The sequence below is a fragment of the Pagrus major genome, chromosome 4 (assembly GCF_040436345.1).
Source record: "Pagrus major chromosome 4, Pma_NU_1.0".
Classification (NCBI taxonomy): Eukaryota; Metazoa; Chordata; class Actinopteri; order Spariformes; family Sparidae; genus Pagrus; species Pagrus major.
In genome coordinates this window covers 6,909,032-6,981,120 of record NC_133218.1, presented here as the reverse complement: position 1 = coordinate 6,981,120, position 72,089 = coordinate 6,909,032, and the positions used below count along the sequence as shown (strand labels likewise).

Genomic DNA, 72,089 nt, shown 5'->3' with positions numbered 1-72,089 from the left:
TGGTGAGTCGGAAACCACAATGTCTAAAATGTGGATATATGTATCCCAGGAGCCCAGTCAAATGGAAAACACATCCTCGCACCTAATTACACTCATCATATCAAGTCATGCTTCCCAATCAGCTTTTTTTCTTCCCTTTCAATAAATAATGCATTACTCCTTTCCTCTCACTGGGATGAACCATCAACCAAAGCTCCAGATGTGCTTGAGGTTCAGAGTCCACAAGGAAAGTGAAAAAGTAATTTAATTTGACTTCTGTTTTATTCAATGTATTTACTTTTAAGTTGATTGGATGAGATGTGATTTTTCACCAACTGTAGTTGTAGTTGTCACAATATACTGACTGCGTTAAAGTGAATGTGAGCAAATGTTTTCCCAAGATGCTTCTGTGGTGCTTCGGAATAAATCCTTTAAACATGAAAGGACAAAATATGGCACATCCTGTTAAGTGTAAAGGTTATGAAATAAAGTTCCTGGCACAAGGCTGTAAAGCATTTGATACAGACATGCTTCTCTTTCTTTATTCCTCAGATCTGCCCTCCTCAGAGCCTAAGTAAATAAGATTTTGTTGATCTATCTGCAGTGTAATCTTCTCTCTGTGTGGGCCTGCAGTGACTCTGCGACTGTTACAAAGATGCATCAAAACAACCCACATACATTTACGCTGCATGTGTAATTGAATGTGTATTTCCACAATAAAGGAATAGGATGCAGAGGGGTTTTCTGATATATAAGATATAACTAATGGTTTTATTGAGAGTTAATGAAATGGTTATTGAAAACTTTTGAGTTATCAGGTTGTGAAAAATGTCTCTGGCTGGCGTTTATCCTCTATTCTGTGTCTTTTTAGCTTTTTAGTTCATTGAGTAGACGATTTTACCTCTGACCTTCTGGAGAAGGGCTGCAGAGCATCTGGACTACAATCAACAACATCAGCATTTACCACCGCAGACTTGATGATATGGGTTTAAACTAACAGAAATACATTATCTTATGTGACCAGATAATGTGCTCTGAACACATATGTAGAGCATCTGAATCTTTACCAGTAACATTTATCCCCCATGATCCATTATTAAAGCCTGTAACAGTAGACAGGCTGACAGGTTGTGGACTGTCTCACAAGTGTATGTACAGAGAGCTTTTCTAGATTTCTGTCAATAGCTCTCGTATTTTTTATCGGCACGACACACCAGTTTTATTTTTATCTGGATCCTCGACTTTATAAACACTTACTCAGCATTTATTTTAGACTTAGTTTAGATTTACTTTAAGTACTTTAACATATACAATTTTCATCTAATTTTAATGTTTTGATTTTGATAAATTACATTTAAATGGTCAGATTAAATGAAAACTTTTCTGTCACATTATTTCAATATGAATCATTTAAATAACTTTGTCTGATTAAATTGAATTGTATTAATGCAGACTTACACATAACCCTTATGTGTTTATTCATTTATCACAAATAAAGTTAAGGGAAACAGAATGTGTTTTTAAAGTGTTTATTATTCAAGTATGACACATAAAAGTGATGCATTTAAAATTTGTTATCCTGTCTCCCGTAATAAGTCACACATGTAGTTAACTAATTTATACACATTGACTCAACATGATAGAACAACTTTGCATTAAAAGTCACAGTTTTAGGCAGATTATTGTGAGTGTAGGGTTCATGGTTAAAATATTAGGATTATTTTGCATCATATAACTTATTGCGTTTGGCTGATGGCTAATTATAACATGAGAAACTTTTCGATGAATGACTTTACTAACATATATGAGTGCAGAATAATAGTTTATCAGCCTTTAATAATAACTTTTAACATTAACATTTTTAACAACCTGATAATTAATAACTCAACTGTAAGACAAGTTGTGCTATCAACTGGTCAAATGATTAAGTATTAGTAATGATTAATTACCCATTAATAAAACTATTTGTTACAAATCATAAATAATAAAAAGTGCCTTATGTGAAAGTGGTACCAATTTTCAGTATTTCAAAGAGCTGCTGATTACAGTCTCATATATGATTGCATGGTTTCATGTTCTGTCCCCTGAAAAATCCAATATGTAAAATGAAACATGGACACTGAGCGTACTGGACACTATGTCCTTTCCCATATAAAGACAGAAAAGTAAAACATGAACCAACTCTTTCCACTCCAGTAAGCAGCACTCCCTGACTCACAGTCCCTGAGCAACCCTCCACTGGTCTGACTGTCGACTGTGCTCTGGCACTATTGATCACACGTGCCAGCTGGTCCACCTGCTTGTTTACCTCTCTGACTGCCCTCTGGGTAGAAGTCAGTAAAGAGTCCCCTCTGAATCAGTGGACTGGCTGCACTGACATAGTTTGACATCATTTGTATGGGTGTACAGGCATCACTGATGGCTTGCCTGGGAAAATATTGTGTGTGGCACAGAAACTATGACTGTTAGCCATTACATCTGGCTAATGATTTAGGAGCTAATAATCCCCAGGCTTACTGAGTTCTAACATCTTCCACATTGCACTGCAGGGTACATCTGTGACTCACTCCTTTAGTCTTGCGCTACCCCAGTTGGCTTCACTGGAGCCACGGTCTGACATTTACTCCTTGTCACTGTGCACCTGCTTTCATCTGAGGAGACAGCAGGGCCTTTCGGTTTTGGGGGTAGAGGGGGCGCTTCCTCCACTAAATTGGATGCTGAGGCGTACCACCTACATGCTCAAAACAACTGTTTGTCAGTGCTGTCTTGAAAGAAAGATTAAAGACTTTCAGAGTCTTCTTTGAGATCACAGGACAGAAAACTAAGTAAACAACTTCCCACACACTGCCTCATCTCTTCTATTCACCACTGAGTTTCTTCAGATTGTCTTGGTGGTCTAACAATAAAATGATGACCAAAACTTTTAAATGTAGCTGTTTTTGGCAAAATGAAAATCTTATAATGTTGCTTCATTATGAAATCAAACTGTGGGGCTTTAAAGTAACAATCTCTAAGATCTCTGTTTCATTCTCTTTGGCAGCACCTATGGAGATAAGTGGTAATTGCAGGTTTGAGATCCAAACAGTGTTGCGTTGCTGTGTGACATCTCTGGATTTGCACCTGTTTTTCAAGCGTCATCATCCGTGGTCATGGCTGGGTGATGGTAAAACGCATCATTACCTGTGCACTGCTTGTGATTTTTCCAGGGAATGCCGTCCCGGACAAGTAGTTCTTAATGCTGCAAATACATTGGCTTTCATTAGTAGGCAATAGACTCAACCAGCCTTGCGATACTTACTTTGGCGATCGATGATGATAACAGACATTTATTGAAATGAAAGTCTTCAAGATTATGACTTTAATGATGTGTCAGTTGGAACACAGTTTTGATGCACACTGAAATATCTCAACAACTGCTGGAAGGATTGCCGCAAAATTGGTACCGACTTTCACGATCGCTGCAAGATGATTCTTAAGACTTTGGGGATCCCTATGCTTTTCCTCTAGCCACCATTCATTGACATCTTTGGTTCATTATAACATGAACAGTATGCACTGCAATATCAGGTAGCTCCGATGTGAAGCAGATATGGACTAATAGATAAACAAGCAAATATATAAATATAGAGCATCATGTGAACATCACCTCAGTGCTGTTGTGTACCTCCAGCCTGATTCAGTTATCTGTGTCTCACCCCATCTTGGCCACATACAGTGCCTAGAAAAAGTATACACCTTCTTGGATGTTTGCCCCTTTTATTGTTTTTATAAATGGAATCATGGTCAATATAATGTGGCTTGTGGCTTGTGGCCTTTTCAAGTCCAGCCACAAATTCTCTCTTGGATTGAGGTCTGGGCTTTGACTAGGCCTCTCCAGAACATTCACCTTGTTGTCTTTAAACCACTTCTGTGTAGCTTTCGCTGTATGCTTTGGGTCATTGTCTTGCAGGAAAACAATTTCTCTCCTCCAGGACAACCAGATTCATATATTTGATTAATTATAATTTGCTGCATTCATTTTCTTTCTTTTCCAGGGCCTGATGCCAAGAAGCATGCCCACAGCATGATGCTGCCACTGCCATGCTTCACGGTGGGGATGGTGTGTTTTCGGTGATGGGCAGTGTTCGCCAAACATAGCCTCTAGTCTGATGGCCAAAAAGCTCAATTTTGTTCTCATCAGACCAAAGAACCTTCTTCCAGTTGACCTTGGATCCGCCGGACAATAAGCAAGCAAAGCAAAATGCACAGAAAACAGTTAAAACAATGGCACAACAAAAGTAGTCTAATGACACTTTCCAAGTTGAACAGGACTAATGCATACTCTGTAATTAATTGATTTACACAGACCCAACATTTTCCCCATGAGCGAGCACTGGGCGACAGGCAGGCAGAAAAAACTGCCTTTTAACAGGAAGAAACCTCGAGCAGAACCAGAGTCAATGGTGGCCGGCCAGACCGGTTGGGTTGAGAGAGAGACAGAGAGGGAGTGGGAGAGAGAGAGAGAGAGAGAGAAGGAGAGGGGGTGAGAGAGAGGGAGGGTGAGAGAGAGAAGGAGAGGGAGAGACAGCGAGGGAGAAGGAGAGGGAGAGAGAGTGAGGGAGAGGGAGAAGGAGAGAAGGAGGGAGGGTGAGGGAGAGAGGGAGGGTGGAGAAGCAGTGGGAGAGATGGGGGCTCCATCATTAATGCCTGTTGTAAGAGATACAAGAAGGTAAAGGATGGTAAGTGACTAGTCTTTGAACAGTGTGTCTGTGTATCTGTTCCCTTGATTTGTTCGAGGAAGAAGCCAGCAGAAAGGCTTCATTGCCCTCTTGTGGTGAGAAGATATGACATCACTCTACCTTTCAACAGGCCTCCAGTGAATCTCAACATGAATACTGTACGTGAGGATGTCTGTCATATGAGGCATATGACAAGGTAGTGAAGAGAAGGAACATGTGCATCTCGAGAGAAGTCAGAAGTTTACCCCACAAGTTGAAACTTGATGCCATGTTTCACAACTGTGGCAGGGTTGTCGGGGACGGAAGAGAGTCAGAGAGCTCTACAGGTGGACTCTGAGAGGGAGGGAGCTGACAGCCAGGTTAGTCACAGAAGGGATTTATTTACATAAGTTTAACACCTTAAGAGATTGTTTTTCATACCAGGTGAAGTTTGAACTTTTTGGTCCGTGGCTCAGACTCAGAGTCTTCGTGCTCTGTGAGCTCACAGAAGGAGACGGCTTCTCACAGAGTGATACTGCTGTAGAGGAGTCAGTTGAGCAGGTGCCTTCGGCCCCTGGAGCCAGTTCTTGATTCACTTTACTCTTGGTGGCCTGTGAAATTGTAGACACTGATTCCTGTACAGAACAGGAAAAAAAAACATTTTATTGAAACAATTTTAGTGAGAGCTGGTTGGTGAAATAGATTTGCATCTTACCACAATACTGGGCATGTTAAAGGAGTAGGAAATACACTAAGCTGTCATTAATATATGAAGCTACCACCAGCAGCCAGCTAGCTTAGCTTAGCTTAGCACAAAGACTGGAAACAAACTGAACAGCAGCAGCAGGCGGGGCTCTGTCTGAAGGTAATCCGTACAAAAACACAAGTATGTAAAAATGTCAAGATGCCAAGACTATTTCTTGGTCGGGCACAGTCACTTCCTGGAGTCTTGTCGTCACTGTGAGTTTGTCAGGCGTTCAGTGGAGACTTGGAAGTGACTGTGCCCGGCCAAGAAATAGTCCAGCTTTGTGTATTTAATGTTAAATCAACATCAGTTCACAACTGCTCACTAGCTCAGCACTTCTTCCTCAAACTGGAAGCTACATCATCACATCAAGGATACTGTCTGTTCTGACCTTCCATGCGTAATCCAAAAACAAAGATAATAAAGAGTTGAACTGTCTGAATTTGGCAAAATATAAAGAGCGATCAGAACGGAGACATGACAGATATATTGAAACAGGACATTATAATAAATGCAATAGAAATAACAGAAACTCCAGACTGGTCCAGGAACAACACATTTAAATCAGACAGCACATATGAAGAGCTTAAAACTGATTCAAATCTCCAACAATAAACTTCTTAAATCACTTCAACAAGCTTCAGTCCACATTTTGAATTAATAACAACCTGATCTGTGTATCCATCCAACAATCAGAATTCAACTATTACATTTAAGTCCAACACTGCTTGTTGAGGGTTAAAGGTTAAACAAAAATCTGTAAATCTACATAGACACAAACAATTACAAAATACACTTTTACACACTATAAAGCAAAATGTGTAAAAACAAATTAATTCAAATGAAAATTATTCAGAGTAAGACATACAATACAGTACATCAATTGTACAAAATATTAACAAAATCATTTGTTTTTGATACAATAGAAGCATTTTGACAGGGTATACTTTACAGGTTTACTTACAACTAAGTACACGTGTATCATTATTAAGAAAAAGAACAAATGCAAAGCTTTAGATTCTTTGGAGGTATAATTAAAAGATTAGAAATGGCTTAAGGCTTTAAGGCAGAAGATGAAAGTTTTACAGTTTTATCACAAAAACAGAAGTTTAAAAATATGTTAAAAATATCAACATGATAAACATGTGAGTGTATTCTGGCAGTCCACACGTTCATCTCTGAGCAGTTTAATAACCATAGACATATGTACATAGACGCCGCATTGACTCGCTGGACTGTACATCGACGTCGCCGCCATATTGGATGTGGCAGGTCTGCCCTGTAAATAAATACAAGTAGCAGTGAAAACTGTGGGTTTTCTGTATAAAAAGCACCAACGTTTACATTTAACTGATTTTGATTAATCGTTTTGATGAATTGTTTTATATAAAGTGATTTATGTTCATTTAAATACTAATAATGACAATCATTGAGACAAAAATTCTGCAAATCAAAATAAGACACTGCAACTGGCAGTGAGTCTACTTTCTTTTCTTTTAGCGGTGAAGAGATGTACTCCATGACAGAAAATTGTACACTTATTTTATTGTATACAATAACATTTCATGTTAAAAAAAAGAAGAAAATTAGCAGTATTCTACTATTATAAATATGCACAATATATTATGCAAGTCAGCTGTCTACATTTTGTTTGATCAATATCATATGAGGACTTAGTGCTAGAATTCAAGATTATTTACTTATTTGTCCCTAGGGAAATATAGTGAACATAAAGGTTGCCACATAAAAAATACATACACTTGGTGCAGTAACAGACATAAGTGTCAGAATGTTTAAAGGACCATACCAGCGTTTCTAAATGTCACTGTCTACTGTCAACTTGTTTAATTTAATTTTACCTTTAAATATGGACAGCTGACTTGCATAATATATGGTGCTTATTTATAATAGTAGCCTACTGTAACTTCACTTTTTTTTTTTTTTTTTACCATGAATTGTTATTGTATACAATATAATAAGTGTTTGATTAAATATTCTGTCATGGAGTACATCACTTCACCGCTAAAAGAAAAGAAAGCAGACTCTGCCAGTTGCAGTGTCCTATTTTTGATTTGCAGACTTTGTTATTTTTTGTCCCAATGATTGTCATTATTAGTGGTTAAAATCACTGGATATAAGAACGATTCATCAAAATCAGTTAAATGTAAACGTCAGTGCTTTTTATTCCCACACTCATAACAACATTAGGAAAATACATACGTTGGTTTGGTGCCTAGCTGTTTCCCAAATATATTCGTACGTGTGTGAATGTGTAAATGAGAAGCATTAACTTATAGCACTTTGTAGAAGGGCGCTTTCTAAAGTTCACTCCATTGACTTGTATCAGTTCAGGGGGCAGATCTGCCACATCCAATATGGCGGACGCGCAGATGCATCGCAGCAACGGGCCAACCCGCTCAGTGAGGCGTCTATGTATATATGTCCAATGTCTAATGTTTTTATGAGTGTTTACAGCTACCAATGTATGTAACGCTGTTACTGTGATGATAAATGACAGTTAAATATTGAATCTGTGTCTATAATAACCAGATCCTGACATGTAAATGTGACATCCGTGGGAATAAAAAGCACTGACGTTTACATTTAACTGATTTTGATGAATCGTTTTTATATCATATAATATCATATATTTATATGTTAATAACCCTCTGAAGTAAGTTGACGGACGCGCCGGCGCGTCCAAATGACGTGACCAATTTAAGATGACGTAGCAGCAAGACGCAGCCTCGTTGAGTCTCCGTTTCAACTTGTGTCGAAAGTGCGGACCTCAAACTATATACCAGTTTAAATTTTGTTGATAGCCCAAGTAAAACCAGACTTATGATAAATAATTTACGCCATGCTTTTTCCTGAATATTGTCGTCACGTTTGGTGCAGGAAGAAACAGTAAACACGGCTTTGCTCGCAAGCAGAAAGTGCTTGCAAGATGGATCTAAAATCAGAGATGGATCAGAGAGGGCCCTTTCCTTTTTAGAAATGGATTGACACACGGGAGGTGTCTGTGTGCTCCACCATCCATCCTGCATTTTCTGGTGAGACAGCGCAGAGAAGGGTGAAGGATGGAGATGGACGCTGGGCTGTGAGAGACGTTCCCTGTCCCACACCAATCATGGCCTACAACGAGAATATGGCTGGGGTTGACCTGTCAGACCAGCTCATTCAATGCTACTCCACCCACAGAAAAACTGCTCGCTGGTACAAGACCGTGTTGCTGCACTTCCTGGACATTGTAACAACAAATGCCTTCATCTTGCACCAGATGAGCAGTGTCAAGCAGGTGCAGCCCATGGCACACAAAGACTTCATGGTGGAGCTGGTGTGTCAGCTTTGTGGCATGGACAAGGCAAGTGTTCCCCAGAGCAGGAGAGCTGATCACATTGCTGTGCCCATTGTCACAGCCACAGATGCTGGCCAAAAAGCCACCAAGTGTCAATGCTGCCTCAAGGTGGACAACAGGAAGAGGGACACACCCCGGAAGTGTCAGGCCTGTGATGTGCCTCTCTGTCTTGTGGTGGACAGGAACTGTTTTTTGAAGTGGCACAAATAATTTGTGTGGCATCTTATTGTGACACCTGATTGTTTTGTAAATAGTTGTACAAAAAACACCTGAGGGCATTGCCTGCATTTTAATGTAAATAGTTATATATAACTTTGTTGTTTGCTAAATGTGTACATACGTTTTTGAAATTTCCGATCTATATTTACATTCTAAGTGATAAAAATTGTTCATTAAACATGTTTGTGGTTTTCACATTAAAAAATCAAACTTTTTCCTACTCGGATTTTATGTTTTTTGTGTGATTTTAGGTCCAGTGTGTTAATACAGTATGTCAAAATAACTGTAAAATCACACATGTGAGGTTGTGGTGAAAAAAATGACACCAAACAAGACAAGGTAAACAGTTTTTAAGGTGAAATACAAAAGTAAAATCAAAAGTAGTCAAAAACGGCCAATTATACCCTGGACCCCAGGCATAATTGTACGTGGAATGAAAGTCTGGCATCTCAGAAAGTTTGGGCCAGTCTGCTTTTCTTCAGTGATGACATGGCCTGTGAATGAAGGGAAAGCTTGTTGAAGTCAGAGTAAAACAAAATCGTGACTTTGTTTACAGAACAGAATCCTTGTAGTATTGTTGAAGTTGTGAGTTTAACATGGTTTGGAGAAACCAACAGCATTTCTGAGATGTGTTAAATCAACTTGATAGGGTGAAGTTAATGGGCCCACAAGATAAATCAGCTGAGATACTTTGTACCTCTGTTGATCTCCTCTGTGATGATGGTAAAGGTGGAGAGAGACACACTCCAGCTAGTGTCTGCTGTGGGTATGCTGGGGTGATGATGGGCATCAGGTGGCAGCAGTCACTTGAATTCACCTGGAAATTCAGAAGACCACAACATTTTCAGCTCACCTGTGCTTTTGATCAGATATGACAATTAATTGACTGACATGCAATTAGCCTAAAATCCTGATAAAAACCTTACCTTACCATGGGATCCCACAACGGGAGGTTGTAGTAGTAGTCTTCTACCCTCAGGTGGATTGGGACTGACCACTCCATGAGACAAGCACAACATTTTCAGATCAACTGATCCTCAGTGGCAACTTTTACAAAGCATTCACATGCAGCTACATTTCAACATTACAAATAGGTTAGAGCTGGCTCACCCAATGGTTAGACCTTCGATACTGGAACAGATGGCCACAGCAGAATGTGTTTTACATCATAGTTAAAGTGTAACTGTAATGGAGGATCTGCAAACTGAATTGTGGAGACTGAAATTGCATTTGTCCCCGAGTCCCATCAGAAAACAATTTTCAGACACTTGAATCTTCTTTACTGAAGCAACTTCCAAAAGTACAGCACAGTAGAGAGCTTTGTTGGTAGACAGAAATATTACTGCAGATAAATGCTTCATGTGGCTGTGTGTGTGATAACTGTTCCTACTGAAACAGAGAAATAAGGATAAGAAGAAACTCTAAATGATTCACTGTATTACAGTTCTTAATATCAAACACAGTTATATTACTTATTCAAATGGATGGTAAATTAACAGATTAAATTGCAATTATCTACTGCTCAGTTCAAGTATCAGTTATCTCATACAGTTTTGGAAGAACTCTAGAGAACATAGTAATTCTATCATTGTGTAGCGTTTGCTGCCCTCTACTGGGCCCAACATACAACAACTACACACCACAGACACCTGCTGTTATCACAAGCTACCTGGCACCCTGCCGCTTATCGCTAGCAAAACCTTGTTGCAGCTTTTTTGGTGTATCTGCTAAGTTTTGGAGTCCCAGCTCTAATAGTCACGGTCTGCTGCTGGGAAATATGGATGACTTGTAATCGAGAAACAGAACTTTCAAATTTGCTATTAATAATCTCTATACTATACTATACTATACTATACTATACTATACTATACTATACTATACTGTACTATACTATACTATACATATATAACATCAAGTATATGATTTAAAATCAATCAGATTTATTGAAGAGTAAGTTTTCATATACAAGGTATTTGTCTTCTTGATTTGGTGCTTACCAATAAACAGTAAGTGGAAAAACTGCAAAGATAAGAAGCAAGTTCTACAAAATAACATTAAAATATATACAAAAAAAACACAATATGTTATTTAAATAAAAGATATGATGAGGCCAGCTGCAGATTTGGAGACACTGTTCTTGCGGCATGAAGTTTAGGTCCAGATAGACCACAGCCTTCAGTTGGAGGAGAGTTGCAAACAAAGTTTGTGTCTGGTGTGGGAGAGGTTGGCCTGCTTGCCTGAAGTCCCTGGAGGTATTACAGCCAATCACTCTCTCAACAGAGTTATGGTACACTGCAGTCTGCTTTTGTCTTACGCAGCAGTGTGCAAAATGGCAATGTAGGAGGTGAGGATGGACTCAATTATCGCAGTGTAGAAGTGCACGCTCAATAATGGCAGGCCCCCTCAAACAATGGCCCCAATACTTTTTAACATACCCAGCTTTGGGTAAAGATTATGAAAAAATTATATAAAAACACTGGCACATTTTGAGCTCTGATACAAAGCCCAAAAATTAATTCACCAAAAGCAGTGTACAAGCATCCTCCTAACTTGAGACAAATGCTGGTAAAATCTGACCTCACCCCTCCTACAAAGTCCACTTTCCTCCATCTTCTACCAGGTAATTATCAGTGTGGTTTCTGCACTCAATGCAGTTTCACTTATAAGTGTACTACGTACACCCACCTGGTAACAGGTACGACCATGAAAGTCAGAGGCACCATATCTTGCTCCACAAAAAATGTCAATCTCTTTAAAGTGTAACCCAGTGGCAGTGCATTTCAAAGAGGCAAATCACCTAGTGCTCTCCCTGACATACATTGGCACTGAGCACGTCACATCCCTGAGATGAGTGAGTGTTTTCCCCGTTTTCCCAGCACTATCAAAGAATCACCGCTAAGTGGCTCCGCTAATTCACCTTCATTTTCTATAACTTCTTCACAATAAAAGCCCCCCATTATTAAGTAATTTAAAGACTTTTATTATGACGCATTATAACAGTAAATGTTGTCTTTTCACTAGCAGTAGCTAAACATGACTCTCATGCATATAGATACTCAACTCGCACATATATGCATTCTCACACGCATATACACTACTAAGAGTATGCATGTATATGCAAGCCCATATGTATGTATATGCATGAGAGTATGCATGTATGTGCAAGTGCTTAGTACCAGTATATATGTATGTGCAAGGCTGTATGTATGTATATGCATGAGAGTATGCATGTATGTGCAAGTGAAGTATGTATTTATGGCCTAGACGACTTGTCACAGTGAAGCATCACAGGCCTGGCTGTTGCACCTCCAGGTGAAAGCTGCTGTCTCCACCTCATTAATAGAATTATGCCACATTTGAGCTACGTTCTGTCAAAACAAACACCCTGCCTCTCTGCTCTTTGAGGACAACATCCTGCACAAGTTTTACCAAACTCCCATGTGAGTGTGAATGCATGTGGATGTATCGTGCAAGATAATGTGTGTGCATGGACCTGTGTGTGTGATCAGGCCTCACATCTGGAGCCCACTACAGATCTGGTGGAGGATCAGAGAACCAGAGCTGAGATCAGATCTGCCTCCTTTCTTATATTAGAACTTTCTGTGACCATGATTAATGAACACTCTGTCACGATTAGAAAAGCTTTCATGCCCCCTTGTGCCAGCTCAGAACTTTAACCCTCCCGGCTCGGGTTGCTCTGGGCCCTGAAGCCACAGCGCAGTCAGAGGTCTCGAGGCTGTCGGCACTGGATCAAATGGCTGCTGGATCGAAGTGGACAAGGACGCCACTCAGGTTCCAAGGAGTGTTTAAGTGAGAGACAGGCAGAGAAAGCTTGTAGACATGTTCACTCTCTCATTTCCTCTTTTGTGACGACAAAACCTGATATTTTTGACAGAAAGATAATATACGCCAAAACATAATCTTTTCCTAACCCAAACCAAGTGGTTTCTGTACCTTAACCTAACCAGATCATCACACAGTTGTCATAAGATTAAACTGAAAATGAACCAAAAGAATCTTTAAGTTACAACATTAAGAAATGCAGAGTTTCAACAGACCCATGGTTCGCAGAACCGTATATTACCAACATTTATTCTTGACTGGGTAGGAAGAAAACTGACACTCTACCCTTTTGTATTTCAATATAATTCTGATAGTACTGAAGTGGTACAAAGTTGTTTAATGATTAATGACTGAAAAATGTAAGATGATAGCTAATGGTAGCTAGAGTTAGGAGCCGTTAGCGGTTAATCTGGTGATATTGTTTTGAATATGAATTTGACAGATAGCCAATTCTTCTTGCACCTTTAACCATCATATTGAACAAAACAGAAATTGGCTATTGCCAAAGGTATGACATAACAACATAAATTTTTTTTTTTTTTTTTTAACCAAAAGCTAGTAAATAAACATTAGGAACTGGCGCAACCCTACCTCCAAATATTAAAAGTAGATATTAATTGGATCAGATTTTGTTGTAATCTGATATGTTTGAGAATATAATATAAATCAGGGATGACGGGTTAAAGTTAAAGTTAAAAGACTCCACTGCTCTCCTAAAAAAGTTGCACTACCCTGCCTTCAGCAAAACTGAAATAAAATATAACCCCCCTCCCTGCTTCTGACCCTGCTCTACTCCATGTTTTCATGCAGTTTTTTCTCCTTAAAATGTTCATCATCATTTTTCTTTTAAAAAGGTGACAAAGAGAAGGATTTGCCTGCCACTATTTATCAACACTGCTACCTGTAGCTAATAATATTTCAATCAGGAGAGACCTAATAAAACTGCTTGTTGCCATGTACACAATTAGGAGAAATATGAGTAGTTTTTGGCGATTAGACCCCAACATGATGTCATCGTATTTTAAGGGAGCAATGTAGCTGTGGGTTACAGAGGATTCCCTCTGATGGAGTCTAGACACTAACGGTGGTAGTGACTGGATGCAGATAATGGCTGAGATCTGGATGGATGTGAAGAGGAGTGGGCTCCTGGTGAGCAACATCATGATTGGCTCAAGAAGGCTGTGGCAAAATCTGGTTGGTTAAACCGAAAGAGTAAACACCCAGAGTCAGCTGATTATGAAGGAAGCAGGAGAAGAGGGAGAGGGAGAAAAGTGGATGTTGAGCAACGTAAAGATATTCCTGATTGAACTTAAGCTTCATTACAGCCAGAATGAGCTGGAGATGCAACAGGTGTTGGGCAGTACACTGCATATTCATACAGATATCCCCATCATAACAGCAAACTGTCCCTGCTGCGCTTTCAGTGGGACAGCATGGTGCACGACTGCAGCTGCAGGAGAGGGTTGGAGAGAGCAACAACGAAGATGTGTTAAAGACTGCGAGGCCCAAATATTCCAGAGCAGCTGGTCTCAGTGTGTCTCTCTCTTCTCTGTGTAAACAATGGCCCAGGCAACGTTAAGCAAAAACACATGAGACTCGTTTCTGTTCAAACTATCTCCATTGTTGTGCTTGCTGACAGGCCCCTCTGCACGAAACGAACATTTCTGAACTTCTGACGGGTTTGAGGACATTGTGAAAGGGTGCTATTAGTGGTGTTTCAACCCTGGAGAGTTTTCAGACCATTCAAGGACCATGTTTCATGGGCTTGAGTCTGATTTTCAAGATACTGTCTTACAAAAGAAATACAAAATGAGAGAAAAACTGGGACTGTGACCAAACTCAATCCAGATTAGTATTATTATATGAACATTGTGGAGTCAGTTTGATGTTTAAATCAGCAGTTTTCTTGGTTATTCATAAAAGGAACATACCCTCTATTTTCTTGTTTGATATATTCTGAATGGAAAAGTAATTGGTAGACAATGTGGTATCACTTTCATTTACATAAGGACTCAATTACAATTTTAAAACACGCCAATTTTCCAAAGCAGCAAATTGGCATTAGATGCCATTTTGTTGGGGACCATGGCAGTATTTGTTTAAGAAGATCAATACATTAAGTCACTCAATTTATCCATTCAGTTTCTTACAGAGGTCAGGTTTCAGGAACGTTAACTGTTGGCCTTTGGGTTACAAGCTCTATCTTACTGAGATAATAGGTCATCTTGTTGAGGGAAGTCAATCTTGAAAGTTACCTAATACCACTTGACTCTAAATACAATTCTGTTCCATGCTATAGAAGCTACATGCTAATTTAAAAATAACTTCATCAGAATCAGAAATGCAGTTTTTTAGCAAATCTTAAAGGAGATCTATTATTCTTTTAAATTTTTTAATTTTTTGTCTGTTGTATAAGTTCTTGTGTATAAGTGTGTGTAAAAGGTCTGAAAGTTAAAAACGTCAGAGTCTGCACCAACAGAAGCTCCTCTCTCCCACAGAAAACGCTGCTCTTCAACACCTCGTCGGTAGTCCTGCCTGTAATTCTGTGACTTTGTGACATCACACAACATCAGCCTGTCACACATTTGCATAATTTGTGCCTCACAGCTAGTTTGGCATGTAAGAACTGATCTAGCACAGCTGCTCTGTTGTTGTTAGTGGTGCTGGCTCAGGTGTGTACAGGCAGACCAATCAGAGCAGACTAGGTATTCAGGAGGGGTTACCTTAAATAAACAGGAGGCCTCTTATTGAAATAATAGTTCTTGTGGAGAAAATTGAATGTTGAAGATATCAAATACAGATACTTGACACTGAATACAATGCTGTTCCTTACTGCAGGAGCAAGATGCTGCTCTAAAAGTAACGTAAGAATTAGAAATGCACCTTTTCAGCAAATATAAAACACAAGATCTCAAGAGAACATCAAATCTTGGCATTTCTAATGAAGTACAGTAATGTGCCCTACATATTACACATGTGTTCTCTATTAGCAAAAGAAAAAAGGCATGGGAGAATGATGACACAGAACAAGAGAGTGATCAATATTGACACAAATGCACCGTATCTCTGCTTGTTTTAATCACTGCAGTATGAGCCATGCTCTTTACTCAGCCAAGCTGTTGTCCTCAGCCCTAACAGCTTGCTTCATGTACTACACACCACTCCCAGCCGGCAGACTCAGGCGACTCTACGTCACCTCGCCTCTGTTCGCCTGCCAGGGGAAATAAATAAATAGGAGTAAACCAATAATGGAAGTCAGATGATTATGTGACAATGATGTTACGGGAAACCTTTTGGTCTCAACATGTGATGCACAGAAGGTCAGAGCTAAGAGTTTCCAAAGTGTTATACTGTATATGGATTTGTATAACGAAAAGGAAAACAAAGCATTACTTATGATTTGACCAGACAGTATGATATTATGATTATTTACTGCCTTCTATCCTCACTGGATGTTGTTTTGAATTAAATCACAATAAGTTCTTAATTAGGAGTCTCAGATTAACGGATGATGTGTCTGTGTCACACAATAATGTATGACGCAGAGCGACCAAAAGCCAAGGATAAAAAGCTGAGTTGGAATTGCTCTGGCTCAATCAGGCATTTAGTGTGACAGACTTACTGTCATGGCTGTGTTCATATAGACCTGAGAGCCTGTCCCAGATCCTATTAACCCCTTTGTTCCTCAACAACCCCTTCTCTGCCTCTGCTCTATGTCATGGTGGGAGGTGAACGTCAGGCTAAACAGGGATAGAGACCACACAGATGTGCCCATTCAGTTGCACATACACATATATGCACACACACTAAGACATTCAACAAACGCAGGTACAGCCACAGAGTTTCACACACACACACACACACACACACACACACACACACACACACACACACACACACACACACACACACACACACACACACACACACACACAGCTGCCTGTTTCTCATAAGAGGTGCTAAACTTTTTGCTTACTGTGATGTTTATGTAATTAACTTCACACATCAGTCCTCATGTGAGAACGCTATCTCAGATCTCAGTTTGACACAAGTGGAAAATCCCTGATTTTCACTCTGCTGTCTGACACAAAGAACCTTCTTCTAAGGCAATGATGGTGTGTGACTGATAAAATAAAATAAAACGTCTTACGTGGTGAATTGAGTATTTATTTTGTCCAAACCAGAGGTGAGAATGGAAAGACAAACCAAGACTGTGTTGGGGAGTTTTAATTCATCTATGTCCAGTAACTTTAGTAGACATCTCTGCAACACAGTCCAAAGGTTCAAAAGATTCAATGGTACATTTAATTGTCAGTTTACAACATGGTGTTGTACTACGCAATGTAAGATGTTTTGTGGTGGATAGTTGAGGATGAATTAAGGGCTGTCACAGCATGTGGAAAGAAACTGCGGCGGATACTTCTGTATCTTTTGGCAGACGGCAGCAGGGTGAACAGACTGTGGCTGGGGTGGGTGTTTTTTAGCATCCTTCGGGTCTTTAACACAACATCAACACTGTTGTTTGTTCACACTCTGTCGATAATGTTACTTTATTTTTTTTATATGCTAATTAAAATTCAGGCCATATTGTACAAATCTTTTTTTAATGAGAAACAACTGAGGACGAAACTGGTACATTATCATCAGATATAATGATCAGTTATTTTGCCGTCAGGCTCAGCCTGAAAGGACCAGAATGAATTCCATCTGGTACTCTGTTTCCCTGAAACATCCATTTACAGACATGTGAAACTGTTTGTAACAAGTTTGTTCCCCTGCTCTCTGTGCTGTCTACAGATTGAAAACGTAAAAAGGAAAATCACTCATTTTACTAATAATGACTTGACAATCTTACAGTGTATTCAGAGTATTCAGGGGAGTAAACATGATCATCTTGGCTTTCTTTCTTCAAAGGTTGACAGTAAGAAAGACAATACCATGGTGTTACAGACCTATAGCCGATAGTTACCTCCTCAGCACTCTCTGCAGTAGACCATTTGTCGCTCGTCATCAGATGGTTTTAATTAACCAGATCGAATGCTTTCAATTCATCCCGGCTTGCTCAAATCATGGTTTCTTAGTGACACAACTTCCTTGGTACTTGCGTTCTGCATTTTACCGTGATTACGACCTTCACAGACCCAAATTTTACAGGGAACAGTAAAGAAAGCCGAACAATAAAACCAAACATTTACACAGAGCAATTTGAGGGCTTTACCACAAGAAGCTTGCTCGCTGTCCCCATCTGCTCCTGCTTACTCGTACCTTTACAGGTTAAAATCTCCACTTCCCACCCGCTGTAGAATAAAGCTGGCCTTGTTGAAGACTGCAGAATTTATTTGTTGCCTGAAGTCCAATTTGTTCGCTATTTGTTTATATTGCATCTCACATATCTTAGTTGGGCCCTCAGTGCCTCCGTCAGGTCTCCGAGGTTTGACCTGTAAGTCTGCAGGGACAAATGCCTAGTCATCCTCTTAAAGGAAATGATGGAGGACGGCTTTTTTATTTAGGTCAGTGACCATGTGAACACTGCAGGTCTGTCTAATATTTTCAGCATGTATATTCTTTAAGCAAAGTGAGTAAAAGGAAACTGTAAAACAACAGGTAGTTTCAGCCAAACAGTTTGATTGGTCAAAGACGTGTTCCAGTCATACTTATAGTTCCTCATAAACAGATCTGATGTTGCTTTAAAAAACAAGAAAATGGTTGTCATGCTCAGTCTTGTGGTAACCAGGAAACCTGTGTTGATTTTAATGTGGGTTGTAAATCCCTATTTAGAACCGCCACCCTGTTGTGATTAGAGAGGCTGTTTCAGCCGATGTTGGTTGTGATTAGACTCAACGCTGAATACAGCTAAACTAAAGTACTCGGTCCGGACTTTAGGTTTCTCTTGATAGGAATTCAGTTTGTGTTTCCTGTGTCCTTGTGCAGCACAAGGATGGAAGATCAGATGCTTGAAATGACAAAATGACTAAAAAATAATAATAATAATTCAATGCTGCAGTACCTTGTAAAAAGGTGTCGTGTTGGGGATACAAAGTGTCTGACGTTGGCAACATAAGCTGCCATTTGTAACCTGTCTCTCACCAACAGTCAATCTGAGTTTCTTTTAACCATGACGACAATCTTTCCCCGTGTTAAAAAAGCAGTCTTAGTTGCCAAAACCTAAACAATCCTCAGCCACTGATGTGGCAGATCAGAAAATTTCTCATAAGAATAGTTTTTGCATTGTTTTTCTTTCTGGTAATTTATGTTTGGACGCTGGAACAGAGCAGATAGGATTTAAATAATGTTTACTTCATCCAAAATCAAAACAGTTATCAGCAACAGGCAGTCAGTCAGTCAGCGATGGGAAACAAATCCAAAAAAGTAGCAGGCAGGAAGGCAAAAAGCAAAAACAGACAGGAATCATAAAGGTGCAGAAGAGAATTAGAGGCAAGAGTGCTGCAAGCCATTTCTGATATAATATAGAGGTATTATCCGCAATATGTAGGCCTACCTCTATTCTTAAAAGCAAAAGTCCTGGTTATCCAGAATACTGCACAAGATTATATGTTTAGATTTATATAAATGAAACCATGTGAGATGTTTAGTGAGGAAATGTCTCTTTGGCAGAACTGCAAACAAGTCAGACAAATTTGACAAGGGGCCCTAAGCAAAACAGGTTGGGCGCTACTGATTTAATTTATAATAGTAAACTTTATTTTACAAGGTGATCATCAACATGGGTTTACTCTGTTCTATCTACTCTTCATAACTATGTTCTTCAATAAGTGCAGATAGTAGTGTAAACTTATGCAGTACTTGAGCAAATTACTTACTTACTTATAAATATATAATACTTAGCATCATCATACTTTGCAGTTTAGAGGAGAAATGTTATGCTCATTTTCAGGTTCATAATTTTATTTTGGGTCACTACTAGAATAGGTTTCCATGATTTAATGCTCAAAACACACATTGGTTTCCTTATACTGTCCAGTGCTGCAGCACTGTACTCCCCCTCTGAAACGCTTTGTTTTAGCTCCTGTCTCTTTAAGAACCCCCCTCCTTAATACCCAGTCTGCTCTGATTGGTCAGATCACACATGCCGGAGCCAGCAACCAGCCGCTAACAACAACAGGGCAGCTGTGCTAAATCAATTCTCACATGCCAAACTAGCAGCTACACATAAATTATGCAAACATGGTGACGAAGTGTGATGTCACAAAGTCACAGAATTAAAGGCAGGACTACTGACGAGGCGTTTCAGGAGCAGCGTTTTCTGTTGGAGAGAGGAGCTTCTGTTGGTGCGGACTTTTTTAGCTTTCAAGATCTTTTACATGCACGAGAACATATATAACACACTGAAGGAAAGGAAAAAAATGAAAAAGCACAATAGGTCTGGGCTCTAAGTTTTAGCAATCATTCAGGAACAACCCCATCTTTGTTCTAGTGGTTCTTCTGTATCACTTTTTCATCTTTTTACACACTTTGTACACCCGCTGCATGCCTTCTTATGTTATCTTTTATCTTTTTTTTTTGTCACTTTGATTGTATGAAGCCTTTGATACTCTGCATCTTTGCTGTGACTGTGGATGCAACAGTTAATGCAATACATGCATTGTACAGCTGTCTATAATTGATTATGTGTGTGCCAGTTGTTTTTTTTAAATGTCTAACACACTCACACACACATACAGAACACATGCTAACATTGTGTGGTAGCAAGACCTCACATACAGACAATAAGATTTAGTGTACTGCTCTAATTAGAACTGCCTGTCATCGTTATTCATCCAGTCGATCTGATTAGCTCTGGTTTCTAAGGAAGCACATCATCCATTTAATTAAAGAACAGCAATTAACTTCAGGAGCTTGCTGCTGAGTGGACAGTGAGCAGACCCTCGCTTTGCCTTAGTGTGCCATTATTGAGAGAAACATGGGCCCCATTAGTCGCCTTGCTACGTTCCCCTCTGGGGCAGCGTCAACTCCAAAGTCAGTTAAGACATAAAATAATTCCCTCGAGTGTGAACGCAATGATGAATAACGACATCTTTTCCTTTGTGTGTGTTCTAGCACCGTCTCTGTATGTGACTTACTGCATGTAGGAACATTTGTCCCAGGCCACACAGCTGGGTTAGGCATGGTGCAGTCTCACTGTGCAGCCTGATTCATGACCAGGGTCTCACATTATCTTTTCAGAATTCACAGTTTCAGGAGATTTACACTTTTTCCCTATTCGTTTCCCCACTTGATGCTGACAGGGCGTAAATTAAAAGTCATCTGGGGGAATAGAGTCCCAGCTAAGCACTTTTTCACTGTCATATATTTGACTTTCTTCTGCATGTGGTCCCGTTTAGCTGAAGTGGTCGATCACTGACAGGCAAATTGCTCTGAGTGCCACTGCGACAATGCATGCTGGAAATTCGATGCAGTCATACAGAATCTTACAATTGGTCCTGTAGTGGGTCAACTATTTAACCTTTCATGTGAGGGAGGACTACATAATAGAGATTCAAATTCTGTACGCAAGTTTTTTCCTTCCCAGCAAAGCTACAATATTTGTATTGTGGGTCAGTCAGGGGGTCTTTGTAAACCTTGTGAGCCTGCATGTGCAGAAAAACTGTCGAGGGCAGCACCTTAAAGTTACAGACCCTTTTCCTCACGATGCTGCTGATCTGCAGGTCTTGACCGCAGGGTCTGCCAAGCGTGTGAAAAAAGACGGCTCGTCCTCTCACACAGCTTGTAATCCCTCGCGTCTGAGGAGGTCACGGCCGCGTTGGCAGGCATTCCAGACGTAGCCACCATTTCTACCCCATTAAACCGATCAGTGAACACACACAAAGTGTGAGTTCTCTCTGCCTGGCTGGACGACGGTGCTACTGCAGCAGGATTCCCCCCCTGGCCTGATTAAGATATAGTTGAGGGTTAACCCACCTGAATCAGTTTGCACAGCATTTCATTTTTCAAAATACACACACTCCCACAAAGCCATTATAAACACTGACACTTACAGTAAGTACCACTGGCATGACTGATGAAGGTCAACATGGGACAAGATTTTTTTTTTAGAAAGTAAAAGATAAATACCCTCCAACAGAAGAACTAATAGTATATGTGTTGTCATAAGGGAGTATCTGTGCTATTGCAACATTTGCTGCAGGTGGTTCACCTCAATAATTCAGAGTTTTATCTACAACTTGAAGCTCTTTGGTAACTCTGTCATGTTTCTCTCTGTAAATTAAACTTGTAATCTTTTGGTTTCTTGCTTTATGACTTCAGTGCTTTCTCTGCTGGAGTGTTTCCAATCTGCACTGCACCTCTTATGACATCATTAAACCTAAAACACTGTATTGATAAGGATTGAGTTTCTGCAGGTTGCACTCTTTTGAGGGATATATTGCTGATGCTCATGCTTGAATATTTTGGGAAATATGCTTAAGAGCATCTGATCTTAGATGACACAATGCTCAGGCCTTGAAACTTATCAGAATCATCTTTCTACTGTTGTTCTTTCTCCTTATGTAGCCTATTTAATCATGTCATCATCCGCCGAGCTGAGCCAAATCCATCACAGTTGACACAGCTTCAGCACACGGCTGCAGAGCTGCACGGGGCAACATGTGTTGAGGTCTGAGTCGTGTCAAAGCCGGACTCACTTGTGAGAGTCTGTGTTTTCAGCTGCTCACTGCTTGTTGCACCTGTGAGAGCAAAAGAAATGCTTTTCAAAGCCTCCTTCAAACTATAAATCAAAGGAGCTTGTGCAGGTACAGTAGAGGTGACAGGATTCGAAGGGGGCAAAATGGTATAGTGTGAATTCACACAGGAGGAATGGTGTACTGTGAACAAAACATAAGCCAGAAAGCAGCTTTTGATTATAGCAATTTATTCTGAAAGATGAGATGGTTGTGTAGCGGCTTGGACAAACAGCCGAGTGAATTTGTATAACTCTCCACCATTTCTTTACGTGAGCTGATCATAAATTGTTTTGGCTAGGATTGTATTTCACATTGAATATACAAACAACTGAGAAACCATGCTCAGCAGGAGGGTAGAAAACATGTTGACACTATGTCATGATAACCTTGTGCAGCACATGCAGATTTTCACCATTTAGAGATGAAGAAACTTGCTGGAAAAATGCCTTTATAGAGGAACAGATTAGGGTTGAGCAAGTACTCACTTGAAATGAGTATCGTGTTCAAAAAATGGGAGCTAGTAGCACTGATAGCAAAGAGTGCTGCAGTGATGACATATTTTTGAAGGCTAACCCAGAAGTTAGCATTGCCCTGGTTCCCTTGACAAAAGTGTTTGGGATTTTAGGACACAAGTTTAATCTTCACAAACGGACACAACTTAAGGGATTTTTGAAGAATTAATGCAAGCCCCAAAAGTAAAAAGCGTATGAACTACATCGCGGTTGCATGGCCACGGTTACACTTCACTTTAAATGTATCGATCTATGAGTTGTAAAGTTAATGTCCCTGGCAACCTCTGCAGTCTCCTTTAGCCACTTAGTCAGCAGGGTTCAAGTTATGTGGGAGCCAAATTAAATTCGGCATTAAGTACAATACATTAAGATGTTTCTTTCCTCGTAAAAAGTGTCAGTTTCTTCATGGCAAGCCTGTTTCTTCTTTGAAGAAAGAGGAAAACAGAGAAAGTTGCCGGGCTCCCTTAAAAAAATGCTCAATTTTGAAACTTGTTGTGTTCAGAGAAACTTTATAAACATTGTGAAACGCTGTCTACAACACATTCTTAACTATTTGGGCCTACTTGTTCATTTGGCAAACGTTATACATGAAGAAATATTTTCTTTGGGTAAAAAATGGATCCGTTTGTCCTAATGATGCAGGTATAGCCCTATATTTGCATATAGAGTGGGGGGCAATGTCAGCCAATAAATGTGCTAGTATCCATTTCTGTTATAATGTTGGCCAAAGCCCCTCTTGCATAAGTAACATTAACATTAAAAAAGTTGAAATCTGCTCATTCTGGATAAAGTAACATTAGCATGAATGAACTTCCTATTTTTTACTATCAAAATATACAACACACAAGGTATATTAAACCCCCCCCCCCCCCCCCCAAACACAGGATCATGAGATACACACCTGTTTTTCCTTTAAAAATGACAGGCTTAACATGAATCATTCTCTACCCAAAGCCAAAAGTCTGCCACCTTTATGCACACTGAAACTGATCCATCATTTCATTAAAATGTAGGTCTCTTTACGTTACTGTTACTGTGCACTCAGAGCTAACAGAGGTTTCTTTCTTGGGATATTGAGCATTTTCCACTCATCACTTTTACTGTTTGAGCACTTTCTAGGCACAAAAACAACTATTCATGTTAATCCCCCCATGAACTCACAGTCATTCTGGTTTGTTTTCTACCCCCTCTGGGCTTGCATATCTTACTTTAGCGTTGCTTGGAAACCCGTCTTTTGATAACCCCAACTTTAATCCACAAGGGTGATGTGAATGAAAGACAGGAGGCAGGATTTTATGATTCACAGTGCTTGATATACTGCAGAAAAATGGAAAACTGAGAAAATCAAGTACATTGACAGTTCTTGGAAATTTACGATACGTGTATTTCACCTTTATTCAAAACTGCTAACCTGCGATGGAAGTATTAAAAATAACAGTTTCCAAAAGAGGCCTGACTCTCAAGCTCAAAGTCAGATGTCGAACAGCAGTTGGAAGGTTGGAGGACAAAAGCTTGTAAAGAAAACCAAAAAAATGATTTTCCATTGGCTGCGCCACATCTCCAGAGAAGAAAGGAAGTGTACTTTCTCAAGGTTGAATTTCATGAAACAATAAGAGGTGATGCTGCAGTGTTTTGATAAGTCCATACCTTGTCCCAGTTGGGCAAAGGCCCCAGGTTCATGTCAACGTGAGAATGAGCATGTAGCACATGTCACCTTTACCTCAACTCCTGCAGAAATGCAACAATGAGACCTGATAAGGACGTTTAAAGGGAGTCTGGCTGCTACAGAACAGGTTCTGCTAAATCCATTGCTGTCTGATGTAATAAAACCAACAAATTGTCAGAAATGATTAAGGAAGGAAAGGAGCCCAGGGCATTCGTCCAAAGGTCAGACAAATGTCAAGTTATTAACGTTTGTCTGTGCAAATAAAACAACACCAACACATGGGAGATGTGCAATGTAAGCTGTGTTACAAAAGACACTGATGGATCGCATCTGCGTCATTTGGACTTGAACAGTCAGGTGTTTACTATGATAAGAGAGCCATGCAACACTCATATTTTTGAAACTTGCTCGGTTTCCAAGCAACACAATGAAAACAGAATTGCAGCATCACATCCAACTGGAAGACGTGAAAATTTTGGCGAAGTTTGCTTCATACATCTCCTTGTCAGTGTTTTATTGACAAGCAGCGTTCGATGGGAATGTTGCTAATGGCAGACTGACTACAATTTCGAATAAATCACACAGATGAGGAGAAGTTACAGAAATCATTTGTCTTCTGAGCACACTTGTAAAAATAAGTTATCTCTGTGCACGAGGTCATGATGCTTGTGTGAACATTTTACCAACACAGAGACTGGAAAATGTTACTTGTCCGGTGTGCATTTAACATGATGGACTATGAAGACAAAAAGCACGATGAGGAAATAGAATTAGTCACAGTTTTTTTTTATACTTCAAATTACAAAGATGTCTCTGATGTTTCAATTCTTTATGCAGTTGTTTCACTGGATTCAATTTCACTAAATGCCAAAAAGAGTGTGCAGTGTTGTATCTCTTAACATTGTGTAATGTCTGCAGTGAAGACTTTTTTTTTCTTACTTTACGAAAGGGAAAACTGACTCTTAAAATGACTGACAGCACATGATTGAAAGAAGTGATGGTTTTATAAGAGGGTGTTTGAGAGTTTATTCAAGAAAAAGTTTTGCAAGTACAATTCTCTACACATAGTTAAATTAAGAATAAAACCATATATTTACTAAAAATTAGCAAGTCACCAACTTCTTCAAGCTTATCAGAGTCCAAGGGGAAAGACTGCAGTGTGTAAAAACTTTCTGAGAAATAAAATACTTTCTCGGTTTCATACGAGTGATGGTCATGCTGAGAGATTGCAGCTTCATTCCTTCGGGGCAGGACTCTGTTTGATGATCTAAACTCGCTCCAAAACCAGCAATAGGTCATCCTCTGACATACTTGTGTGGGTCAGTACTCTACACTGAAGAAGGAGCTTTGATACTTCTCCAGCATGTGACTTGTTTCTAATAAGAAAGAGAGGAGTCTAAGTGCCAGCACGGATATCTAGCAATTGGATCCATAAACTGGGCCTCTCCACCCAGATACAGCAACATGTTTCTCATGCAAGGAATTTGTTACTCCTTCCTCCTCCTGCCATTCAGGGTCACACTGTTGCACATGTTCAGATGCTGAGCCTTCGCTTGCATGGACTTGCCTGAAAGAGGAGACTTAAAGTCAAAGCTAATGTCTTGATCATACCCAGTAAAAGTAGTATCATAAAAGACTGCGCTCTTTGAGCTAATGTAGGGCAATACCAATAATGGAGACAACACACGTCCCTCCTGATGTCATTTGAGTCCAGTGATGGTGTGTTGTTGCTTTAAACTAACTGGGTTCCCCCAATGAAGGTACTTGAAAGTCAGAGATTGTATCTCAAAAAAGCATCAACGATGTTATGTGACCTTTTTAAATGCTTAACTGTTATTTTTGTGCATTCCTCCAGGACTGACAGGCTCTGATCAGGACAGGTGTACTTGAGCAAGTCTATGGTAGACAAGTTAATGTTGAACAGCTAAAAAGATGAGATCTTATCGTCCTTAAAGGCTTTTTCCTGTGATACAGATCGGACAAACTGGTCTGAATCGTATTTGTCTTTAGGTATAGACAACACATCAGCTCATTTCCTAATCATGAGTCTGTCTTTAGGTTACCGTCATACCTGCGTGTATGATGGCGAACGTTCACCTGTTGAGGTGAAATTCGTATCATACTTGAAAGTCGATATATCGTATTCGGAGAAAAAATTTTTTTTTTAGCTGAGAAAATTGATTTAAAAATCTGTGATTTCACCACAATGTGAAGTATATGGACCAACTGGGGACTGGTGGGATGGGAGAAACCCTACTGTACATATTCAATGTGTAAATCAATGTCACCCTCATCAAATATACCAACTTTTGACCCCCTTCCTATTTTCATGCTACTGGTCAGTCCCATGTAACCTGGAATCCTACAGTCCATTTCAATGCAATTCATTCACATCCAAAAGAAAATGAATAGGGGCGAAGTTTGCACCACACTCAGTAAGTCTTCATGGTAAGATTGTATAAAGAAAGTAGGCTATAGATTTTTAGGAATGCTCTAGAAAATGGCTTCATTTCATCTGTCACATCTGAATTAAATTCCAAATCAGAACAAGCTTATTTAGAAACATTTCAGTTCAGTGTTTCAGTAACTGGATCATGAGAGTGTCCTCCTCAGATCAGTCAAGGCAAGGTCAGTTTATTTACATAGCATCAGTCAGACACAAGGTTATTAAAAGTGCCTTTAGTATAAACAGTGCATGTCTCAACAAAAACTGAGTTGAATTTAGTTGTTACCTTGTCTGATTGGTTGTAATGAGTTGATTGGCTTGTATATAAACAAAATCATTCAATGATAAATTTCCAGCAGTGATGAACGCACTACATTCACAGCAGCTAAACATGATGAGCAACAAAGCTTGACCATTTCATGCCAAGTGAACTCCCCTCTAACTCCTCTGGGAAGTTATGGATAAAAGTATTCTCTTTTATGTGTTTCACAATTGGCAGTTTTATCCATGAATGACAAGAAGTTGGTAACGCAGCAGAATGTGGCCCCGGCCCCCAATGAAAAACACATTTCTTCCAGCCTGATTATATGCAGATAGACAAACACCAAATAAAAACCACAACCAAAGTAAACCGAGAAAGGAGACTCTCCTTCGTGGGAACAGCAGAAACCATGGCCTGTGTGGTCGTAATAACGAAGCAGAGACTGCCATTTCAACAGCTGCCCTTTGCTGCGGTTCTTTAATAATGTTGCTTTATATATTTTATGAATTTATTTGATTCTAGAGGGAACGGAGCCAAAGGAGACTGTGCAATTTAATTTGATGTGCTAGACCCAGTTACTTTGTGCATGCATGTATACAGTATGTGTGTAAGTGAGTGCATGTGTATTTCTAACATGATTCATTTGTGGTGAATAAAACCAGCTGTTTCTATTGAACAGTGGCCAAGAACCCCATGCACCAGGGGGAATAGACGGTGTATGAGACCACTGAGTACAGAGTTACCTAACATCGCCTGACCGTCCACTGACCACTGCGCCTTGCTTTCCGCTGAGGTGACTATTGGTCAAATCTGCTCGCACAACAATGGAACAACCCTTTATTTTGTCTTTACACTGCTCACAGAAACTCATGTAATGCAACTGTCAACAGAGTCCCCCTGAATAAAATCTTTCTACAACATTTACATGACATCCAGGGACAAGAAATCCACCAGTGTCTTTATTGAAATAGAGATTTCAATTGTTTGTATGATACTCAGTGTGAAATTGTGATGACTTATCCTACTTTATGCCATTTTTCATATGACGTTATTAGTATAGTATACAATACTGAATGCACTTTAAATTTTGTAGGATGTAGATGTACTTGCCATATGCCACAAAAATTGATTACAGTATTCCTATATTTTTTTTCCTTTTTTGCTATCAGGGTCTGTCAGCTGAGAATGTTGAGCAATGTTGTACAATTTGGCTCTGATTTCATTCAATTACTCATGTAGACTAGGCTGTCATACGTAATAAAGAAAACATATTATGCTAAATTTCAGGTCCATAATTTTATTTTGGGTCACTACTAGAATAGGTTTAAATCAGTTTCCTCATACTGTCCAGTGCTGCAGCACTGTATTCCACCTCTGTCTCAAACACTGTTAAAGCTCCTGTCTCTTTAAGGCCCCCTCTCCTAAATATCCAGTCTCCTCTGATTGGTCAGCTCACACATGCCGGAGCCAGCACCGCTAACAACAACAGAGCAGCTGTGCTAAATCAATTCTTATGTGCCAAACTAGCATGTGATGTCACAAAATCAGAGAATTAAAGGCGGGACTACTGACGTGGTGTGCAGGAGCATTGTTTTCTGTGGGAGAGAGGAGCTTCTGTTGGTTCGGACTTTGACCAGTTAACTTTAAAGATCTTTTACATGCACAAGAACCTATAATAGGTCTCCTTTAATGTCATTTTATATTTCATAACCGTACATCAAGTAGAGGAATAAAGATACAGCATCTTCTTAGCTGGCCGGGACAGACATTTGCATTCAGCAGTACTAAAAAAGACCTGTGAAAGAAATGAAGAATATTCTTTCAGGATTAAGAAAAGAAACTAAAATGTACAGTGAACAGGGCTTACATGAGCTCATTAATGTACTTGATTCTAGATGTAATAAAGTGTGTTTTGCAATTCATCATAATAATGTGAAAACACCAACTCTGCCTACAGTGCTGGGTTAATCAGATAGCAGTGTGTGCAGTCCAACTTTAAAAGCCTTTGAGCAATTTACAGCTCAAGTAATCAGGCAGTGATTGCTAGTTTGAGTAAGAAAACACAAATAATGAGCAGAAAAATATTATGCACAGAAAACTGACCTCTGCATGGAGGCTATTAATTTAATCCCTTTCTTCTTTCTTCTGTTTTGAAATCCTCCCCCCTCTAACTTCAGCTTGTTTTTCAAAGCAAAGTTGACAGATTTATGTGTTTAGAAGTTTTATCTTGTTTGTTTCGAAACATGGATTTCTGCAAGTGTTTGCATTTTGATTCAATCAAAACGGGCAAAACAGAAAATACAATCATGGAAACATCCCACATACTGAATACAACTGTCAACAGTTCAACTAGAAACACATTCTAATCACAGAGAAAATGTATACTTGTATATGTTTACTTACTGACATACTGACATTTAATCTAATGTGCTTGAAACATAAGAGATCACGAGACTTTAACACATTGAAAATCCTCTGCTATTTGATAAGCTATGAATTTGAAAACACATGCACATGAGCACATCTTTCAGCCTTTCCTAGTCCTGGCGTTATCTTGGATCTTGTGGTTTGTCACATCTGATGCAACATATGTGTTGTCGCTATGACAACAACTCAATCGTTTGAGTAACGATCGGGGATAAATTGTTACAAGCTTGCTCAAATATGTGGTGCAGTTGGGACCTCAGAAATTGATTGCACTGTGGCTCTGGTGCTGAATGAAACTGTTGACTCCTGCTTGAACAAAACACAACAAAAACAAAGACTCTTTGTGTCATAATGATGCTGATGACACTCATGTTTACGTGTTTATATCGTACAATAAGTATTGTCTCAAATTATTTTGTTTATCTCTGTGTAAGAATTCTGACAGTTGGTTCCAGCTTCTAACAAGGTTCGTCAGCCAATAGTATAACGCCGTTGGCATTATGGGGTATCTGTGTTTAGTCAGTGATCAGCAGTCTTGGTAGTTGCCAGTTTGTGGAAAAAAACAAAATAATGGCTTATTCTTACAATATACTGTACTGCCCTAACGTTAGCTAGTGTTACCGACGTTATTGTTAGCTAGTATTAGTGATGCTAGCATTAGCTAGTGTTAGCAGCATTAGCGTTAGCGACATTAGTGTTAGTGACTTGATCAACAACAAACTGGCAACCTCTAGAAGCAGTAGATGATTCAAACAACAGCAGTGTTGTATGTGAATGCAATAGAAAGGGGAGATGGAATAACACATTTAGAGGCTGAATGTTATCAATAGCACCTTTAACTCTCTGTCACTGAACTGTAATGGATTCAATGCTAAATTTAAACACCTGTCAATATTCATGTTCAAGTAAGATTTTGAAGTGTTCAGTTATAATTTACAAGCAAACTCCTGCACACTGTCTAACTCGCAAAAAACATGTATTTATCCTTCTCCTACGCACCTGTCTTAACAGATAGATGTGCAAAGTATTTTTTGAGCCTTTATTTCTATGTAAAAATAATCTGACTGACAGACTGGATTCCTAACAAAAACTGCATCACAACTATTGTCAAATCTCTGACCTCATTTCCATTCTGTCATAGAACTGATGTTATGTGCTCCTTTAAAAGTCAATAAGTGGTCTGTGACCAAAATACGACTTGGATGTATTTGATGGGTTTGGTCGTCCCAAAAAAACCAAACATGGTGAAATCTCTTTTTAGCTTGTCAGCGGGACTTATTTGGACCTTATCAGGGACACACTGTTAAAAAAAAGAAAAGAAAAAAAACAATAATAAAAAAATAAAACCTCTGTGCAGTTTGATTATCTTGTGTGTATTGAGTAAAGCACTTTGTATTAAATGTGCTTAACTGAATGTGCCTTTATTTAGAGGTAAAACTGTTATCTGTGGAGTCCTTTTGTGCTTCTGTCATTAGAAAGCCCAGTCTGTTTTTTATTATGATCATTTATTTTTATTACAGCTTCAACATTTAATTGTCATTAACCCCATTTTCACGCCACAGCGTCCAGTAGCGCCCCCTACTGCCTGAATTTTCACCCAGCTGACAGTGAAGTTGTGAAACTTAATTATGAAATGTGTTGTCTTTTGGATTATTAGGTACTATTGAACTGTTATTATTATTATTATTATTATTATTATTATTATTACCATTATTATCATTATTGTTATTATTATTGTGGCTGTTGTTGTTTGTAGTAGTAGTAGTAGCTGTTGTTGTTGTTGTTGTTGTTGTTGTTGTCATGTCATCACCGCCTCTGGCTGTGGGTGTAAACCTAGCTACTCGTCTCTAACGGCAGGAATGTAAATCCAGAGGGATTAGTGAGAACACACTGGGCTGTAAACCCTTCAGTAGCTCTCCAAGGGGTCTCTGCCTCAGTGCGTAAAGTTGGGACGGGGCTCCGGACGCACAGCGCACCACTTTTTATCCCACAGGCTCCATGTGCGTCACCTCTGCGGGATACTTGACAAGGATTTCTGATATTTTGATACGACTGCCCGCGCGGGTAACTGACAGATGAAACCATCGGCGTCTTGCTGATGTGAAGGCGTTTTCACTTGAACGGATCATCTGTCCCGGAGCGCAGAGGGGACATGGGTCAACTTTATGGTGCGACTCTTTTACCATTTGGCGCTATCTGTGTTGTCTTGCTGTGGGAATCTGGTGCCAGCTCTATCAGGGCGACGCTCGCCGTGGACACCTCGAGGTGAGTCTCATGGTCTTGATCAGAGGATACCCTGATCTTTTGTGAATGAACCGCAGTGTGCTGATGACGCTACGCCAGCCTCATCCATAATGAGTTTAACGAGGGATGAAGCGATTCCAAATGTCGTTTTTTATCCTGACGCAGGACTCCGTGTAAAGCCTAAACAAAACATTCATTTATAAGTTTTCCATCTTGAACCACATCCTGTGAATAACTGCTTACTGGTGATCATTAAAGGTTAATGCGACTCTGAAGCTCTGTGAACATCTTGGCAACATCCATTCACCTCACATAACTATTTAGTTTAAGCATTAAAGTTTAGTTTTAGCTTTAAAACTCAAAACAAAACTTCTCTGTCAGATGAGCGCACAGTGCCAAACGCGATAATGTAGTTTAGTCTAAGTTTTATTGGTTTCTACTCTTTACGTGTGAGCGGGCTGTCAAACAGGAGACCCCTGGATGAACCGCTGTAGCGCGTCTAATCTAATGTGATTTTCAAGGAAATGCAAAAGGCGAAGGGAAACTCCAAATGGTTAGGATCGGTCGCGGTGCAGGGAGCCAAATGTTACTAGTGCTCAGACATAACATGACAGATGCTATTAAGGTGACCGGAGACAGTAGGTCAGGAGGTGAGGAGGGGATGTGAGCGGAGCACATGTACCGAATATTCTGTGGAGGAGAGGAGTCCTCTGAGCAGCAGGTTTAACCTCACATAATAAACCCAATAACGTTATTTTGATGTACATTCTCTACACTAAAATCAAAAGGAAACATATCCCCTCAGATTTATGTTTTAAAAGGTTCAATGAAAACTCACCAGATTCTGTTAAAATTGGATATAAATATCCATACTGAGATTGATTGGTTCTCCTTCAGTGACCTCACTGTAATACCAACATTGTCCATGGCAGTAAGACTAAATGAATAAAATCAGAAACCTTTTACAGCACATATCTTGTTATTTGGGGTTACATCTTGAAATTCAAAATGTATATTTAAAGGAAAAGTTCAGCCAGAAATGTAAATTCAGTAACCAGCTACTCACCCACATGCTGATGGAAAGTCAGGTGAAGTTTTATTAGTCCACAAAACATTTCTGGAGCTTCACAGCAAAACAGTGTTGTACCATTCTCTCTTAACTACTGAAGTAGACGGGGACTTCTTTAAAACATGAGGTAAAGAACAAACATTAAATGCCTGCATACTGCTCGTCTGGCATAATCCGTCCAGACAGACTTGGATTACGCTGGGCGGGCTACAGTAGATGGAGCCATTGTTTTATTTTTAAGTAGTTTTTTCCCCCATTTTAAAACAAGTTATAAACTATAAGCTAGGCCAGTAAATCAACCTGGCCTATATATTGGTCATTTAAGCTTTTCACAGATATATCGGTATTGGCATATATGTCATCTGATAAATAACACAGTCAAGAAATGAAGAGGGAATGATTTACGTCATTCAGTAACCGTGTCTCGATTCCTCAGAGAGCATGTTTTGTCAAATTTGTCAACTGCTAGTCGTCCTGCTCACTATATTTTGGTCACAGTTTTGTTCATGTTATCTGCTTCAGAGCTGCAACTAATGATTATTTAAGTTTCTGCAGATTATCAATGATTAATACATTATTAATTCATTGATCATTTTCCCCATAAAATGTCAAAAAAGTAAAAAAATAAATAATTTTGTCATAATTTGGGCCAAGGTGAAGTTATTTTACACTATTTAGTTTTAATACACATAAAATATAGAAAAGCAGCAGATCGTCACGTTGGAGAAGGAACAACAGAATGTTTGGCATGTTTGCTAATCAAAAAGTTAGCTTAGAACAGATAATCAATTATGAAAATATTGTTTTTGCTGTATGACTAACCGATGAATCAACTAATCATTTCAGCTCTGATGTGCTTCCTGTTAAAAAAATACAAAGAATTTCAGCCATTTATATATTTATCTGGCTTTTTAATCTCTCAAATATGTATATCAGCCTCAGAACTCCAGCATCACTCAGATTCTAGTTTAATGTCATGTATAACTATCGATGATAATATCAACACGTCATCTGAATCGGTCATGAAAGGCTTTAAAATGAAATAAATGCATCAGTCGGACATGAACATTACTGCCTATATGACAGGCAGATAATATGATGCTTTAATTATGCGCACATGAAGTTTACCATTAATTATGTAGTTTTCTTTTTTTTTTGCACAGTAAATGTGTATATTTTCAAAAGCATTGTATTTCTGCTTCTGCCAGAGGGCCAGTGTATTAAAAGTAGGCATGATAATATGTTCATTCGTCTACAAAGACTTGATTTTGTCTGCAATTAGGTGAAAAGAAAACGTGTGCATATATCTGTAAGGTTAAGGTGCTGACCATGGGCTGCAATGTCCCCTCATATGTCCAGCCTTGGATCTTTGTTCATTATATCCCCCTCCCTCTTTCTGTTTCATGAGGGTCTACATAACAGCTGGATAACAGTGTGAAAAGTGCCAGTCAATCGCTGTTTCTATGTGACTTTCTTTTCTCAGAACCGAGTGTCCAGATAATAAGATCATGACCGTGGAGTATCCCTGTGTCAGAGCTGGGGGGAAGAACAGCACTTGCTTCAGGTAAGATTCCCAGACATGTCCACTGGGTTACTCTACATTAAACATTTAGATTCTGGTGTTCAGTCTTTCCCAGAACAGTGTTTTGCTCAAGGACACTCTGACAGAACAAGCGGCTGCTGATGCCTGTAGGGAGGACAGAATCTTTCTGTGGCTGTGGAGCAGTTTCTGTTACCACTAAACCACCCTGCCGTGTCATTTCCAGAACTCCACACAGTACATCCCCCTTTTTTGGAAACTATATATCCACTTGGGACAGAAAAATAATCATTTCCTGAAGATCATCACTCAGAGACTGAATGATGATCTCCACCGAGGACGCAGTTTGTAAGTGTCGTCATTTGTCAACCGACAGCAGCTACCCTTTAAGGAGTCAAGATGAGACATTTATACTTACCTTGTGCACTGAGCTGGACTCCACCAGCCTGGCTCTGTGACAGCAGAACAGAATTGGAACTTGAACTTTCTCTCTCTCTCGTCCAGAGCTAAAAAAAATAGGGAAGGCATCCCCCTCAGGGAGGCCTGCATCATAACCTAAAATGTAGAAGTAGTCTGACAGGAGAGGATGGGATTAGTTATTTTTATTGCACTGCAGCAATTTGGAGGAAGCGAGGCACAACGGACTCCTTATAATGATTACAAACACCAAATGTGGTTGAACTATTTAATCATCAGTGAAAAGAGAAGGATTTTTTTTAATCATTTAAACCAGGACAAATACAACGAAGATGATACAAGAGGGGGATATGGGTCAGTTTTTGAAAGGTATGAAATATTTCTAGATGAAATTGGCTCCCTTTGCTCTTTTTTCTCTATTACATACAGTCTCCAGAGGTCTAATTCCTGAAAATATAGTCTTTGATATTATATCGTATGAGCATCTTGAACCATAGGTTGAAGGAAACAAATGAATGCACTGCAGACATTATGGCAGGTTGTAAGACTTTTAGCTCATGATACATCATACACAATGGGAGAAAATCAATGTAAATCCCTCATTTTGACGTTTAGATAACTTTCTTCCGAAGCCAAACTTTGGCTCGGATTTGGTTGCTGGCGTAAGAAGATCCTTTAATAAATGAGGCACCAGGTCTTGTGTGAGGCCAGACCATCTGATCTGTTTACTGTCAAGGTTAGACTGTAACAGGCTCTGCGTCGCGTTTAATTTCTGGCTCTACATGAGATGTGTGGTGCTGGAGGAGGTGGATTAGATGAGGTTGTATTTTCCTTGCTATGTTTCTCAGGGCGGTTCAGCACAGACCTGGATCAAATCGATTTTGCAAATCACTTCAAGGGCGACCAGATTGATCCATTGTGTCTGTGCATAAATATTGCTTTCAGTCCAGTTTGAATGAGAGCATTATGTTGTCCAGACGGGGCTGTTGAAGCAGCTACCACATATTTCCATCTTTTTAGAGGACTGAAGTTTGAATTGTAGCTCTTGCTGTAGATCTGAGGCCAGTTTCACTAAAGAGGTTTACTGACACTAACCAGATGTTTTTGTTACAAGGAACCATCAGAGAGGTCGACCTTGGAAACTATTCGGAAAAGGCCAGGCACCTTTAAAAAGTATGTGGCAGGTGCTAACTGATGTTATAGCAGATACGCTAGGCACTTTAGGAGCAGACATTGCTTTTTTGGAACACGCAGTTGCTTCTCGCTGTCGTCACACCTAAACCACTCCTGAAGCTGCCAGAAGTTCCCTATTGGGTCCTTCAAAAATAACTTTGGTTTGATCCCAAGACCCTAACTGGATGGCTGCTAAGATGGATTCTTGTGTGATCTTGCAAAGCAGCTGCCTCACAAAGTAATAGTGAGACTGTCTGTACACCCCAGTCCCCGTAGTTCCTGTTGCTATACCTGACAAGCTTTGCACTGCGTGGTATTTAAGAAGTCTACAATGATAACTATATTGGCATTCAGTAGAGTGCATACCTCCTCCAAGGCCCGACAACTCCCTCTAATTCACTTAAGCCTCATCTAATATCAATTAAAATATATTTAAATACACTTGATTTTTATTTGGATCCGCATCAAATTGTACTCACTCATAGATATCAGCCATCTACATATGCCAAGTGTATTTTTAAATATTTTTTTATTATCAAGATCCTGCATTATCCCTATCTCACAATGTTAAAGACAGTGAGAAAAATTCCTGGATCTGTCATCAGCATCAAAAGTTAATGGGGTCTATCCTGGGCCGAGAACCGTCCTCTATCCAAGTTTTGTAACTGTTCAGTAGTTTTTGTGAAATCTGACTAACAAACCAACCAACAAGCTAACATGGACGATAGTTGAGGTGATAAGGTATACCTCCCTAAATCCTCAGTAACCTCTAAAACAATGGATTCTGATTACAGGCAGAAGTAGACAAAAGCAGGCTTCTCATTTCATGTCGGTTGATTTTGCTGGCTGAAATGACAACTGTTGATGGCGTACTTCCATGGCAACGTTAGCTTCATGAGTTTGTTGAAAATGCTAAAGAAACAGCATTAGAGGTCGTTAGTCAGGCTTTTAAGCAATACAAGGAAAAACACCAGACTGTTATTACATTTGAACGTAACCATGTTTGGCTTCTTACAGAGGAAAAGCTTTTAGGAAGAGGACTTACCAAAGTGTTTGGCAAATGTGACGCTATTTCGGATAACGTTGGCTAAAGAGTAAAATTTCCCAAATCGAATAAAGAGTAGAACAGAGCTGCTAACGTTCCCATTAAACTCTGAACTCATGGTGTATGCGTCTTATGTCTCTAATGTAACTAACTCCTCAAACTATTGCAGTTAGTAAACTATGTTCTTTGGCCTTGGAAGTACTACTTGGTTACTGCTGTAGTAAAATAGTTAGCTGGCCATGCTAACAATTGCACCTTATTTTAGATTATATAACACGCTGTTTAATCAATTGATCTCACTTTTGCTCCCATGTTTTTGGTGTTGGAGAGGCCCTTTGTTTTTACTACATGTGGAGAAATCACAATCTTGACAGGCCTGCCGTGCCCAGTTATGTTTGCCAAACTATGATTGAACAATTTAAGTTTTTAAACTGTATTTGACCCGGACCTGGTCAGTCTAATCTGCACCCACACAGCTCAGTTGTGTCCAGACAGGCTGGACCTTTTCCAGTAAATTATGGTTTTCTTCTCTTATTTCTTCATCTGGCTCTACTCTCATATTCAAATAATCTGGGAAAAAGTTATATTTGTAGAGTTTTGATTGGAGATGACATGTTAAGAATTTGGAAAAATTCACACCTTCCCAAAGAAAGTGGGCTTAGTTGCTATCATAACAGTGAAGCAAATTATGGTACTTATGGTACTTAAATTATAGCAGCACTCAACACAAGGTAGGAGTTTTTATGTAAAGGATCATTTGATGTTTAAGAAAAGTCTAACAGTGATATTTAAGAAATATTGAACAGTTACTTTGATGATGTATTTGTGCAAATAGGAAGTTGTCCAGCCTGATGTCAGGGCTCTTGGACTTTTTCAACTTCTTGCACTTGGCTGGCTCGGTCGTCTTCTTCTTCTGCTCTCAGTCGGTGTTGTTGTTTGGTAAATGTGTAAAATGTAAAGAAATATCTCTGTCTCAGAGGGCTTTGCGGTGTTGTGTAGACGTAAACCCTCGCTGCTCAAACCATCTAAACACAGGCCTTGTTGGCTGCAGGTCTCCACTGTGGTTTTCACAGCGATGAGGGTGAGTCAGATCGATTTCTACATTTCTATTGTCCTGGCCGTTACGTGTTCTTATTTTATCTTTGCTGGAGGTCAGATTTCAGCCATGCCAAGCCAAATATACATGGTTCATACCCAGAATCAGTGTATGAGCTTGCATGTTTATGTATGAGTCTGTATGAATTGTCTCTGTGTCGTCTGTGCTGGCTGTTACAGCAAGTTTATGATCATGAGAGTTCATTTTCTGCTTTCTGAGCCCGCTCACTCTAAACACTCTCAGCTGTGGACTCTGACAGCACTGATGGGCTCCACTGGACTATAAACCATCCCTTCACTTGATTGGCATGTTGTTCTGGTTTAAATGAGTAAGGCTCATTACTGCAGTAGATAACACCCATAATATCACGCTACAGTATGTGAGCCCAGGCTCTTACGCAGACTAAGTAAGAGATGATGATAGATGTCATGGAGTCATGATTGGTTTTATTGCTTCCATACTTCATGCTACTTCATGCTAGTTTAGTTGAGTGATCCATCTCTCCCTGTGGGATCATTATAGTTTTGTATTCCATGTCCTATAAGTTCATAAGCACTGATTATCTTTTGCTATATCATCCCACAGAGGGCAGAGTATATTAATAATTTCTATGACGTTCACTGATTCTTTCTCCAGAGAACATACTTGTGTTTTATACTGTCGGAGAAACAAAAATGAGAATTGGCAGGAGCTAAGTATCATTTACATCAGAACAAAAATTATGGTTTCCAGCACCTGAATGAGTCATCAAACTGGAGGACTCACTCAGAGATCAGCAGAATCTTAAGTGCTCACTACTTTAGTGTACCACTGTCAAACTATGTCAAGTTTGAATTTTCAGTGTCCAAGTTACACATTTATTCCAAATTTCATGTGGGATGTCATAAAGACTTAAATGTTGGTTTGAGGTCAACTTGTATCGACTGATGAGTGACAGCCACTGTTGGAATCCATCTTAACTGGGCAATTTTTTTTTGCAGTGATGGTTTTATTACAAAAACAATCTGTTTTCACTCTATTGGTAAACATATGGTGTTCATTAGCTTCAAATAGGAACAGAAATTAGGTCTATAGGCTTACATGTGTTTTGTGAGGAGTATCCTGCCTGATAATGTAGGTTAATTAGTAAATGTACAGTGATTCATCCTCAGAGTTAGATAGGAGGTAAGATTAGGCATCTCAGCAGCATTTATTTGGCAGAAAACTTGAAATGTATTTATGTAAGTTAGTGCAATAATCAATGTAATCAGTAAACTTGTTTATCAAGTACATTTAAATACAGCAGCAACAGACACACACTGGTGAGGATCACAGAGCAGAAGGAGCTTATGTGTAACCAGCTGAGCTGCTTTGAAACGTTAACTTCCACGGAAAGAAATAAAACCATTTCCCAAACGTAGCCGACTGCTCACGACTTCAAATGAGGCTTGATGTTCACACAGTTTTTCTTAACTGACCCTTAATAAATACTCTAACATTGCTCCAGTGTGCTACAATAGACAGAAAATGACAAAACTTACAGGTTCCAAGTTTGAAATCGGTAATGATCCATACTTGAACTTGAGTTTTGAAGCAAATCCTGCTTTTTATGTTGCTGGGTTCGTTTATTCGAGAGCAGGATGGTGTGGATGATTTAGTTAGAAGCAAAAAAAATTAAATTCAAAATGTCAGACGCAAAAATGTGTTCCTTGTCGATAGGAATAATCTCCGTGGAGGTTCTGTGGTGAAAAATCCTCCAATTTTTCATGTTCCATCTGTAATGGTCCTGCGCGTCCTGTCTAATCTAATCTAACAGACTAATGACATGCCAGTCACACATCAGAGGAGGGTCCAGGTAGAGTGAGGGAGTTTGCATGGTGTCCCCGTGGGTTTCCTCTGGGAGCTCTGGTTTCCTGCACTATGATACATGTACACATGTACAGTTCTTCTGTCAGTCCCCCTCATTAGTTTATCCTCGGTATGATTGTATGTGACCAATAAAGATTTGTCTTCCTAGTGCAGACAGTTATTGAATCAGGATCATGTGTCCATATTATTCCCTCTTCTCCCATTTTACTTTCCTTTTCTTGCTTTTCCCCAAAACACATAGCACAACAAAAATGTAGAGCATGTGGTCGGATGAAAACTGTCCAACTTGGGCTGTATTTGAGAAATTAAAAAAAAAAAAGGTTAGAAAAAAAAGGAATGCTTACAATCAGTGTTTCTTGACTTTGCTTCCAGAAATATCTCCAGGCTGACTCACGCAGGAGTCTGTCATTTTGGCTGTGTTTTCACCTCTGAAGCATCTTTGCGGGGGTTTCTGATATCATTAAGCTGTTGGCTGCCTCCATACATTTTTGCTTTCTAATTCACTATTCATCTGTTACAAATGAGGTATTCACTCACTCACTTGCCGAGTAAACACATACAGCTGTGCTTGACCTCACTGCATCTCTACCAGCATCACGGCTCTTCATTGCTGACAGTTTGATCTTTTGAGCCCACTGTATGTATGCCTACTGGACAAAGACATAATGCAAATTTTAGTAATGTGAGGTTTAGTTTAAGTCAACCTTAGATTTTAACCGCAACCTCTTCCTGTCATGACTTATGCAGGGTTTACTCCTGTGAACATGTGATCGCGTGCTGACTGTTGGTCAGACAGCAGGAACACTTCCTTTAAAGCCGACATATATCTCATGTGTGGATTATGTCCGTATCAGATATACTGTAGCTGCATTCCTTTTCCTCTTTGTGTTGCCAAAATAGCGTTTGACATGTGTACTCTTTCATTTCCACCCTTTAAAGCGATTCACATGTAAGCTGAAAATCCATTATATAAACTATTGTTCTGTCCAAGTTTTTTCCCCCTGTGTTTCCTGGTTGAATGTGGATAAAAGTTTTTTTTCCATCCATGTGGCCGTGTGGTTTAAAAACTCTTTCATTCCCTCCAGGAATTTACTCAAAATTAAGTAATCGCTGCTTCATTCTCAAGATTTTTAATTTTCCCCAACTCCTTTGAGTGTTTATGCAATAAATGGTCAAATTGGAAGAATGTTTGCAATTGTTTCCACATTAAGCAATCCAGTTTAGCACCATCGTCTCAAGCCAAACCACAATTCAACCAGAATAATCCAACTTTCTCTGCAAATAAAGTGGTCTTCTCAGGCAAACCTCTACTCCCTGACTGTGTGTCGCCCCCAACAAGCTCCACCAAACAAGTATTCCTATAGTTATGTATGTGTCAGCTTTACAACATTTTAAATGTACCAGATTTAAATGTAGATGTACCAGATTTTAATATGAATTATAAAAACAAACAAAGGAACAAAGAAAATTCTACAAATTGGATCCTCATTTTTGACATGCTGCATTATGGGAGAGGGCATTGTACGGTAAGTACAATGCCTGTCAGTCAGTCAGTCCAAAACCTGTCATGGCCCCCAGATGACAAAATCATGAATGTATTATAGACCTGGACATGAGGGCGCTAACACTTGAACTGCAAACACGGTCAATTCTAACTCTTTCTAAAATGGATTTTTGATCTATGGATGTTTTATCTTGGTAAAACTTTCCTTGAGCCAAGACAAGCTATTTAAAAATCTGTCATGTCTTCACAACATCTAAAGAGAATGTATACAGAGCCAAAAGTCCGGTGGACCAAAATGGGACCTTATTTTGGAAAAAATATGTATGGTAGTGATGGTGACAGAGAAAGAAAACCTGCTTGAATTGTGCCATGAATCACACACATGGTGTTTGTCAGTTTAAAAGATAATTTTGAGACTTGATGGAGTCGCGTTTGTGATAAAACTAATGAAATATAAGACTGTGAAAATACGTGGTAAATAAAGAATACACACCCAACAGTCACATTAGTGATTCAGTCTCGTTGAACGGTCACCAAAACCCGTAACTCAAACATCGTAGAGTCTGTCCCATATGGTAGCTTGCTTGCAGAGCTGACTAACGCTCCTTTCTCAAAACTGCAGCTGTCAACATGACCAGATACTGTTTCTGTGCCAAGGTGGCAGCCATGTTGGTGGCATATGTGGGAGTTCACTGATCTTTAACTAGATGTATATATTTAATGTATATTTATAACAAACAGCAACTTTATTGACTTAAAAATGTACCTTTTTGATTCATATGTCTGTAATTCATGGCACAATTCAAATGGAATCAAAATGTATTTGTCTTTCTCCATTGACTGCTGTACAAATTTCTTCCGAAATAAGGTCCCATGAGGTCCACTGGAAGGGGCATGAATTCAGCTCTCAATTCAATGGGCCGCATAACCCAGAAGTAAACCTGGAAGCTAGAAAACTTTTTGGCGTATGTGCCAGGCGAGCAATTCTCACTGGGCTGAATAGGTGGCATTTTTGCCTTCAGTATTTAGTCCTATATACTGTAAATCTATGATCCTTCTGACTTTGGTGGGGTGTCCATGTTAGCTTTTAGCTAGCTTGCAAAGCTGTACCATCGATGTTTAATGAGACCCGAATACAGTGTTAGAGGCAGAGCCTTGTTCATTCCTAAGCTGCACAGTGGCGCTTGAAGCCCAAAAAGCTTTCCTTCTGGATATGAAAATACCCAGATATCTCCATTTTGTGGGGCTCACAGAGTGTGCACACTAGAGACTTCTGCCGACTGAGCCAGCTAACTTCCAGTTTAGCGCCCGGCTAACTTGAATAGGGATAAAATAATTAAAATTCTAGACTTTCCAAATTTTATTGGACCGAATGGATCAAATTCTGACAGCTAAACGAGTCATTTCACAGGGGTTTTAACGCTAAAAAAAACGTACAGAGGCTTCTTTCACAACGTAAGCTAATGGGAAAAATGATTTTTGGGCCACAGTGCGTCCTGGGGGCTTGGGCTGTACCAGCATTTTTTAATGCCTCACAGAGCTCTAAACATCGCTGTAGACTGTTTTTCTTGTTGAGTCATTTCGAGTTCTATAACCAACGAAGTCTGACTCAATACATTAACATAACAGCTTGATTTCACAAAGAACACATGAGCTTCAAATTTGTTTTTGTTTACTTTTTGTCAGTGAACATTGTTGCTGGCTTACCTCAGTGACTTCATATATTTGCTGGTGTCAGTTGTTGAACTGCATGGTCGTGATTTGCTTGTTCTGCCAAATAAACCACAGTGCGTGCCCACAGCTTAGGACTTTGCTTTGTGTTTTATGTCGGCTGTGTGACTCCCTAAAAAGGTTGATTGAAGGTTAGCTATTTGTTTGCTGATCTGTACACATCACTTGTTCCCTTCCTTCACTAAAGAGCCAAAAGTGTTTGCTTCGTATACAGCCAGCCATTCCAGCTCATGTAATCACATTTGGTTTCAGACACGAAGGCCTGTTACAAAGTGGATACCAGTGGTTTTGAAGGTCATGCCACAGTGTATGTTTAAAGGATGAAATGTACTTCCTGCCAAACAAAAGTACAGCATGTTTCTTTTGTTTTCTTTATGTTTTGGTCAGTGAAGGGATGAGGTGGGAATGTTAAAGACCTTGTTTACATGTATGAAAACTCTGAAAGTGCTCTATAAGCACCTTAGTCCATGCACAACCCCCCCACAGTTGCCCTGTGTGTCACCTAGAAACATTTAAAGTGGTCATTAATGAGACCTGACCTTTGGCCTGGACTCCATCTCCGCTCTACAGCTGCTGTCTTACTTTCTGGACTCCGATTCTCTGTTGCTCTGGAGAGACAGAAGCCAGGCCGCTGCCTAGTAGCCTGAGTTTTAAAGTTAAGATTGAGGTCAGGTCAAATGAAACAAACAACAAGCTTGGCTCTGTTGTTTTGATGAGGGTGTAATTACTGAACTTGCAGAACTGTGAGAGTTTCGCGATAGCCAGAGAAGGTCGGCAAGATTAGAGTTGAGAAACTGACCCTGTCCTTGAGTTTGTCAGAAATGATCATGGCTGATCGTTTTAGGGCAACAAGTGTGACAGGAAACTCTTTATTCTGGAGGCAATTCTAGAGAAAGATAGTTGACTGTTGAATCTCCTTTCTAAGTTGTCAAATACCGTTGCTTTGGGTCAGTATTCGACCTGAAAGTCTGACCCAAAGCACCTTTTGGGACCATGATGTTCTTGGATGGGCTTGGGGGAGCATCTCTGGTGTCACGGTCCCTCTGAGAGTGTGTGTCATGTTTCAGCAGTTAAACCTTTGGGATAACACTGAGATGGGAGACACAGAGTCTGTTACAGGGTGAATGATGTTCTGATGAGTGAACGTCTGACTGACCAATTTGCAAATGAACTGATTGACTGGGATGATTGATTAACATACTGACAGCTGTTGGCTAAGATCTAAGCTTGTGTAGTGTTGCATGTGTGAAGGTGTCTGTGAACTTTGCTCTTTGACACCTTCAATGCAGGACTTAAGATAAAGTAGCATTATGTCATACTACCTCTCATCTCCTTTCCTTCCTTTCAGATGTAGGACATTAGACTGGGCTCTCACCTTAACTCTCATCCTACATGGCCTTTGCACATACTTCAAAGGCTACTTACACACATGCACATCCTTGTGAAAGCTCAGTGTTCGTAGCAATGATGCATCACTTTGTATCAAACTTGTCAGTGAGTGTGATAGAAGAACTTTCCAAAACAGCCGTCTAAAAGCAGGACTGTCAGAGCATAAACAAAAGAGCCACCAGCAGTTCAGAAAAGCGGCAGATTAGATATAAAATAAACTGCGGTAATGAGCTTTCCAGCTGACCAAACACTGACATGACAGTCACTGAGACTAACAAGACACATACAGAGTAAGCAAGGCAGATAAAGATATAAAGATATGAGACACACTGTCCCAGTGAATAAGGAGAAACATACTGTAGAATGATGCTGTTAGGGATTCTTCACTCTCAACAGTAATACAATGCATGTCACTCATAAATGGAAACACTGTGCATGTTGTATGCTCTGTGAACAAGGAGTGGCCGCCATATTGTTTCTCATTGTGAAGGCTGAAAAAAACTGCAGAACAAGGCAGTGCTGATGAAATATGAACCACGATCACGTTCAATGTCTGTCTCACCTAGAAGTACTATAAAAATAAATATATTTTAATCTTGAGTACAGAACAAACCTAAATTCTTTTCAATCCAATCTCTCAGCTCCTGGGGCTACAAAGAGTCAGCGTAGTGAGGATAATAATGCAAAAAGATCATCCAAAAATTCCCCAAAATTTGCACAGCAGGGAAAACCACAGGTAGGTGGCAAAAGGAAAGAAAGTATAGTAACAGAGAGGGGGGCTCTGGAAGTGGAGGTATTTTTCGATCCAAACGAAATAAAGCTGCACCCTGGCAGGTCGAGCGCTCTCCTCGGTGGGGGATTTGCCTGGAAAACCACGTAAAGGTCTTTACAGAGAGCAAAGAGGGGAAATCAGAGCAGGAAGGAAAGCTGCTGAGTGTTTTTCTCTCTCTCCTGTAATTGGCTTCCCACCTAGCTGAGGACATGTGGTTGGATGCTGACTGAGGCTCACTGTCAGTGACTCAGACCTTCAGCAGCTCCGCTCAGCAGACATCAACTTTACATTCACTTTCTTTCACCTCTTGTATTCCCTATCAAATTCTTTGCTTCCATATAGTCTCTTTAGTTTTTCTCATTTTTACTCTGCTCCACTTTCATCTTTATTATTTTTTCCCCTAGTTTTTACTTACTCAACCTCACTCTTTGTGTGTTTCTGTCTTCTATTCCTCTCATATCCTCCATCATCATCTTTATTTTCCATTTTGAATCAGAAACATCAGTATTTTTATAAATACTTTAGTATATTTGCACGTAGCAGGAATGTTTCCTGGTCAAGTAGTTTGAAGCATACAGAGCACCTGCTTTCCTCATGTGTAACAATGTTGTTTAGTCTAACTAGCTGCCTCGTTTATAGTCTGATACAACAGGAACGGGGACTTCTCCTCTCCAACAGTGCCTGAACTCACCATGGGAGATCAGATCAGAGGGCAACACTCAGACTGAGACATCAGAGAGAGAACTTCACAACAATTGACTTACAGCCGACTATAGGCACAGCAGGAGAAGCACAGGTGTTGCTAATAACATTAACGATGGCTGCATTCAATTTGTGTTCAGTTCAAGTGACCTGGAATAATGAATGAATGGAGCTTTTCAGTAATTAGACTGCATTAGTTACACCTACAGTATGTTTTTCCTGCTATGAGACAATAAAATGTCTGCTGTGCAAAATGTCTATTTGAGTTCTATTTAGTTCAGAAAGAGTTAGCATCACTAGTCGGGATGCCAACGGTTAACCATAAATTGATTTACCACCAATGAGGATATTTTTGACCGGTTATGTAAGTTGGTCTTTGTTCATTTGCGTAAAAACACACATTCGGCTAACAGCTACACAAGCTAGCAGTTTGAGCCACAAAAAAATAAATAAAGTACGCTAAAGGAGGCTCAGTGTGGGAACAGTTCCTCCAGAAAAGCAACAAAGTCAGATGTTACTTGTGTCATGCTACTGTTCAGTTTATCAGTAATGCTAGCACTATGCCGTACCCCTTTAAGAACAGGCAAGGATCATGTAAAAAAAAAAGGGTTAAAATGTATAATGCATGCTGGACCGAGGCCGTCACCCAGTTATGCTGAATGAGACCGATATGCTGCGAGTCAGTGTGGTAGAGGGCGAGGGACTCAAAGGGCTAATGTGGTGCCATTGAAATTAAACAAGGTGTTGGCCTGTCATGAGCAAAATTCAACAAAACCAACATCCCTAATCACAAGGAGTGATTGACATTTGTGTCAAGTGTTACTAGTGCTCAAATTCTCACCAATACAACACTGTAAATAACAATTAATTTCACTCTTTGGTGTACTGTGACAATTTCTTGCATAGCAAGACTCGCCAATACTACACTATTTCCCATTGGCCTTTTTTTACAGCAGACGTTTTAATTTGTCATAGTAGGGACACCCACAGGTGTTACTAAGAACATTATTGACTTTGTTCTGTTAAGGTTATTTCCAAAATCACTCCCTTGTTCACTCATTAAGTACTACCTTTATGATAGATAGTAGTTTTCTTTATATTGAGCAGTAAATGGTCATCATAAAGTATAAATGTGGAGCATTTCATTGTGAGACTGTTAGCAGAGAGCAGTGTATAAGGGTTTTGGTTTGGTTTGGTTTGTGTGAACTTGTGAGGGCACTACAGCCTGTAGAAAATAAAACTCACACTTACATAGTAAATACAGAGTGAGTAGGGACACATCCCAAGTGTCCAGTAACAGCCGTGACTGAGTGACAGTCAGCTAGCATGCACAATAACAGGATCCCGAAAACTGACGCAGATAGATGAACTTCAACCACCATTAATTTTATTACCACTGCTATTCCTACCGTGATGTCAAAACATTTTAATGAATAAGGCTTTCTGTTTTCTGTTTTTCTTTTTTTGCCGGTCCTAACACAGTGTTACGTTAGCAACATTATAACGATAGCCTAACTACAACATTGCAACACAAAGAGAACACAAACCGCGTCAGAAGATAAATCCATCCAAATAAGTTCTGAATGCAGATGGAGAGCGAGCTATTAAAGCTAACGTTAGCAACATTAGTCGAGATGAACGAACCTTTAAATGGTGGACAACATAGTAAAATTCTGCCTGTCTCGCCCTCAAAGACAAAAAACTTATGTGCAAGCTTTATTTTGTTCAGTTGAGTTTAAGTGTGTCCATACTGGTCAGCTATTTATGGCAGTTAAATGGAGTGCAAACTGTTACTGAGAGACAGATGCAGAGACAAACAGGCAGAATGTATCACATCATTGAAGTGCTATTCATCTGTATCTGGTGGTAAAGACAGAGGGCTGCTTTCTAGCAGGTGATGAGAAGCATGTGTGTGTGTGCATGTCCACATGTTCCCTCTTCTGTGTGTATGTTGGTGTGTGGCTCGTACTATACGCTGCAGAGCTAAACGTTCAGGGCCAGCTGGGATCTGCAGTCAGAGGTCCCCCTCTTACAAGCCATAAAACCAGCTCTTATATGGCTGCTGTAGCTGAAAAAACATCCTACTGCATGTGGGCTGGTTTTCTCACTTTATATTTTTCTTTTCCCATTCAAAAAATGTGCTGTTTGTACATTTCATCACCAGATGCTTGTCTTGCAGTGATCCTTTCAATACAAAAAATGGACAAACAATAAACAGTGAAATAAGTTGCTGAAGCCTGTTATATCAATATCACTATATTATATCAGCAGGAAACCTCTGACTGAAGTATCAAATGAAGTGACTTGATTTTGGTGCAGGTAACAAGGACCAGATGCCTGCATCAGTGTGTGTGTGTGCATCTTTTTATATGCTGTAGATGTCTGGATGGAATATCACTACATTTGATACTTTGTGTGTCTGTATGCGTGTGTTTGCACAGGTGCACATAAATGAGATCATCCTTTACGCTTGTAAATGTGTGCAGAAGAGTGGATGTGTACGCAGGGTTTGGATTGGGCTCTTACTTTGTAGATGTCTGGTGGCACTGAGTCAGAAAATATTTGATAAACTGTAAACATATGTGGGTGCATATATGGTATACTCATATTGCATATGTGTATGTGCGTGTGTGTGTGTTCTGGTGATTACATTCCCTCTACCAGTAGTCTACTGTTTATCATCCAGAGGATTTTCTTGAGGTACTGACAGCTCTGTCTGCAGCTCAGTCGTCATCATTAACACCAGGCTTTCATTCCCAGGTCGTCAAACACATTATGTCAGGCCCCCTGACGTCACACACAGACGCACAAGGTAACTTTAAGAGCCTATATGAAATATTCGATACTCAGAGCAAGTTGTAGACGTCATATACAGAGTGATAAAGTAGTAGTATGAGGGAAGTCGGAGTGGATGAATGGGTACAACTTGGACTTTTACCCAGGAGACCACAGTTCATGTCTTCTGCGTGTGAATCCAAAAGTCAGTGTTGATGAAGGGCAGAAACGGTCCACGCAAGTATGCGGACGCAACGCAGACTCTTCAGGAGACACAAGATCAATTCCACCCATCTTTGCATTCTGGACAGTGTCGCCTGAACATTGTAACACAGCGTAAGAACAAGCTGCAGTCTGAGCCTTGCAGCCTGCAGGTGCCTTCACATGAAACAACAAGAAAAAGCTGACCCCTTCTGTTTGGGTTAACTTCTACTTAAAACAACCACAGCTGAGGAAGTTCTAAGTGAACATGATGTGTCCATGGGCAGTTCGTCACCTCTTCTCTTCTCTCCTAGTCTATTTCTTTATGTCTTCTTTCTGTGCAGTAGGTGCAGCAGTCATAGAGCATCACACTCCAGACTTCTGCCGACCGAGCCAGCTAGCTTCCAGTTTAGCGCCCGGCTAACTTGAATGGGGATGAAATAATTTAATGGTGCAACTCTTCTCGACTTTCCAAAATCCAAACTTTCCACAGTAAAACAATTTTGCGGGGGTGGTTAGGCTAAAAAACCAAGCCTTTGGCCACTACGAAAACTGTCTTCAAGGCCTGGCGCTCTTCCTGGGGGCTTGATCTCGACAATGAGGCCAGCCGTCTTCTTTGCAGAGGAAGTTCCCGTCAAGTCATACTCCTGCTCCTCTTCTTTGTTGGTTTTACCAGCGGACTAGAAACCACACAGCAAGCCACTGTATCTGAGTATATAACATCATGCTATTCACTGACGGGTGCGATGTCTTGAGTGAGTGAGAACGGCACGTGCAGCTCCAAAAATAGAAAATCAATATGTGGTGGCCAATGTTGATACTGTGGCGGATCACCACAAATAAATGAATGTGTGGGAAACACTGAAGTAAATTGCTGATGTCAGAGCTGATTCACACATGTGTGTTGAGGTGTGTGACATGGTTGATTGGAAAAAAAGTGGAATTCGGATTTTATCGTCCTGACCGAACTTTGTCGTTGTTTGATGACCTGAGAATGAGAATGTGTTGTAACAGTATTTTTTTGCCATAAGCTCATGAGTTGAAAACATTAAAATGCTTGAATCTCTGCTCAAACCAAGAGGAAACAAATAGTAGACTTTTTTTATGAGGGCAACACATTCGGACCGAACACGATCCGCTCACGGATTGTTTGCACTGCATCCAGAAGTCCACAGGGGCATCCTATTCAAACTATCACTCTCTTTTCTCCCTTTGGCGTTTTCTCTCTGTGTACTTTGGACAGTGATCAACAAACCCCAAGCTGTGGGAACAGTAACCTGTTCATTTTTCTCACACTTGGAGTTGACACAAGATTCTTTCAGCGAAGCTATACTGTTCTGAGCTTTGCTGTTTCATTACACTGAGAAGCACTTAACGCTGTCCTCCATCTTCATTTTCTCAGAGAAAACCTTTACGAGGCCTTTGAGTAACGCTTCCTGTGTTTAATGGGGATATAATTGTCTTCGTAGAGCTGCAGACCAGAGTCGGACCCCCCAAAAAACTTCATCTTCCATCTTTTTCTGATTAGTGTGCACCTGAACGGCCCTCTGGACAAGCATGATGACTGTTTTTTTTTTCTCTATTTTTGTGTACAATCTGCTCTGGATTAGCTCTTTGCAGCGTTTTTAAGGCTGCGCTGTCACTGTCAATACTTCAACAAAACAAATCACTGGCCAATTGATAACAGACTGGAACGACATTGTAGTTGCAGTATTGTTTGAAGTCGACAAGCCCAGCGGGTGCACGTTCTCGTATGCATGAAGCTTTGTCTTGTGTAACAAGATTAAAAGGGAGAATAGTTTAGAGTAGAGGTGTGGAGTGTAATAGCTGGGGAGTCACAACTGAGGTCGGTTATAAATCTCCAATACCTCCAGGGGTTTCCAACATCAGGGCAGACACAAAGCCATTTTGAGGACTTTGGAAGACCTTCTTGGTCTTATCAGGCCATTATTTTGAGCCTCAGTTAAAGTCTCTGGTGGGATTTTTAGTGAAAAGTCCTCCTTTAAAACAGCTTTCCTGTCTGGCATGAAAACTCAACCAGACACATCGTTATGAGGGATCTGTCGTTAGCATGACCTCACTGCTTAGCTGCTCTCACTCACCCTTATCTTCCGCTTACCCATCTCCCGTGGGTCACCGTTTACCCTCCTCCCTGTTCCCTTATCTCTGTATCGGACCATCAGTCACTATCTCCTGCACAATTCCTTCAGCTAAAGTGTGTTTTATTGCTATTTACTTAAATGAAAAAGCATTATTCAAGGGTCCAAGTACTAATAAGTGTTATTTTTGACAGCTTCTCTCTGTCACTCACACATACTGACGTGATACATTCTGTTCTGCCACAGGACGTATTTTCATGCCAATATTTTATGCCAAAAATTCATTCAGTGACTAATGATGGAAACACATTGGTCCCGCAAATAGTGATATTGCAATGTTTACTGCAGCTTCCCAGATACTTTCGCAATGTGTGCACGAGGCATTAGCATCTGGAATGAGTGGGTCAGTAAGTCAAATTCCTTTTGGCTTACAACATTACAATTGTGACAGACCTTAAAATTTAATCTGTAAAATTGTGAAACTGTAATAAAAGTGTGTTTTCTGGTTAGTCAGAAATACTCTGATTCTCTTCAGTCATGCTGATGAACACTAGCCTAATTTACATTTTGTTTTTGAAAACATTTATAGCATTTACTCCCATTTCTCTGAATAGAAATATAACTGGAGCTCGCCTGTGAATCTCCTGAATATGTTCTCCGACTGCTTTTGCTGTCAGGTACAGTGGTATACCAAATCTCTATATCCCTGTAGACTTGGACAGAACCAATCACATGTGTCTGTCACAAAAAGCAGCTCTGTCAGCCCTGAGACATTCATCAGGACAAGCTCACCACAACCATGAAATCCTTCCTATAGTGTTTCTGAATCAAATGAAAGTCAGCTGCTTGTAAACATGTTGCCCCATAAATGTTCCCATCTCCTTAATGGCAGAACACTTACAAATACATCTTGTCCTGACCTAAAACCAGAGCACTTATGAGCCAATTTAGATGTTTGGCATGAAGTGTGAAAATGAATCATCTGCCTATGTGTCATTAAGTCTGGTCAGTGGTTCCCGAGAAATCAGGCATGAAGTAACAATGTGGGGTAATTTACAAAAAGTCTCAATGAGGTGGCAAGTTGCTCATAATGCTCGCTCATCAGGTTTGGTTGGAAATCTGGTCTGTGGTCTCTGAGGTTTCATGTATAATGGAAAGAAGGAGGCAGGAATGGGGTCTTGTCGCACACAAACAGCTTTAATAAGCCTGGTGATAGTGAATTCACTTATAACTTTTGCTTTGCAAAGCAAAAGCTGTGCATTTAAGGGTGTGATTGGCTTTTAAAGCAGTCGTTCATTATTGTTGGTTAATTGGGACATGGTTAGCTTAGCTTAGCATAACAACTTGAGGCAGGAAGTAACAGCTGGCCTAGTTAAAAGGTTGAGAGTCTCTGTTTGCCTGGTAACCTCATGGTGGTGACAAGACCCCAGGTGACTGCACCTGGCCAACTTACCATAAAACTAATAATTGAATTGTTGTCTTAACATTTCTGTTTGTGTACAGATGTAGCATGATAATCAACAGATTCTACCTTTGGACAGAGACTGCCTAGGTGTTTCATGCTGCTTCCAGCCTCTATGCTAAGCTAAGCTAATAACCTCCTGACTCCAGGTCCATACTTAACATACAGACATTAGAGTGGTCTCAAAATATTGAGCTGTAGTAAGAGAGAAAGAGATGGTAAAGGAGGAAAATGTTGCTTTCTGTTGCAGTTGTGAGTGGTGTCAGCCGTCTCCTTCAGCTTATGTGGAATGTCCAAAATGAAAACAAAACCCTCAGTGAGAACAAAGGCAGCAGGGTGCCAGTGGATGTGGTTGGTATTTACAATAGCATCTGTTCAGATGTCCAGTGGTTGTACCAAAATATTCCAATGATCTTGCAATGATGACAGCAGGGAAACAAGAGCAAGACAAAGGGTTAAAGTTGTTTTTAAAGAGGGGGTCAGGATGGGAAAGTGGCAGGAGAAATGATGGGAAGATGAGGCGAGTGGGGAGAGGTGAGGCATAACAGAGGGGAAGGAGGAGTGCAGGTCAGCCTGTACGCCGGTGGAAGCGGTGCAGACCTCCTGTGCGCCCAGTCAAAGCCTCCTCTGTTAGGCCAGAGCTCTGATGTTTCCCCTGAGGCCTAGGTCCTGGAAGTGGGCTGGCAGAGCAAATAAACAGAGAGGAGCTGCTCACGCTCGCCACACTAACACCTTCACATATGTATACTCACACGACTTTCAAAAGAATACACACACACACGCAATTATACGCTAACACTTAAAGAGCTCTACATGCGGCTGGGCGCAACACCTTCACACCTTGAGGAGGAAGCTGATGTAGGAGCTGGCTAGGTTTAACTTGTGAAGATGAAAATTCCAAGATCATGAAAGGAGTTTTGGAGGTCAGGATGTTGGATATAAAGGTTTGTAATCTTCAAACAAGTTGCCGCAAGATGGGATTCTGATAGTTTCTTGGCTGTATTGTGAGACAAATGGGTGTAAAAGTACAAATTAGTTGCGCCTTCTTATAAAGTAGTATAAATGTGCTTTCACTGGGGATTTAAAAAACACACAATGAGCTTACGGACAGAACTCCTTATAAAAAAATCTCTTAAAATCCCACCAGTCACAGCAACAGCAGAAAATTAGCAACACATTGAGAAGACAAAAACTCAAATCATAAAAATACTCAACATCAAAAATGAACAATACTGACTTCCAAAAGAACATGTAATAAAACAATGGCAGCCCTCCAACAACATGTTTTATTGTTGATCTCATCATGCTATCATCATGTGTTTCAGAAACATCCATCATCACACCATCATACACAACACCACCGGCCAAGTTTTTGAACTGCTCTCGAGTGCTGAGCAAATAAATCAATTACAGCGTGGTTGATGAATACAGCATGCTGTAATTGTAACATGTATAAGCCACATCAGTAAGAGGCATCCATCAAATTGACAGGACGCACGCACACACATATACACACACATGGCTGGTCTCCTGTCCTGGCGTGTCAAGAGGCCATTGACCTCCACTGAGCTCCACTTCCTGTGTTCCTCCCACCAGAGTCCCAAGAGGGAAACTCTAAGCTGACAACAGCCTTCATCCCTGTCTTTTAACCATCCTCCTCCTCCTGTCAATGTCCTCCTCTCTCATTTCTTCCTCACACCATTTCCTCCCCCGTCACTTTAGCCTCCCCCTCAGATCGGCCCACACCTTTGCACTCTGAGGTGATACACAGGAGATGGACATCAGAAGAGAGGGAAGTCTCTTATGATCTTCCTCACATGTAGAAACTTTACGTACAACACTGTAATGTGAGTGGGACTTGTAATACATAGTGACAGCATCGTCCATACTGTGTCCTGCTCTCAGGACCCCTAGACTGTCTGGGCTGGGGACTTAAGGAGGTATTGGGCTTTTCTTGGGGTGCTGTAATGAATATCCTGTCTTTGTAGCACATTCCTGTCTGAAAATGCACAAATAAATCACAGTAAAGCTGGATGGGAACACATAACAGCGAGCATTCACCCCCTGGAAGGAGACCCCTTGCTAAAAGAACATTATCTTCAGCGTAAAGTGATCCAGGCCCAGGCCTGCCTCTGGATCCTGTCTCGATGTTTCTTCCAGTGCCGCTGTGCTGATTTTGGCAGCGGCTGCCACAGCGGAATGACGTCCAACATGGGCCTGCTTGCACCCCAAGCTGGGCAGGTAGCTGCAAGGTCAGCCACCACAAAAGCAAGAGACTGGGGGGAGAAAGTTGGTACCCAAAAGACCAGAAAGGAGGATGGACAGGGCTGAAGTAAACCTGGGCCCTATATTTACATGTTTGGGTGTTCGAACGATTCATTACTAAGAGTTCTCGAATCAGTCCAGTAGATCACCTCAGTTGCAGTCAAGACCCGGCTGCTATGTAGTCCTTTAGGGCGACTATGACCATCATGGACGAGTTATGTCCAGTAAAAATTCTCATTTTTGCCACTGACAGGCTGAGGTTGTTATTCAAAGAGTCTGACACAATATTGAAGCTAATCCTATGACGTTACACCTTTTTGTTGAAAAGTAAGATCTGTTATGTTACAAGAAAAACAAAATCAAAAGCTCTAAATTCTCCCAAGGTTGAATGGTTACAGCTGTTGCCTCATCTAAATTTTCAAAATCATTTGAAAATTCAGCCATGCCTTTGGAAATAAGTTCTTGCTGAAAGTCCCTTTAAGTTAACTGCAAACTCCTCTCTCCAACTCATTGACTCACGTTTCGACACAAGTATTTCTGCAGCGATTCACCTCTCGCAAGATTATAGAACAAGACTTCTCGATGATCGTACAGTATTAGGTATCTAACAAAACGGTCTATATCCTCAGGAATCATTTCCCAGATGTTGTCAGACACTTAGCAACCTCATCCTGTCATTGGTAAAAACAAGCACTTTTACTGGACATAACTCTGATGGGCGTAGTTGCCCAAAGGATTACACTGTAATTGTGTCGTGGCTGCCAACTGAGGCGATCTACTGGACCAGATGCAAAACTTTTGGTAAGTACGAATCATTTACACACCTAAACATGTTAATATAGGGCCCGGATTTAAAATACCAGAATTACCATTTAAGGATGCTTTGAATGGGTTAAGGTCAGCATGGCATGCAAAGTAAATATGGAGACACCATCAGCCACCCTGTAGACACACCACTTGGCCATGTCAGAGGCCTGTCAACGATGACTCTAATTTTCATATCCTGCTCACTTTTCCCCTCCAAAAATCAGCAAAAACCATTTGCGATCTTGTCTCTCTGCAGGGTCTGTATCAGAGCCAATCAAGACGTTTTTGATGGATGTGTATGAGCTATGTAATATCCAGTCCATTTCCAGTTCTTTGTTTATTGTAATTTATCGCGCTCCGGGTACACGAGCTGTCAAAAACAGCAGCCAGCAGTCAAAGTTAATGATATCCACACTGACAGTGTGTGTCAGTGAAAGCCAAGAGGGGCTGTCCAAATCCTTTCCAAACCGTTCTATCATTCTCGTGTTGTCTTGATGCAAGGCTGCTGTGAAACATATGCAAATTGCTACAACATTCAATATGTATGTATTATAAAAAAGTGGAAGAGTCAATACTGCAGGTTAACCTATACAAGACAGTACATGCAACCTGCTACAGACTACTGAGCCATAACCTGACATCACCTGACATAAACTGACGGCAAGGACAATTCAAAAGAAATAACACTCAATAATAAGAGTGCCAACAACACATTCTCAGTAACAATATCCTCGATCTCTCAGTAACTTAGAACAAGGTTTTCAATTCAAAATGATTTTTAAGAATTAAGCAATTCACCATCCATTTCAGTCCAAATCCACTGGAAATGTGGTGTTGTGGTTGTTTAGTTTAGTGGATTTGATGTCTTGTTTAAGTCACAACGTCAAGCTGTTTTGTATTACAAGATACATCATTGAGGAAAAAAAAATAGTCGTAAAACTATGAAACTGAGAGTTGTGAAAATACAGGTCAGTCTCTACATGTATTCTTGGGTTCATGAATCTCTAAATGTGCATAAGATATGTGTATGTGTAAAAGACTAAATAAAAACTGAATGTAAAAGATCTACTAATAATAATAATTATGACGAAGTCTTCAAGAGATGACAAAACAGAAAATTCTTCAGTTCCACCTTAGATATACCTATATTTTGACATGTGTACAAATCTAGTGCATATTTAGATATTTGTGTACTCATTAAGGATACTTACAGATCAGTTCACATGTACACACTGGGTATAACTTTTAACACAACTGTCTTGTAAACTGGCCCTATTTCAGGCAAATCAGTGTTGTACCCTGAATGTCAAATATTGCACATTTGAACTTGAAGTCATAATAAAGTAAAAATTCAGATAAGTGATTACATACAATATATATTTATGCAAAAAACAAATTGATGTTAACTAAATCTTAAAGGTGTCCTTTGGAGTTTTCATGGAAACAAAATAAGTTATTTTTACATTCAGTGTTAAAAACGTGTGCTTGTATCCTCGAGCTTCATGAAACATTTGCAAAGCAGATTTCTCATAAAAGTTTGAATCTAACTTGTTTACATCCATGTTTATTAGCTAACAGTCTTCACCTCCCCAGACATTCAGTGCAGTTGCAGCCCGTATGGATTCATGTTTCATTGCTTTGACACAAAATGTTAAGGTGCTCTTTGAAATTTCACTTGGACTCACCCGCCACCAAAACTCTGCATATTAACAATTCATTTTGCACGTTAAACATAGCGTACATGTACACAAAATTACTTAAGAATTAAACTGAAATTAGCTACATTGTGATACAAAAGTGTTTTGTTATTATGAAAGACTTGTTTCAGGTGAGGAAATGAGCAGATACATGTACATAAGGACAGAACTGAGGACACAAAATGTGATGTTATGAACGTAATACTGTTTCTCTCCATTGATCTGTCTGTTTTCTGATGGTAAAGATGTATAACCCTGAGGGAACTCAAATACCAGCATCTGCTGTATCATTTTACCTTGCTTTGGTTTCTGTGGTTGCCATGGTCACAGCAGGCTGTGTTGAAGTTTAACCATCATTAACTCTGAAGAGATGTGCACGCTGACGAGAGAGGCAGCAGCCCTGGCTCTCCTCACTGCTGCTGCTGCCAACTTTAGCAACACGCTTTGTTTACATTGAAAGTAAAGGAAGCGCCAGCAACTGCTCACTGTCTGAAAGCACTTTTATTGTATAGGAATTGACCCTGAGATGGGTGAAGGTGAAGTGTGGTTTGGTTGGGTCCTGAGCTGATTAGTAATTAAAATGTATATGAAGAGTTTTGCAAAACAGAACGCAGTGTTGAGAAATGCCTGTAAGCAATTGTAAGAAGAAAAGAAAAAAAGACTGTAGACAGATAGTTTGGCGCTGAAGTTTAAAAGTGGCCGTTAGAGGCTCTGATAAATCCTCCTGTCCTCAGCAGGTCCAGAGAGGACAGAAAACTATTCCTGTGAATGAAATAAAGATGGAAAAGGCAGACACCTCATCAGGTTTCATGATCAGAGGGCAGCACGAGGCCAACAACATGTCAGTCTGAAGACAAGAGAGAAAGAGACAGACAGAGATTATGTCAACAACTAGTGAACCGGTGGAGAGCACTGTGGAACAAGGGGCCGATAGAAATGCCTGAATATAAATCGACATGTTTCACATCAGAAGCTGGATGTAGGGCGAGTGAAGTAAAGTGCACAGAGAGGACACGACAAAGGAGAGAGGAGGAGAGGAGTCTTGCTAGCGTCATGGATCGCTTTCACTAATGTACCCTGACTGACATTAAAAAGGCTGTACCCAATTACTGGATGGTATCCCAGCCCTCACACAGACACACACACACACACACACATACAGCCATTCTGTTACTGATACTTTTATTGAAGTGTACTGCCAATATTCTGTGCCCATATTCAATTTTTGTCAATTTCTATGCCAAAATATTGTTACAAAAACTTCTGTTATATGTGCCAATAAAAGACAAACCTCTTCCCACACATAGGTCAGTAGCACAGAGTGTAATGGTCCATGTTTTAGAGGCTATGTCATGTCGACCGGGCCTGTTGCCAGTTTGACCAACATACTTTTACTTTCCAAAACAAAAACACACGGGTCACCTCCCCCTCCGCCCTCGTTTGCTTGTCTAGATGCCCCGGGCCTCCCTCTCCTGTCCATCACAAACACCCAGGGGAGAGCTGCCGGGGCTGCTGCATTTCTGACTGACAGACGGGCTGCGCTGTATGTGGATGTGCAGTGTGTTGCACTGAGATTGAGTTTGGCTGCTCTGTGGAGCTTTGATATAAGTTGGTTTTTTTTGGCTCTGTCTTCGTTCTGTTCAGTTATTTAGATGCAAGTTGGGCCAGTATGAGGCTCAAGGGAAGGCAACGCTCAAAAACTACTGAATGATTTTGATGCAGTTTTGTACAGACATTCATGGTTCCCAGATGAATCTCACTTACTTTTTCTATGACGCAGTTTGACTTTTGTTGACAAATGTTGGCATATGTTGAACATGGTAGCCATTATACCTGCTAAACATCACAGGGTCAACATCGTCATTGTGAGCATGTCAGGTCTGACATTAGCATTTAGCTAAAGCACTGCTATGCTCAAGTACGGCCTCACAGAGCTGCTAGCATGGCTGTAGACTCTTCGTCTCGTCTCTGATTTGTCTCTGGCTTCCATGTCTTTATCTGTCCGGTGTACTCTGTACGTTTCTTGTGTTCGGTTGGTTTGTTTTGACTATGTGATGCTTTATCACTAACATTAGGGGTTCACTGAGTATGTAAGGATGTGTGTGAGTGAGAAGATTATAGCTTTGAATGTGTGTGCAGAGACCATGCAGGGTCCACAGTTGAGATAAGAGCCAAGTCTATAATGCCGTAAATCCAGAAGGAAATAAAGGAGATGAGAGGGAGCTTAAGACTCTGAGATAACAGGACTTTATCTGAAGTTCTGCAATGAATGTGTCACAGAGCAAAGTTCACATACACTCACACACATCAGATAGGCCTCCACAAGGCGCCGTACAGGCATGCTGATGTACAGCTTCACAGAGCTGCTAGCATGGCTGAAGATTCATAGTCATGTTAACTCGACTGTACAGATTATTAAATGCATCTCTTCCTGTAAGCTTAGTCCAATTTGTCAGTAATGGTTGGACTCAGTATACAAGTGTTTTCTTCTTTACCTTCACAAACACATTAGTAATAGAAATTAATAAAACTAAAAAAACCTGTGTTGTTGCAGCCCACTCGCCAGGATATAATGTTGGCAGTAAACTTTACTGCAAACCACAGACATGTCCAAGGTCGACATTTTTAGCCTCCTTTCACATCAGGAGGAGGAGGGGATGGTGGTGGTGTCACTACAAGCCAACAAGGCTGCCAAACAGCTGACTGCAATTCAAGTCACACCACTGGATATTTATAAGAACACCTGGGGACATTACCAAAACAGGCTATTTTTCACAAGAAGTTGGACCATTTCCATCTGTGCTCATGCGACCAAAAACAGGCAATTTAAGCCAACCCATGATGGTTTCCTAAGCCTTACTACGAGGTTTTTGTGCCTAAACCTAACCAGGGCATAAGCACAGCGTTGTGATGAGAGAGAAATAGCAAATTCAACCTAAACAAACGTAAAGAAACGTTCAGTTTGAACTTATTTGTGGTTTTGCAGAAATGTACTTGGTTAACATTTATTCTGGTGATCGGGTTGGTTGTTGAATCATCAAGAATAGTGACTGTGCAGGTGAAGTGAACATTATGAACATGAAACATGTACTAGGAGTCAAAAACATGCACTCACAGTATTGCTAAACTGTAAGAAAAGAGTGAATTTTATGGCCTAAATATTTCCTGATCCCATTTCTGAGAAATACTGAATTTATCAACAAATTGCAAACAATCTGTTTTACTGCAATTACTCATCTGCAATAAATCAAATTCTGTTGCGTAAAAAACACTTAATCCATCCACAGTGCAATGAGACCAGAATCATTTTCATGCAGGGTAACATGAGGCCAAGAAGGCTGTGGAAATACTCATAATGAAAGAAACGTTTTAATGTGGATCTGTCTTGTCTGATAACTGATAAGGTCAGTGCTGGCATTGATACCATCCGTCATATCAGATCGGTCCATCCTTAGTTGTCTGAACAATTACTTGGTTGTGATCAGCTTTGCAGTGCAACTTTCTAAAGTCTGTACTACTTAAAAGTAAGAATTTTGTTATTATCATATTAGTATCATCAGAGTTTAGGTTGGTTAGTTTAGATGGTCAATACAAATGTACAGTTGTTGTGTGGTTCTTAATTGTTATAAAAGCCAGGTCATCATCTTGAATAATGAGGCTAACAGTCTGATTTAAAGGTCCTATTTGTTGGAAAGTTGATTTTTTGAGTGTCTTAGTCTACCAACTCGTCAAATACTGATGCTTTGGGATTGCATGTCGGTTCAGCCTCCATCCCAAAGCGTCAGTATTTGTCAAGTTGGAAAGGAGACACAAAATCAACTTTCTTACAAATTGGACCTTTGATATAAATTGTGACTGTCACATCAGAACCAGATCGACTTGACTCTTTAAGTCAAATAACCCTTTTTGGTGGCATTAACCGAAAAGGTAATTCCCCCCAGGACAGACTTGCACCTGCAACCTATTAACCCGACTCAGATCGCCGACTGATTGATTGATGGATCGACTGGCAGACTGACTGAGTGACAGTCTTCATCAGCATTCACTCTCCTTTCTCCACCTCAGTTCCTTTGCCCGGCCATAACCATCCCTCTCAACACTCCCAGCTACAGGCTGCAGATTAAAGCTGCTCTCATCTGGATCTCATCAGTTTAGTCCGGCCTCGCCATTTTATAGGTTATTTTTCATTCACGAAAAGGAGGGGGGGGGATCTCAGAGTGATTTAGGGTTACACTGCATGGAGGCTGGAGGAGAATAAAAGCAACTTGTTGTCTTGAGGGGGAAGTGAACGAGGCAGCATGCTGTATCTCCTCCGGTAATAGCATGCCGTTTTTAGGACAGGAGTTGTGCATTTTATCTCCTTTTTCTTCAAGCGTGTGTGTGCGTGATATTTGTTGCGTGGCTGTGCTGCTCCAGTTTCTGAGCCATTTCCTCTCTGTTCTTTTTTCCAACTGTAATGTCTGTAACATGTGGTGGATTGTTGTGGGATTGCTGGACGAATGTGATTGCCAAACACCGTAAATCAGTTTTCGGAGGAATTGCTGCCCAATATTCGTTGCACAATACTGTATTTCAAAAATACTGCATCCAACGAGCTGTTACGAGCTTACATCACGAGTTCTTAGTTGTTTATTTGTTCAGGGTTTAAGTGCTGGCCAGGGAGCAAAAATACAGAAATAAGTCAAATCAGAATAGGAAACACAGCTGTGACAATCTGCTGAAATGTTTGCAGGAAGCTTATAAGTGTTTGCAATTACAATGTATAAACTAGGAATTTAAAATACAATAGCTGGTGATGATACTAATGTATTTATGCCTCTGCGCCAGTGACAGCCCGCACATCCATACGTACCTATGTCTGTCCCACTTTTGTGAACGCGATATCTCAGGACCGCCTTGTGGGAATTTATTCAAATTTGAAGTTACTGTGCACTTGGATTCAAGGATGAACTGAACAGATTTTGGCCGCCAAATGTCAACAGTCAAGATCACTGTGACCTCATGGCGACTCATTCTCATGAACATTGTATTTTAAGAACGCCTTGAAGAACTTTCCACACATTTGGAAGAAATGTCCACTTGGACTCAAGGATGAACTAATTAAATTAGATTTGAGTGGTCGAAGTTTGATGGTCAAGGTCACTGTGACCTCACAAAACACATTTTTGGCCATTACTCAACAACTCAACAACTTTATATGACATCAGTATATTAAATATTTAATAATAAAATGTTCTGGCCACTATTCAATGCAACAGCTCAGCAACTTCACTGGTTTGCAGGGGCATACAACCATGATGCAATAATGTTTTTTTTGTTGTCATTTATTGTGTTTGAGTTGTTTATTATTCCTCCTTGGTGCCAGTGAAACAAAAAAGACCTTCATTATGAAAAACTGAACTGTTTTTAAAGCACAGATTCAGATTGTTTTTCAAGAGTGTGGGATGAGCGTCAATTTACAAGATGAAGACGACTATGGACTAATAGGCCTAGTTTATAATAATAATAAAGTTGTTGGCCTTGTTCACGCAGTTACCATGTTGAGATGTAGGCTAATTTATCCATCAGTGTGACTCCTGTCCCTTCCTGTTGCTGCGTCGCTGTGTCTGGTCTGTATGTTGATACTTTCAGCTGCATACATGCTTCTGAATGGTCTGTTGTCAGCCAACTGTGAGACGTTGGATGTCAGTGATGTCCAAACTTAAATCCACAGCTACATGATATGGACAAAGACACGTCTTTAATCCAGAATGGTGCTTTTCTCGGAAGTGCATCAATCTTAACCTCTACACTGATAAAAGTGTTTATTCTCTTTCCTTATGCTAAGCTAAGATAACTACTGTAGTTGCTGGCTGTAGTTTCACGTTTACTGCACAGACACATCAAACTCTAACAACTTTGTTTTGTTTTTTTTCAGGAGGAAATGCTGTGACGGATTCAGGTTTGTGATGGGCCAGTGCATACCTGAAAGTAGGTAAACCAAACACACCATCCTCTAAGTTTGGCTCACGAACTCTCACATCTGATTCACATGATCCAAATTTCATCCGTCACAGCAGTTTACAGATTAAAAACAGGCTGCACAAAACACGGCCTGGAGACCAGATTTGCTGATTTGGACCTCCAAAGAGATCCACAAAACACACATTTTATGGTTGACTTTTGTCAGTTTGGAGTAATTATGTTTTAGGAGTCATTTCAGATAATTGCAATGCAATGATCCTAACAACACAACAGCCAGAAAAGAAAGTTTCCACAGTTTTGCCACAGACAAATTTAGTTGTGGTCATTTATATAAAACATCTGACAATTGTGAAAAATGGACTTATTGTATATAATCATTGTCAGGAACACTGGTGAACAGCGTTGAAAAGCATGTTTAGTGTCTGCGGCATTAATACTTAGAATATAGACTGTAGGATGCCCCCATAGGATTACAGTGAGTCACTTCAGCCACTAGAGAACACTGTTCCTCCATGTATATAACAGCATGGATGTCCAAGAAACAGTCAACTGATGTGTCTGTGCCTGAAAACACACACACACAAATATATTTCCTTGGGATCGCATAAAATAACTATCCCTGTCCTGAGACATGGTTCTTGTGGGTTGGATCGAAGGCTTTTTCTACAACAGACATTTTGTCTATAAATTAACGTGTGGTGCACTATATTTACCCACACACCATCCGATATTGCTGTGTTGGTGTTGTTACTGGATCATCATAATTAAGGTCACGCACATGGCAGTAGTTATCCTTTCAAACTTGTGTTTACCGCGGTGAAACCCAAACCATCTTTTCCTCCACCTAACCAAGTATTATTGTGTCCAAAACCTAACCAAACTGTGACAATGACAAATGACAAGAAAAGTTACTTTAAAGATAATATTATTATAAAAACTATAATAATACAAGTAAATAGCATGTGTTACACAACTTTTTGAACCCTGGTCTGCTGACTAAGAGTCATATACATTACCCATTTAACCAGAACAGCTCACCCCAGATGTGGTTTTTGTCGCTATTTCCTCAGTTAAGATGTTGTTTGTGGAACAACATCAGCACAAGTTGTAAAACTGTGACACCATAACAGCATGATTGGTCAGTTTCAATGATAGTTCTGGACCAACATAAACTACTTCGTTCTAGGAACCTCACCAACACAGTGATATCAGATACACCATTTACCCACAGTCATTTTATTTGAGAGTTTGAGTGTAAAACATAGACACTGTTTAGTGCCCATAAAAAACTCCCAAGATCGAATGACAAAAGCAGCGCCCATGGGTGCAGAGGTAGAATAGTGCAGGCAAAATGTTTGTTGCTGCAGTATTAGGTATATATTTATTATATGGAATGTTATGTCTTTTATCGGGACACTGAGTCTGTAATTTGAATTGTATGCTACTTTCTGCTAACAATCCCACAATGCAATGGCTTGTTTTTTATAGATGTAAAACTTAGAGTAGTTGATAAGCGTCAAAATCTCAATTTACGACACACTGTTGCATAGACTACTGAGTATTTAATTATTTCTCAAGTGTCTGAGTGAGGCGTTACAGTGTGACAATGAGCCAGGACCCTGAGACTGAAGCAGCAAAATGGAATTCAGCCCTCATTCATTTTATTATTCACAGCTGTGATTTTCCTACTGTAACATGTCAATATGTCTTCGTGAGAAACGGCCCCGAGCTATCCATGGGCTGATAGTAGAAGCTGTATTGGTCAGCTCCCAGTTGTGTAAGTGGAACTTTATGAGTGTAAGGAGGTGGTAATAGAGATTAATAGCACTCCTGGGTGATTACAGTAATGTTTGTTTTCAGACAGTGATCCTAAATAACTTTAACATGTTCGGTCTGCGTGTTCTCTGCCTCCTCTCTCTCTGTAGGCGTGGATGTGTGTGCAGCGTCGCCCTGCGAGCAGCAGTGCACTGATAACTTTGGACGTGTTGTCTGCACATGTTATCCCGGCTATCGCTTCGACCGAGAGAGACACCGCAACCACAAATCTCCATACTGTCTGGGTCAGCGCATTCCCTTCTCATCTCTGCGTTAAAAATACTTTGGACTATCACGTCGGTTACTGACATTTCATCACAACACAGTCATTCATATTACAGTAAATGATGTTCCTAAAAACAAATAACTCCCCTTTTGGCTTCTTTTAACATGTTGGAGGTGGTTTTTCAGGACTTTTCTTAACTGGAAAAACAGCGCCCTCATCTGTTTTGTGTAGCAACAGTGTCCCTCTCCAGTGGCACATAATGTAAAATCTCATGTAGACATATTATATATATTATAATGAAGTCACAACAGGGCTATTATACTGCACATAGCTCTCGAGTTTCAAAGGACAAAACAAAATAATAATCATCTAATCTCCATGCTGAGAGGTGAGGACAAAGAAAAAACTCCAGACTTTGCTCCTTATTTTGTGTCTAATCATGTACATTGTTTTCTCCATTTTCCCCTTCACTCATACACTCACACACACTCATGCAGACATTGACGAGTGTGAGCACCCTGACAGCAGCATGTGTGACCACGAGTGTGTGAACACAGCGGGCAGCTTCCTGTGTCGTTGTCACAGCGGCTACATCCTGGCGCCGGACCAACGCTCCTGTATCCCTGTACACAACTGTGAGTTTTTGTGTTTTCAGTTGAGCTTTACATCTTGTGGATGAAAATCCAGCAGGAAAATCTGAATCAGTGTCCATCAGTTCATGTGCTCATCAGGGTGTTAGATTCTTTTAGGCCTCAGTATAAAGCAATCGATATCAGTGTTACTAGATAAAAGAAATGACGGTCAGTCCTAGTCATCCAGTGACTAGAAATATTGTGTCTACATGTTTATTTGTCCATTTTAACAATTAGCCAGACTGCTGATGTTTACTATTAAACACTCTGGAAATGATTGATTTGACTCTGTATTGCTGTGTGACATTAGTTATGTCAGTGTTAGGGGTTTGATTCCCAGTGCGGTCACACATACTGAAAATATGTTCTAGTAAAAAGTGTAAATGTATGTTTTGTGTTGCAGTGAGTTCATCGGGGAAGTCAGACACATTGATGAGTGCTGGCACCTGCTCGTTCACCTGTCAGGACTTTATCAACATGAAAAACAGCCTGCTGCAGCTAAAACTAAAGCTGGGCAACACACAGTCACCCAACCAGGTAACATGTCTACTTTAGAGAGTCACCTTAACACTCAAACAAATACATTACTCAATTATTTTAACCTTCATTGATTGATTACTAAACCTTCTGTGTCAACAGGTTAAGCATGAAGCAGACAGCAGAGAATAGAAAAAAGACATTTAGATTTGGTTTAACTCATCGAAAGGAACTGAGGTTGACATAAGTTAAAATGTGGGGAACTACTCACTCGATCCTACTGTTTCCTCTTTGTGTTTGCAGGTACCTGACCTGGCCAACAGCAGTGACAAGCCATCTCTGGGAAGGGCAGGAAAAAGTCCTGATAGTCCTTGTCTTCCTGGTTTACCTGGTTCTCCTGGAGCTCCTGGGGTCCCAGGTAAAGTAGATATACTAACTGTAAGGTTAGAGAAATGAAATCTGCCTGCTGATATCTGCACAGGTTGCTGAGTTATACAGTATTTTAAATAACAAAAAGGAAGGATTTAACAAATTTGTGCTCAAAATCTGAAAGAAATAATCCTTTCATGTGCATCAATCTTATGTCTTTTGTTTTGACTTGTGAAAAAGAAAGAAAAGTCTTGTGTATATATTTTTGTTGAGTGTAATTCTCTTTATCGCTGCATCAATCTGTCCTCACCAGGACACCCAGGAGAACCGGGAAAGAGAGGGGACCCAGGGGATAGGGGCCCGCCTGGCCCTAGGGGTCCACGGGGAGACATGGGACCCATGGGTCCAGAGCCTGACCTGAAGCACATCAAGAGAGGCCGCAGGGGGGCAGTGGTAAGAAAAAATGTCATAATGTAGGGGTTATCCATGGGCGTTGCAGCCATTATATGAGGGTGGGGATAAATTACTAAAATGAAATGAAATTAATTTACTAGAATGAAATAGAAAACAGCAATGACATCTACTCTATTCAAAGTTTCCTCGGGGATAACCCACACAGCTCCGTTTAAAATTGTCCCACCCACATTCTAAATGCACCCTGCGCCCATGGGGTTATCACATGTGTTTTGTACAAAGACGTTTTTCTGTTTAGTTCCCACTGGAGCCTTGACATCAGGGGATCTAAGTGGCTTTTCATAACCTGGAGGTCACATCTTCAGTGTGTCTAATAATCCAGTGTGACAGCATGTCATCTGAATATGGGTTTGGTGACTCTGGTCTGACGTGAGCAACCAAGTATCCGTCCACTGTGACGCACAGTCAGCCATCATCCACCACCATCAGATCACAATGTTGCTTTGATTGAAAATAAACCTGCTTCTCTGCAGTTGTAAGAGTATTTATCAATGTGTTTACCAAAACGAAAACTGTGTCCATTGATGTGCATCACAAATGCCTTTCTCTTCATATAATTAGCTTGACAAACCTGCTCATATCTGTGTCTTATCATTCATACAGGGACCGCCTGGGGCACCAGGAACAGATGGACTAAAGGTCGTTATCACATATCCGTATTTTACTTATAAGTGCTTTGAATTTTTGTCTTTATGTTTGTCTGTGTGGGTATGTGTGGAGCTACACTGTTGCCATCTAGTGTCTACATTGCTTTCAGACACCGGTCACTGAGTGAATGGAGTCCACTAAAGTCAAACAGTGGCAAAATAAACCACATGTAGTTCTGAAAAGCTAACTGTACCATTATTCTGGTTTCATAATCATCATAGTTTTAATCCTTGACATTCAGTAGAATGGCTTTCAGGACACTTTAACAAGTTGTTCCTCACCAAATAGTACCATCATGCATCAAAATCAGTTTGTAAAACTCTTAGAAAGCTGTGTCTGTTGGAATTTGGTGAATATGTGCTGTTTCTCACCTGCAGGGTGACAGAGGAGCTCCTGGTCCCAGAGGTCCACCTGTAAGTTAATTTACACCTTAAACACATACTGTAGTAAATTCATAATTTTCAGCTTTCTGAATCTACTCACAAACATGCTCTGAAAATGCTACAGTCACGATTTTTCACATGCTTCTTAGCTTATTTTATATTTTATTTTATAACTATGATTAGACTAAGTCATTAAGCTGCTTCCTCCATCTACATTTTGCAATATAAATATAAACTGCTGAATATACTATTCAGCAGTTCTGCATCAAAATGTCTAAAAATGACTAGACCTGTACCTACATTATACCAACAAATCCACATGTTTACTCATGCTAACGGTGCATTTCAATTGGTCTCCTGTCGCTACAACTTCTGAGAGGGTGTCAGAGAGCGAAGAAGAACGTTGGCAAACAAGGTTAAAGAAAGGTTTAAAACATTACCTCATGCATTGACATTTCTGCCCGAGTCATGACAAATTTTCATCAGTAATGGTCGTTGTTTGGTGGTGTGTTCCCTTCGGGCAACCCCCTCACCGTTCGCCAAGCCCCTTCCCACACAACACTCAGCAAACATCTCTTGATTGGATAGAGAGAGCAAAAGCGACTGCAGGTTTCACAAGCTAGCCATATTAAGACAAGATGGTGGTGCACTATATGTGTTTTGTATTACTTTGTATCAGTGTCATAAACCTTTTTTCTGTTGTGAAAAGGGGGCCTCCCAGCTCCCATAAGGAGACCCAGTGAAAAATTACATGCATCTTCAATTCCTCATTTTCTCCTCTGTCCCCAGGGACCACCCGGCTCCTTTGACTTCCTCCTGCTAATGATGGCCGACATCCGCAATGACATAATTGAACTGCAGGAGAAGGTGTTTGGGGAGCGGCGAGGCCTCTCTCTGGACAATCCTCCTCATTCCAGCGGGGAAGCAGAATTTGTAGAGTGGGGCTCTGGACAAGGAGATCTCAAGCTCAATACCTGACCTCTGACATCCCACCCACAGTAACAGTCACTCAAGCCGAGCAAAACAAACACCAAACTTGACTCTTTGTTGCTTTAGTGATAAAGGACGCTGGTGGTCAAAGTGCCATCATGTAAATAACATCTAACCTCACAGCGGGGATGAACTGAGTAAGGATTTCACCCTCAACACTGCCACAGACAGTAAAACAGAGAGACACGAGGATTATAAAACAGAAACTGGACCACAGACTCTCTAACCACTGCAAGTACTGTGTGGCTGCCTCTCATATGCTGTGGTGTGAGTGAGAAAGATGCAGCGTGTGCCTTTATGTCTGAGCCTCTGAGCTGAACCACTTCAAACGACGAACTTTATCGTCTACATCTCTTCCTGTTCCCGTGTCTGTCCATTGACAGTTTGCCTGCAGGGAGTTGGTACAAAGACCCAGGACCCGCACTGTGAGCCTCCCCTGCACCTACCTGCAGTATCCCGACCTCGAGTTTTAGCTCTGCAGCTATTCTCTACTCTGAGGCATCTTCAGAAACTATTACAATACCAATCCTGTACTGTTGCACAAAAACACTTCTGCCTGAAAAGAACAATTAAACAACTCTAGTCCAAGTATGATTAATAAAACACATAAACTGCTGCAATGTGTTCATCTAAATATAATCTGAGAGAGATGTTAAATATGTAAGACATCCAATATTTTGACAGTTTAAGAAAGTACAATCTGCTGCTTATAAATCAAATGCAGTATTGACTATTACACTAAAGGGTTTTAGAAAGTCTTTAAATTAAAAGGTTTAAATCGATTCATACATTGGGAAAGGCAGATGATCACATTGGAACTGACTCTTAATCAGAGATGAGGAGGGCACATATTCTCACACTTTCACTTGGGAGTTGAGCACAAACAAGAGACATTAAGATGGAAGGCTGCTTGAAAGTTTTTTGTTTTTTTGTACTGTGAAGCAGCTGCCATTTCTCATTCCTAAATAAAGGTTTGTCGAACTCTAGAACTCTTTAATGTTTATTTTATTTTTAATGAATCATCAAATTGCAAAAAAGGGATAAACATTCTGTTTAATAAAGAGGAGCAATAAATAAACCTATTAAAGGAACAATTCCACATTTTGAGAAATGTGATTATTATTTACAGCTGTGAAATAGCTCCAAACTAGCTTCTCTTTAGTTCAGCCATCACTTCATGTTGGATTAACCTAGTGGTCAGGGGGCGGACCGGGGCAAGCTACAAGTGGCGCAATGCGTGACTTGAAAGACAGAAATTGAAACTGATCCCTTTATATCGATCCAATTGAAGCTAGAATTGATCTTTAAAAGGAATAGAGAGTATCAGTTGTATTGATATTTTGGAAACGAGCCATCCACCCCTTCACTAGCTCTAGAGGATAAAGTCAGGTGCAGAGCCAGAACTTCTGGAGGGATAAACACCCAGAGTCAAATCAGATTCTCCTCTGACTCTTAGCCATTGACTGACGAAAGGAAGGCTCAGAGATTACTTTAAACTTTTGGGATTAAAAATTGGATTTGTTTTCACCCATATTTATTAACTTGACCGCAGCAGCTGCGGAGGTAACGGTATTGTTGGGTGTTTAAACACTGTTTATGTAGTGTGTTGACAGCGGGCTGGAGCTGGAGTGAAGCAATGGTATTTTTTATCTTTAACATTTTTGTTTTTTTATCTCCAGCACTGGGTCCTATATTGTGTCCCTGTCAGATTAAAGCTGAACAAATATATTTAAAATATAATGTAGGCTATAGCCTGATACACTATCAGAAGTCACCTCTTCATCATCCATTAACTTGTTGATTCATTTTTCTCACTGCAACTCAGGCTCTTTTCTTTCAGATTAATGTGCACACTCTGTATACATGCAGAAATATATCCGAGTCCACTGAATTTAAATGGAGTTTAAATTTTTAGTTGCCTGTTGCCATGGTGAATAATGGTGTCAAAGCTTCATTGATAATAAATAACATTTGGTATACCCAAATAATTTTTTTTAAAAAAGCTCCTATTGTGTAATTTGGTGGAAGGGTTGACTCTTGGGCATTTAAGATTTGTATTGAATATGCTTTATTGTCCTAAGTACAATACGTAAATAGAAGAATACATTGATAGCCTGTATGTTTATAGGACATGTTTGTTATTTGTTTTGCTGCTGCAGCATGAAGGTCTAACCAGTAATGCAGTATCCTTTCAATATATACTGTATGTGGTCTTAAACTAATAAAATGTTACAGATAATGCCTCAGACCCAGTGGACAACCTGCATTTAAGCTGGATAGGGATACAATATCTTGTTTATGTTGTCAAATGGTGTGATATTACTAGTGATTATGTAAATATCAGAGGGGAATCCTTAGGGCCTTCTAGGCCTTCAGAGACGGCCCAAACATCTCAGCTTTTCCAGTGTTGTATTCAATTTCTTTCATTTAATAATTATTCT

At 40.1% G+C, this 72,089-nt stretch overlaps 1 protein-coding gene across 1 annotated transcript; it reads left to right on the top strand.

Annotated features, from left to right (window-relative positions):
- Nucleotides 1–31,758: 31,758 nt before the first annotated feature.
- On the top strand, nucleotides 31,759–71,889 carry LOC140995102 (collagen and calcium-binding EGF domain-containing protein 1-like). The gene is made up of 11 exons (XM_073465020.1): nucleotides 31,759–32,099; nucleotides 34,631–34,711; nucleotides 63,588–63,640; nucleotides 65,560–65,694; nucleotides 66,173–66,310; nucleotides 66,711–66,844; nucleotides 67,088–67,202; nucleotides 67,467–67,606; nucleotides 68,231–68,266; nucleotides 68,653–68,688; nucleotides 69,448–71,889. Exons 1-11 carry the CDS (start codon nucleotides 31,987–31,989, stop codon nucleotides 69,634–69,636), a joined length of 1,170 nt encoding a protein of 389 aa, XP_073321121.1. The 5' UTR covers nucleotides 31,759–31,986; the 3' UTR covers nucleotides 69,637–71,889.
- Nucleotides 71,890–72,089: the final 200 nt, after the last annotated feature.

Excerpts from the sequence above, each read along its gene's own strand:
- LOC140995102 (XM_073465020.1), top strand. The coding sequence starts at position 31,987 with ATGGGTCAACTTTATGGTGCGACTCTTTTACCATTTGGCGCTATCTGT. Across the intron at positions 34,712-63,587 it reads AAGAACAGCACTTGCTTCAG|GAGGAAATGCTGTGACGGAT; the intron begins GTAAGATTCCCA and ends GTTTTTTTTCAG. Across the intron at positions 66,311-66,710 it reads CTGTATCCCTGTACACAACT|TGAGTTCATCGGGGAAGTCA; the intron begins GTGAGTTTTTGT and ends TTTGTGTTGCAG.